Genomic DNA, 72,089 nt, shown 5'->3' with positions numbered 1-72,089 from the left:
CTAGGCCTCCTGCTAGTAATCTGAAGGTTCAGTAGTCCAGTCCTAGCGATCCTAAAGCCTATTAGAGTAGTACTTACCTGCTAGTAATTTCGCATTCCTCTTTTAGAGTATATGGTTTTTCGTGCCCCTCGGGCATTTGTGTAAATTGTGCGACTTTCAGTATTTCTTTAAGAGCTTTGTATTGTGCTTAGCGCCCTGTCCTCATAAAGAGTCCAGGGCTGTTGTGTTCTAAATAAATATACTTTTATTTTCATAACAATAAAAAATGACAAATCAACACAATTGTCTTCCTCATCCTTTTTTCTTCCGCAATTTGCTACCTAATCAGGCTATTCGTACCTTTCACTGGTAAATCGACCTCTCAATCACTTCCTCTCAACAAGACCGACCCAGAGCAGCAAGATGACCCCTACAAAGACAAATCCATCCACTACTTTTACTTAAACTTCACCAGCTACCTTGCAACCTGCACAGGAGTTGTCATATCCGTGCGACACGTACCTTGTGCCTTGGTATTAAAGCCTCTCTTTGTGGCTTCACGGACCCATCCGTACCATTGCGGCTTAAAACTTTCCTAAAAGGAACCAAACGAAAAAAACACTCAATTTGTAACATGAGCTTATGCCAAAATTACTTATGGTCCATTATTACTGTTGGTTACCTTCATAGAATAATATGCCAGCCTTTATTTCTTTTCACTCAAGGAGCAGGGGCATCCACCTCTCCCTCCGCTAGTACTTCTCACTTGCCTACAATGAAAAAGGGCGAGGTCCTTAGTGTTGACCATAAAGGAAGCCCGCCGGGAGAGCTACTCATAGCGCTATCATGCTTGCACTGCTATCGCCGTTTTCTTTGCTTTTTACCTCACGGCGTGGAGTGTCTCATTTCACGAACGGGTCTCCTCTTGACTTGCCAGGCGCCAAAACCGTCTCCTCGCAATTCCGAGAACTCTCGGAAGACACTTTTGTAATTACTTCTTGTTGGTTGCACATTGCGCGCTGTGCGCTTAGCCTCATGGGACTTGTGGTTCATATGGAGATCGAGACTATCTTAGCTTCTCCTACTTCCGGAGTATGCCACCTGCTTGAGGCTCGACTCGTGGAGGCCTGTTTACTCTCCATAAACGCAAGTTTAACCGATGTCTATAGTGTATTATTACAATTGCACAATTTCTAATGGCATGCCCACAACAAAACCGGCTTCCTTTATTAATTATTTGCCCAAACACTAAGGGACTAATCATTGACATTTTTGCATGTTGCAGGTCTGGACGGTCTCTCAAACATAAATTCGTTTACTAATAAAGGTGATTTTCCTGAGGTCTAGTGTCTCATTTCCAACCCAGCACATTTAATCTATTGACAGATTATTGGTACATTAAACATCTTTACATATCTTTGATCACTAAAAGACACGTCAAATTGAGATATCACATTTTAGACAATTCGGACATTTCATTCAAGCCCGTCAGCACACTATTGTATTTCATTATTAGATATGCTTCCTTGGCTAGAAGTTTGACTTCCACATACCCATCGTACTAGAGCTCTTTAGGCCCACTAGCACTGTCCATTTGAAGTCTCTTTCAGAGTGTTCCTCTTTCAGGTAATTTTCTACCATCGGGGCTGTGCTAACTTTCTTCTTAATACGTGACCTGTGCTGCAATATCCGTTGTTTTATCTGTTGATTTGTTTTTCCTATGTATATCTTATTACACGGGCAAATCACTGCATAAACAACATTCCTTGTCTTACAATTAGTGAACGATGTATGTTTCCATTTCACTCCCTGGTTTACAAGCTCAGTCCCTTCTATTGTGGACTCACACGCTATGCAGTTTCCACATTTGTGGTGGCCCTCCACTGGCTTCATCCCAAGTTGGGTTCTCAAATCTTTTCTTGTTTCCTTTGGGAAGACATCAGCCCTCACTAGTTCTTGCCCTATACTTTTGATCTTCTTCATAGCAAAAAGAGGTTTTGAAAATTGCATCATGTGTCTTCCTTACACCGATCAATGTGTTTTTATGCACCATGTGTCTTCCCTACACCGCTGAATGTGTTTTTATGCATCATGTGTCTTCCCTACACTGCTGAATGTGTTCTATGCATCATGTGTCTTCCCTACACCGCTGTATGTGTTTTCATGCATCATGTGTAAAGCTTCTGACCTATACCCCTAAATGTATTTTCATGCTTAGGTGGTTGTTTTTTCTAGTATAGTTATGCTAGTGAGATCATGGTTCCCTGCGTGATATTTTCCTAAGGTGGTTAGGGCTGCGTAGGTGGTACTTACCTCTTACCAGTGGTTACTGGTTGTGTGCTGCAATTGCTATGTTCTAAGTGCTATTTCGACAAAGTGCTATTTCTACAAAGTGCTAGTTCTACCAAGTGCTTATTCCTGACAGTGGTCCATGTGGCCCTGTCCTGTGTATATAAACCCTTGGTAAATTCTGCCCGTGCCTATGGCACATTGTAAAGTGTGTGTTTATTATCTAATGTGCTGGTATAATACAAAGGCTATATTTATATATATTCTTGTGTGCAGTTCCTTTTGTGGGGGACCTTGGATGTTGTTGCTGGTGGGTGCGTGCACAAATGCTTTACACATCACCTCCGAGATAAGCCTGACCGCTCGTGCCAAGCTACCAAGGGGGGTGAGCAGGGGTTATCTTTGGTGGGTTACTTCCTTGCCCTGACTAGAATGGTGATTTCTGCCTCGCTTTGGCGCAAGCCTCAGCAAACCGGAAATCCCCATTTCTAACCGACACGAAATGTTAAAATAGCATTTGTAGTAACTGTAGCGATTTTGTTTATAATTCTGATGGGAGAGTTCTTTTATTTGGAATTCCACCACCTGATGCATACTGTCCTAGGAACTACTACCCCTCCTCCAGAGCATATGTTCTTTACTTTAGCCCCACATAAAGAAAGACATCGCCAGACCTATACCAAAAATGTATTTGTTGAAATACTTCACCAGACACACAGTGTTACTAATACTACCAATTGTTGGGTATGTGGCCTTTTGCCATCCGTGATGCAGAAGCATGATTTATTCATATCCTTACCTTTGTCTTATTTGGGAAGTTGTGAGGCCTGGTTCAAATTGTTATCAATGATGTATATGCATTATACAGTCGATACCAAGAGATATTCGGAACTGGATTACGAGATGATTTTAGCCTATATGGAGGTACATCAGGGATTTGACCCTTAAGGGAAACGAGAGGGAGGGTTCTTTAGACCCAACTGCCTGCATGAATATGTATACGACACATACAAATGTTACTTGGCTCCAGAATGAGATTTTGGATTTTGCGGAGTTTAACTTTACCCAGTATTTCCAGCAATTTAAGGAGCGAAATGTCACAGATGATAGGCCCATTCCCATACATATATTGAATAGCACTTCTGCCTTTTGTGTTCAGGGAGTAGGATCTGTCTCGGTAGGAGAAAGTAGATGTAATTACGCCTATTGACTGCAGAATTTTAGTAGCCTACCTCTGTTGACCCCTCCTAATGTGTATTTTGTCTGTGGAGAAAACGCTTATACTTGGCTTCCCCGTAGCTGGGCTGCCCGTTGTTATTTGTCCTTTCTGTATCCCCCAGTTTATATTGCCCCCTCTAATTATCATAAGGACCATCGGTTAGAGGGGCAGAGTTTGCCTTCAGTTCGGAACAGAAGAGCAATCAATACTACATATATAGATCAAAAAGACACTCCTGAGCAGCACTTCATTGATATTGTCAAATGAATATTCCCTATCTGGGGCCCCATAATAACGAGCAAGGAAGTACGACGTTTAGCCAGAGTAGTTGAGAGGGTAATAAACACCACTGCTGACATCTTAACCAATTTGACAGTGGAGCTTCAAGCGACAAAACTCGTCTCGCTTCAAAATAGAATGGTTTTAGATGTCATTCTGGCTGATTGAGGAGGACCATGCCCATGATCGGCAGTTCCTGTTGCGTATATATCCCTGACTCCGCCCCTTCTGTTCATTTAGCCATTCAAAGGCTGCACTGCTTGGCATCTGAAGTACCTGCAGATACCGGTACATGGTCCCTCTCTGGTTGGTTCTGAGGTTTACTGTCTACCTGGGGATCGAAAATTCTGATGATAGCTGGGATAGCTGGTATCATATTTACCTGTTGTCTTTGTATACCTTTTGGGGGCCTGCCTGTTGCTCATATTGTGCTACTAAACTTGCCTCCACTGTGACTGGTCCTTCTCCAGCAGCAGTGAAGACTCAATTAGTTCAGCAAGAAATACAGGATCTTATGAGGATTGATCAAGGGATTTTCAAGAACTGACCTCCCTTTATAGTTCGCTACATCATGCTAAAAGGGTGGTTCTGAGGGATAAAATCTGATTTCCCCAATGTTTGTAGCTCTAGTCATACCTATATTTTGTGTTAGCATGATAGGCCGAGAACCACACAGACGCCATCTTCTCCCTGATCAGTCAGGTCCGGACGGTCACTCACGTGTTACCTTCACTTGGTTGTCAAGCCCCTGTAGTTGAGTTCCCAAGAGCAGCTGAATGTATGCTATTCTTTCTCTGTCCTGAGACCCAAGGTCGCATCTGGCTTTGGGTGCGATAAACGCATTCCTGAAGGCACCGTGCCTGCACTCCCAGGCCCCTGGATGAAAGGGAGTCGCCCTTCCCGACCTCCCTAGGGATACCTAAACCGAGCTCTGAAACCAATCATGTGTGCCATATATGATCTTTCCTCTAGGTCTAGGAGCCAAGTAGTGTTTTTCCATCTATGGTGATTTCATGTATTATGCTGAAGGTATATATGCCCGGTTTTGAATGTAAGCCAGCAGTCTGCTCTGCGCACCTTGAGGGGTGAGGATGGGAGAGGCTCCTCTATAGAGTATTTTGCCTAATAAAACTCCTGTGTTTTCAACACTGCCAACTGACTGGTTATTTGGTAATTGGTATTTGGGCTATTGGTAAGTATAGCTCCTTATGTTATTTTTTATGGTACGTCAGTACAGGCCTCGGTCCCTTGAGTCAAGGGGGTCTGCTCAGTTCAGGCATCAGTCCTGTGAGTCCAGGTGGGTCTGCTTAGTTCAGAGTCCAGGCCTCGGTCCCTAGTCCAGGAGGGTCTGCTCGGTTCATGGTCCAGGTCTCGGTCCCGTGAGTCCCGGGGTGTCTGCTCAGTTCAGGTTGCAGGCCTCGGTCCACTGAGTCCAGGGGGGTCTGCTCAGTTCATGGTCCAGGCCTCGGTCCCGTCAGTCCAGGGGGGTCTGCTTGGTTCAGGGTCCAGGCCTCGGTCCCATGAGTCAAGGGGGGTCTGCTCGGTTCACGGGCCAGGCCTCGATCCCATGATTCCAGGGGGGTATGATCAGTTCAGGGGTTCACTGCAAACCCCATGGACTTAGACTAGTAAACAGAAACTTGTAGGACGAGAAGCTGCTGATTGACTCTGTATGACCGGAAGTCATTGATAATTCTATCAGAGCTTAATTCTCCACGAGGTCATGGGGAAAAGAGAAAATGCATGTTTAACATGAATATGATGCAGAGGAAAGTTATTTTATTTAGTAAAAACATTCTGCGGCAGGGACACATTTCTAAAAGCCTTATCCAGAGGTCAGCAATGGGGCAAGGCTTCATTTTACAAAAGTCTCCTTTTGCTAAGGTCTCAGCTCCAGCTGTGGAAACCTGGCTAAGTGCCTAGAAGCCTCAATGAACGAGTGTGGCATGCGGGTGCATTTTACACTTTAAGAGTACATGGGTTTGAGGGCGTGGCTTAGCACCCACTGAAGATGGCAGTATGGCTAACTGAGCTCCATGGCAGCTGTGAGGTATTTTTATTCACATACCTACAATTTTGTCACCAGACTGCTACTTTGAATTTCTTGAGAGAAATGTGAATGCGCTGGCATGCACGCATGCACAGTTTTCTTAAGCTGTATGCGAATGCAGCAGAAGAGAGGACGAGGGCAGCCCGAGGACGCCGCGGTTAAGGTAAGTGTTTTTTTAATTGTTTGAATGTACTCTTAAGGTATAGCTTAATAGGGGGGTGGAGGCGGGTGAGTAGCAGAGCAACGCAGAGATTGTTGCCAACTCTGTGGCACTCCGCGTAGCCCCACTATGCCAACTATCCCCAGGGCAAGTGGAATCTGCCTGTTTCTGAGTGCGTTTGCACCGGTAAGTTGCATCATTATCAATGCATAAAAGTATGAGCGCATAAAAGCATGAGCACATTTGAGGCCACACTGGGTAGCGGTAGCATGATGGAGGTATGACTGTGGGTACAACTCATGGTGGGATGTTGGAGCACTTATAAACGGTATGACTTTAACAATATACCTTTGGGGTTTGTTTTAAAATTAATTTGTGTAATGTTTGTAGATACAAATTTGTGATGGATAATTGTATTTTTTTGGGACAGTAGATTTCCCATTGTGTAAAGAAGACATTTTCGTTTTTTCTACATAATAGGTTTAAAGGAATATTTGGCTTTTACTATTTAAAACGGAAAGGAGAAAAGTGAATTACATGTTTGTCCGGAGGAAGGTGGTCAGATTGATTTTATCCACCGAAACTCGTCGACGCTGGGAACTGGTAAATTTGTTTAAGACAGTAAAAGACTCAAAAGATGGAAAATGAATTCCTCTGTGTTGTGCTGTCTACGTTTGCAAATTAACTTCTAAATGACAAATTTATGTGTCTGATAAATTCCTTTGCAAGGGGGGATGGAATTCTGCAAAAGTACTATATTATTGTTGTTTTCTAATGTATATTGAATTGAACTTTATTAAAGTGTATGTTTTTAGCATATTAATGTGAGAACTTTTATGAAATACTTTCATAGGTGCCTTAACATCCTGATTTGGTGTGCTACCTGGTGAAATAGTTGATGACTGCACAAGACGGGTGTGGATATTTGTTTGTGTATGTATGATTGGGAAAATCTTAGAAGGGAAAATTGATATTTGACTTTTAAAGTTCGCAAGACATCACTTGCTGCCAACACAACTCAAACGTTCTTTTTTATTTATAACCACATTCTAATCACTCTTGTTTCTTTACACTAATTTGATAGTGCCACTTCATCATCTTGTTGGTCCTGTTCAGCATCAATTTATGATATTAAAGGTATTTGTTTTTAATGTCCCACCACCTATCAATTTTGGTTACAAGTGATAAAACAAATTAACTCTATTTTTCATACACATATACCATTCTCCTTTGCTAATTTATTTTTTGGTAGTCTTTCTGATGGTTGGCATTGTTGTACTTTTAATATACAAATTGTAGACTTATTAATTGCTGTCACATTTCAACAGATTGCTAAAAATTCGAAGAATGCTCTACAGATCTCTTTTCAAGCATGGTTGAATGGTGTTTTTTATATTCATAAACTACATAGAGCTTATACTGTTGCAAGGCCTCTTACTATTAAACGAAATTCTCTCTGGTCTCCAGTAACCATTTTTCTAGATTCCTCAGTTTCAAGGACTTTCATACATCAACCCTTTACTGATAAAGTATCTAAACCTTCTTGAATATATTATTTTTCTTCCTAAAGCTGCCATACTAATTGTAATACGTTATGCTTTTTTTTGCACTGATAATATGTACTCTATGATTTTTGTAATTCCACTACTGTTTATAATTATGATAATTTCCTTACATGAGAAGTGCTTTTATTTTTTGCTCTTTCTTTTTTTCTTTTTCCCTCCCCTTCTTATCCTGTTTCCTACATGTAATTGCAAAAATGTTCCTGTTCTATCTTATAATTATTCAAATGTTTTCAATACATTGTTATTATGTTATATTGTGAACCTGCTACTTGTTTTTTCCTTTTCCTACTTCAAAAACTTTACTTTCAAAACTTTTGAAAAAGAGTATGTGGGTTCACTGCAGCATTTTCCATGTTTTGTATCATATTCTAATGGCTGTAATCATTAAAGTCTGTAATTGATTCATCCCCTCCATCAACCTGTCCCCATGTGGGTCTGTCCTGGACAGTACCTGTGGGACCAGCAGGGGGCGCAGCTCAGTGTGAAGAACTTTACTTTATTCACCTGTGACCGGAAGGAGAGGGCAGCAAACGTCACTGTCTCACGGACCTGAGACCACCAATGAGGACGCTGGAACTGGCCACGTGTCAGAGAGATCACAAACCTATCAGCAACAGAGTCCAGCGCTATGAAGGGGAGGCGCAGCAACACAGCGCTAGTGAAGGTGAGGCGCAGCGACACAGCGCTAAGCAAAATATCAGCAAGACTCAATACTTGGGCTTGAGCTGAGCCTGCATTATTGGTGAAACACAAGAGAGCACCCGAGGCCTCTTGGGGCTAGACACACACACACACACACACACACACACACACACATATACTTGGGGTAGACATCACATTTATTTCTATTCTGGCCTCATAGTGCTGGGTTTTCCACTACCACCACCCGACTCACCCTCCTCATGTTAGCAGTTCACAGAAAGGAAAGGGTTGAGTTTCCAAGCCCCAGATCACATGATGCAGCCGAGCTGCACCCCAACCCATCCAACATGCCCCCCACCCAAGTAAACCAACTCTGCCACCCACCCACCTACCCTCCGCCAAACACCACCCACTCCTCCATGCAAGAACGGCTCGGGGTCTCCCTGATACTGAAGTAAGGTGGCGCAGCCTGTTATGGGGGGTTGGAGCTGCAGCTTCCACCTGTAGAATGCACGTGAGGCGGCAATGAAGAGACGACACAGAGAATTCAATGAATAATTCAGCTTCGTGGTGTCTTTTATTCACAGACTGATTCCCCTGGGACATCCCCTGCACACCCTCCCCCCTCGGGGACATCTCCCAAGCCCCCCTCCCTCATGAACATCTCCTACTCCCCCCTCCCTCAGAGATATCTTCCGCTCCCCCCTCCCTCTGGGATATCTCCTGCTCCCCTCCATTGGGTAGATCTCACCCCCCCCCCTCCCTCTGGGACATCATCTGCCCCCCTCCCTGGGGAACCTCTCCCGTCCGCCTCCCTTTCAGGGACATCTCCCTCCCCCACTCCCTCTAGGATATCTCCTGCTCCCCTCCCTTGGGGACATCTCCCGCTCCCCCTCCCTCAGGTACATCTCACTCTCCCCCTCTCTCTAGGACATCTTCTTCCCCCCTCCCTCTGGGACATTTCCCAGTGGAGTAGTGTGGCTCAATGGTTAGAGCGGCAGACCCTGATGCAGAGGTCTAGCCCGAACCAGGGTTCAATTCCCCGCCTCGGCGGGTCTTGGGCTCAAAAATTCCACGGACCTGATAATTCTCACCTCGGTGCCTATTCCAGTCATGGAGTCCCACTCTGCAACTCTGGGCAATAGCTTGCTTAATCTCCACAACGGCCCCCACAACGCTAAGGATGCCTGGCCTCCACCTTAGGGGTGCCCAGGAGTGGACGCCTCACAGGGAAAGCCAGGATGGGTTCCACACCGGTATTCGTACAAGCGTCTTGAGACCCTTGTGGGTGAGTAGTGCGCTATACAAGTATCAATTTACATTTACAATTTACATTTACTCCCCCTTCCCTCTGGGACATCTCCTCCTCCCCCCTCTCTGAGGACATCTCCAACTCCCCTCTCCACTGGGACAACTCCTGCTTCCCCCATCCTCAAGGATATCTCCCAATCCCCCCTCCTTCAGGGATACCCCCGCTCCTCTCCCTTGGGGACATTTCCCCCTCCCCCTCCCTTGGGTACATCTCACTCTCCCCCTCCCTCAGGGACATCTCTGCTCACCCTTACTCTGGGGACATTTCCTACTCCCTCGTCTCTCTGGACATCTTCCGATCGCCCCTTCCTCAGGGACATCTCCCTCCCCCCTTCCCCCTGGGACACCAACCCCTCTCTGGGACATCTTCGACTCTCCCCTCTCTAGGGGACATTTCCCCCCCTCCTGGACATCTCCTGCTCCCCCTCCCTCAGGACATTTCCCACTCCACCCTCCCCAAGGACCTCTCCCACTTCCCCCTCCCTCAGGGACATCATCTGCTCCCCCTCCCCCTCTGGGATATCTCTTGCTTCCCCGGGGACATCTCTCACTCCCCCCTCACTTGGAAACATCTACCTCTCCTCCCTCCCTCTGGGACATCCCTCCCCTTCAGGGTCATCTCCCACTCCCCACTCCCTCTGGGACATTTCCTGCTCCCCCTCCTTTGGAGACATCTCCTGCTCCCCCTCCCTCAACACATGTCCTGTTCTCCCCTCCTTCCGGACATCTCATGCTCCCAATCAGGGACATCTCCCACTCCCTCTTCCCTTGGGGACATTTCCCGCTCCCCCCTTGGGTAAATCTCCAGTTCCCCCTCCCTCAGGAAATGTCCTGCTTCCCTTCCCTCTGGAACATCTCCCACTCCACCCTCCCTTGGGGACATCCCCTGCTTCCCAGGGGACATCTCCTACTCTTTCCTCTCTCAGGGACATCTCCTGCTCCCCCCTCCTCAGGGACATCTCTCGCTCCCGCCTCCCTCAGGAGCATCTCTCTCTCCCTATCCCTGGGGCCATCTCCCACTCATTCCTCCCTCTGGGACATCTCTTGCTCCCCCTACCTCGGGACATCCCTACACCCTCCTCCCTCTGGGACATCTCCTCCTCCCTCTGGGACATCTCCTGCTCCCTCTGGGACATCTCCCACACACCCCTGCCTTGGGGGCATCTCTCGCTCCCCCCTCTCTTGGCACATCTCCCGCTCCCCCTCCCTGAAAGACAACTCCAGCTCCCCCCTCCCTGGGGGACATTTCCCACTCCCCCCTCCCTCATTGACATCTCCTACTCCCTCCTCCCGGAGAGGTATCTTCCTCTCCCCCTCCCTCAGGGATATCTCCAGCCCCCCTCCCTTGGGGACAACTCCTGCGCCCCCCTCCATTGGGTACATATCACTCTCCCCCTCCCTCTGGGACATCTCCTGCTCACCCCTCCCTCAGGATCTCTTCCGATCACCCCTTCCTCTGGGACATTTCTCACTTCCTCCTCCCTCTGGGACATCTCCCAATATCGTGTAGTTCCTAAAACCCTATATAGGATCTGCACGTTTAGACAACATAGACTGTGGGATTGGTGACCCGACTGATTCCAGACACCCCCACTGGGTATGCTAGCCTGTGCACCAGCTAGCTCACAGTGCCACTAGAAACCCCTCTTACCAAGGAGAACATAGTTCTTGGCAACTATTGAACATGACATCCCTGATCCCTCAGGACCGTGGAAACAATGCTACTTTTCGCTCAGTCACTCGTACTCACTTTGTCTCAGAGAGATACACAGTATAAATGGTGAAGACGTTTTCAATAAGCATTTATTGACCCAGCGTCATTCTAGTGTAAAATAGGTGCGCTGAAACAACCATAAGACAGAAACAGATATAGATGTATAAATGATTACAAGCACCAGCAGAGTAAATAAAAGGTAGAATTCTAACATAGTTCGAAAACGATGAATACAGGCAGGTATAAAACTACATGACAGTAATAATGCATAATAGTACGATGCGACCCTAAATAGATGTACCTAAGTGTGCCTAACATGTATGTAGGTGTAAAAGCCAAGAATCCCTGTAGGATAAAGTCAACTCCATTACCTGAAGTGAGAGACTATGGGACCCCGTCTTGGTCTAGAGATGGACACCCCACAAGTGATGTTAGACCACTGCGTGCTGGAGTGTCTGTGTGCAGGAAACTCAGCGTCCGTGTGTCAGCATGGAAGTCCTTTTCTCCTCTGCATGCCTCAGCAAAGATATGGTGTATACATACCCAAAGTGTTACCCTCAGGGGATATACCTTGCTGTGTCATGTCAGACTTAGGATGACAGAAGGAATGACTCTTATACATAGTTATTATGCAGGAGATGGTCGGCCTGCTGTCCTGCTGTGATTCCAAGAATCCTCATGTATAATGAATGAGACTTAAGGTTTTCAGAGAAAACCCCATGTCCTCTAGTCATTACCGTAATTAGGTAAAAGGTCACTCCTAAGAACCGTTATGTAGTGCAATATCAGGGAATCGGGGTGAAAGGTGCATTCACTACCTGCACCTATATTGGGGTACCTATTGGAATATAACACCCCTCACCCTTCCCTTGGGACATCTTCCGATCACCTCTTCCTCAGGGAAATCTCCCGCTCCCACCTCCCTTGGGAACATTTCCCTCTCCTCCTTCCCTCGGAGGCATCTCCTGCTCTCCCCTCCCTTGGGGACATCTCCCGCTCCCACCTCCCTTGGGAACATTTCCCGTTCCCCCCTCTCTTGGCACATCTGCCGCCCCCCTCCCTCAAGGACATCTTCCGCTCCCCCCTCCCTCAACACACCTCCCGCTCCCCCCTCCCTCGGGACATCTCACGCTCCCCCTCATTTGGGGACATCCCCTTCTAACCTGGGGTCAACTCCTACTCTCCCCTCTCTCAGGACATCTTCCGATTCCCCCTCCCTCAGGAACATCTCCCTCTACCGGTGTTTATCTCCCACTGATTCCTCCCTTTGGAACATCTCCTGCTCCCCACTCCCTTGGAGACATCTCCTACTCCCCCCTCCCTGAGAGACATCTCCTGCTTCCCTCTCCCTCTGCACATCTCCTGCTCCCCCTCCCTCTGGACATCCCCCTCCCTCAGGGACACCTCCCACTCCATTGGGGACATCTTCCACACGCCCCTCCCTTGGGGGCATCTCCCGCTCCCCCCTGTCTTGGCACATCTCCCACTCCCCCATCCCTGAAAGATATCTCTAGCTCCCCCCTCTCTTGCCCCCTCACTCAGAGACATCTCCTGCTCCCCCTCCCTCTGGGACATCTCCTGCTCTCCCTCTCTGGGACATCTCCCGCTTCCCCCTACCTCATCAAGTCTCCAATCTGCCCCTCCCACGGGACATCTCCCGCTCCCTCTGGGATATCTCCTGCCCCCCTCCCCCTTCAGGAACAACTGCCGCTCCCCCCTCGGGGACATCTCCCACTCCCCACTCCCTCGATGACATCTCCTGCTCCCCCCTGGAGACATCTCTAGCTCCCCCCTTCCTCTGGGAATCTCCCACTTCCCCTCCCTCTGGAACATCTCCCAATCCCCCCTCTGAGACATCTCCTGCTCACCCTTCCCTTCGGGGACATCTTCTGCTCCCCCCTCTCTTGGCATATCTCTGCTCACCCCTCCTTGAGGGACATCTATCACTCGACCTCACTTAGGGACATCTCCCTCTCCTCTCTCGCTCGGGGACATCTCCTACCCACCCTCGGGGACATCTTCTGCTCCCCCTCCTTCAGGGACATCTTCCGCTCACCCCTCCCTCTGGGACACCTCCCACTCTCCCTCCATCAGGGACCTCTCCCACTCACCCCTACCTCAGTGACATCTCCTGCTCCCCCTTCCCTCTGGGATATCTTCCCCTCCCTCTGGGACATCTCTCCCACCCCCTCCCTCCTGCTCCCCCCTCTCTTGGCACATATCCCACTCTCCCCTCCCTGAGGGACATGTGTCACTCCCCCTCATTTGGGGACATCTCCCTCTCCTCGATCCCTATGGGACATCTCCGACCCCACCTCGGGAACATATTCCACTCCCCCTTCCTAAGGGACATCTCCCGCTCACCCCTCCCTCAGGGACATCTCCCGCTCCCCCCTCCCTCAGGGACATCTCCAGCTCCCCCTTCCTTGGGGACATCTCACACTCCCCCTCCCTCTGGGACATCACCCTCTCCCTCAGGGACATCACCCGCTCTCCCCTCTCCGGGGGACATCTCCCACTCCCTACTCCATCAGGGACATCTCCCTGTCCCACTCCCTCAAGGACATCACCCTCTCCCGCCTCTCTCATGTACATCACCTGCTCTCCCCTCCCTGAGGGACATCTCCCTCTCCCCACTCCCTCATGGACATTTCCCGCTCCACACTCCCTCAGGGACATTTCCCTCCCCCCTCCCGCGGAACTTCTCTCACTTCCCCCTCCCTTGGGGACATCTGCTCCCCCTCCCCCCGGGGGCATCTCCCGCTCCTCTCTCCTACGAGGACATCTCCCGCTCCCCACTCCCTAGGGAACATCTTGGGGATGTGTCCCGCTTCCCCTGCCCCAATGACATATCTGACTCCCCCCTCCCTCTGGGACATCTCCCACTCTCCCCTACCTCAGGTGTCCACAGGCTATTGCCGAATAACAGGAAAACACTACATCCCCTTGGTGGAGGTCTAACGGTAGATGAAAGTCTCAAGGAAAAGAGATTTGTTAGGAACAATCCACTCGTTTAACTCACTAACAAGTTTATAATAAAGTTTTGTGAAAACTAATACCCATTACACAAACATATGGAAAAGTGAAGCCTGTGTATGCATGTATTAACGCGAATAACACTGAAGTGGGACTAATACCGCCTTAAATCGGGAGATTAGTTTTGCGCATGCGTCAACTACATCTACGTAGAATGGCGATGTAATGCTTGGAGGGAAATTCTTGCGCATATGCAGAAGCTTCTAAAATGGAGTCTTAAAGACTCACGTGCATGGCACATGCTTATCTGAAATAAAAACAAGCTAATTCACTAATGCTAATGCAGGGAAAAGTAATAATAATGAAATGGGACATAGTAGAGGTGGGTGGTATACGGTGTAAACCCTTTGTTTGAGAAATTAACATTTGTCTTCTGACTTTTATTACTAGTGCGTATTTGGGCCTTTTTCGTATGGCTGAACTGAACTGAGTGACGAGATGTCCGCGCATGCTCATCAGAGGGGAACCATGAAATGATGACAGAATGATTTGAACGAGCGCCAAGGACAAGAGAACATCCGTTGGAACAAGACCGTGCAGAGTTCAACATAAATGAAGTTTATTTGTTGCAAAATAGAAACAATTAATATATGGGAATGAAATTTATGAATAAAAAGTAAGGGGATGGGTTTGCAAACAATGAATGGACTGATTTTTGACATGTCAGCGTGGTGTGATGAAGACCCCCCTTGCCCTGTCCAATCAAATCTCGCACTTTTTCAATACTGAAACTGTAGTGGGTGGGACATGGAGAAATGAAAGGTATAATTAAGGTAACTTTAGTTAGTTAGTTAGCATTTGCAGGGGAACTTTTGTTGGAGAGAGCTTTGCAGGCGTGCGTGGCAGAACGGAGCGAATCGCTGCTGGAGCAGATGCCTGGGCGGGTGGAGGGAGCTGAATGCAGAATCGGAAGCAGAACATCCTATCCTGATCCAATTCGGTTAGATCTGAAGATTGCAGACGAATCTCGAGGAGGGAGAGAGTGTCAGAGAGGGGTGCGTCACAACCATCGGTATTATAGAGAGGTCAACTGTCCTGTCCTGATCCTGCCCTGAAGCCTTTGTCTCCTGACCTATCTCAGGGGACCCATACCAGCTCTTGGGCCAGGGGGTTGGTCTTCCACACCATCCTTGGTAATCATAATTTTCCTTTATTTTGCTAATGTTCTTTACCTTGTCCTTCTATCCTCTCTAATTAACCCCTTGGCCGCGGCGGTAATTCCGCCGCGGCACTAGGGGATGAGGGGGGCCGCGCAGCACCGCCATGCTCGTGACGGAACCACTCCGTCACGAGCCGCGGTGGCGCTGTACTTGTGACGAAATGGGTCCGTCACGGCCCCGCCCGCTCAATGGAACGATCAGCGCAGGTGCGAAATCAGTGCCGCACAGGTGCCGCGGCCAGGCCGTGACGGATCCATTCCGTCACCAGCACAGCACCACCGTGGCTCGTGACGGAATGGTTCCGCCACGAACATGCAAGGGGTTAAAACATTGATTAATGCGTGAGTTCAAGGTAAATGCACTGTGTCCGCTAAATTGCATTTTCTCTCCTATGGATTATGGTGTCTACACTGTATTGAGACTGTTCACATGCACCTACATTTTAGATAAAGATTTAAAACTTTCAGAGTCTGTGGGTATTTTACTATAAGGTATGTAAAAGTTAGTAAAGATTTATGTTATTTGTCACCATCAACTAGCTCAACTAATGGTCCATCGACCAGAAGAAAGAGCGTTTTGATCTGTGAAGGGTTAGTTAGGAATGAACAGAGGTATTGAATAAACTAATCCTAACAGTTTGTGAAAATTATAAACTTGACCCCAGCGGTTTACACACGGTGAGTTTCTGGGCCCAGGTGAGTGTACGGAAGTGGAGTATCTGTTGTTGTTGGACCGCTGGATCAAAAGTAGAAGTGAAGCCTCGCGGGAGGGTTGAGGGGGGGGCAGGTTTGTCCCTAAATGTGGAAGAAATAGGGGTGCAGCACCCCCTATAAGGGGGATTAATACCAGGAGATGCAGAAAATCAAAGAGTGCAGATTTAAAAGGTGGGGGGAGGGTGCTGCGTCTCTATCTCTCTCTGCCCTGTTATTGCCATGGTGGTGCTCTATTTCACCAGGCGCAGGTCAGACCTAGCAGGGACCGAGAAGTAGGGGTGCAGCCCCCCAGTGAAGGTGTCATTGAAGGTGTGGAGATGCTCCCAGGTGTCTGCGTTGTACCAGGAAAGCCGCCCCCCCTCATAGTCCAGATACACCCCCAGCTTCTCGGGGCTCTGACGGGGAAACAGGTAGGTGAGAATGGGGACGAGAGCGAAATATGTTACACTATTCAACCGCCCCACAAGCCAGGCCTTGCCCACAATGGACTCACTGGTAATCTCCTCCCTTCCTAGAGTCTCTAGTGCAACCCCCAATGACCACACCGCCTCATGCAGCACCTGCACCTCCCAGTAATGCCTCCCTGAGGTGAACCGCTCCCGCCCCAGCACAGTGGAATTGTTAATGAATCTCTTGGGACGGTTCCGCCGAGGCTGCAGTCTGTCTGTCCCTGTCACACGTCTATCATCCTCAGACAAGATCAGGTGTCCATCAGCTGCGTCTGGATCCAGAGTCACCAGCGCTGCAGAGAGAGGAGAGAGAGTTAATGACACACTGTGTGACCTCAGACAAGTCACTGCCCCACACAGAGACCCCAGCGCTGCAGAGAGAGGAGAGAGTTAATGACACACTGTGTGACCTCAGACAAGTCACTGTTCCACCTTGAAACCCCAGCACTGCAGAGAGAGGAGAGAGAGTTAATGACACACAGTGTGACCTCAGACAAGTCACTGTCCCACCCAGAGAACCCTGCGGTCACCTAAGGTGCTTATGCTCCCTCCACCCCAGGTGCTGATGCTCCATCCACCCCAGGTGCTGATGCTCCCTCCACCTGAGGTGCTGATGCTCCCTCCACCTGAGGTGCTGATGCTACCTCCACCCCTGGTGCTGATGCTCCCTCCACCCCAGGTGCTGATGCTCCCTCCACCTGAGGTGCTGATGCTTCCTCCACCCCTGGTGCTGATGCTTTCTCCACCCCAGGTATTGATGTTCTCTCCACCCCAGGTGCTGATGCTCCCGCCACATGAGATCCGGATGCTCCCTCCACCCCAGGTGTTGATACTCTCTCCACCCCAGGTGCTGATGCTCCCTCCACCCCAGGTGCTGATGCTCCCTCGACCATGGGTGCTGATGCTCCCTCCACCCTAGGTGCTGGTGCTCCCTCCACCACGGGTGCTGATGCCCCCTCCACCCCAGGTGCTGATGCTCCCTCCACCCCAGGTGCTGATGCTCCCTCCACCCCAGGTGCTGATGCTCCCTCCACCTAGGTGCTGATGTCCCCTCCACCCCAGATGCTGATGCTCCCTCCACCCCAGGTGCTGATGCTCCCTCCATCCCAGGTGCTGATGCTCCCTGCACCCCAGGTGATGATGCTCCCTCCACCCCAGGTGCTGATGCCCCCTCCACCCTAGGTGCTGATGCCCCCTCCACCCCAGGTGCTGATGCTCCCTCCATCCCAGGTGCTGATGCTCCCTGCACCCCAGGTGATGATGCTCCCTTCACCCCTGGTGCTGATGCCCCCTCCACCCTAGGTGCTGATGCCCCCTCCACCCCAGGTGCTGATGCCCCCTCCACCCCAGGTGCTGATGCTCCCTCCACCCCAGGTGCTGATGCTCCCTCCACCCAGGTGCTGATGTCCCCTCCACCCAGATGCTGATGCTCCCTCCACCCCAGGTGCTGATGCTCCCTCCACCCCAGGTGCTGATGCTCCCTCCATCCCAGGTGCTGATGCTCCCTTCACCCCAGGTGCTGATGCTCCCTCCACCCCAGGTGCTGATGCTCCCTCCACCCCTGGTGCTGATGCCCCCTCCACCCCAGGTGCTGAAGCCCCCTCCACCCCAGGTGCTGGTGCCCCCTCAACCCCAGGTGCTGATGCCCCCTCCACCCCAGGTGCTGATGCTCCCTCCACCCCAGGTGCTGATGCTCCCTCCACCCAGATGCTGATGTCCCCTCCACCCCAGGTGCTGATGCTCCCTCCACCCCAGGTGCTGATGCTCCCTCCACCCCAGGTGCTGATGCTCCCGCCACCACGGGTGCTGATGCTCCCTCCACCCTGGGTGATGATGCTCCCTCCACCTGAGGTGCTGATGCATCGGAGACTTTGTCATATTGATATGCTTTGCCTACACACTGTGTTAAGTTAGCATGAGCTTATTAAGAGTTTAAACGCCATTTTACCTTTCTGCTGCTTCTGCACACTGCACATACTTGTTATTTTAGCTTTGAGTCTAGCAGAATGTTTTGCTCCACACGAGAATATTATGTTGTTGCTCTGATATCAGCTTTGCTTGGTGAGCTGTGTCTGTACAGTCAGTGCCGAGGCCTTCAAGGATATCTCAACACAGGGGTTGGCGTGAGGTCTGATCTTCGCATGTTCTAGACATAACCTACATGCAGCTGTGGCCAAACTTTGCTTTTAGGCGCGTTTAGTATTGCAACGCACAGAGAATACACACACTTGATGATGCTTCGCATGCAGAGAGCTGGTGGAAGATGATGTGATCCCTTACCACTAGGATCTGAGGTATGGGGCCGCCCTGCTAAAATCCAAAGAGACCTTCTTAGATATAATATAATGTACTAGCAAGGGAGGGTGAGAATTAGCATTTTAACATGCTTTCCCCCTTTGTATTCTATGGACTAGTAACTATGCTGATTACTTTGTTTCTTATATTATGTTTGCTTGTATTAGCTAAGATACTGCGCTTGAGAACAATGCATTAGAATATAAACATTTCACTAGTGCACGCGTCCTCATTTACTCCTTGTTCTGGATTGATATGATTGTATAATGAAAGAGTGTTCATGTGTTCCACGTTACCTGAGGTGTACTAAGTCCATGTTCTGGTTTGTCTAAGCATTGGGAGTTTGTAAAAACCAATGAGACACTGTAGCTAGTCTGGTAGGGGATTTTGGTTACTAAGGTGAGTTTTGGCACACCCTAATTCACTGAGGGTGCAAGTCTCTATGCACAGTTCTGTGTGAGAACGGAATCCCTGCGACATGGCGCCCAACTGTTGGTGGTCTTATTACAGAACACTTGAGTAGTGCAACATTCAGTCCTTAACCCCTTCACTATTGTTTCCGGTTAACGGTGGTGTCGGACAAACCTACCTATACTTACATAGGTCTTTTCAAGCTTGATTCTTTCAAAATGGTTTCCTTGAGTTACTACCCAGTTGTGCGACAGAGTTTACTTATTACCTATTTCTTTCTGTGTCACTATGGCCGTGGTGGACATTCCGCAACATAGTCGCATTGCGGTACGCAATCATTTCCAGACTTATAATGTCCCTGTGGATGGCATGGCCGTAATAATGGTGGTGAGTGCAGAGGTGGCTTACCCATACGAAATTTTTTACTCACGGGTGACCTTCCCAGCTGTGAACGCAAATACTACTGTGTTCGACACGTACACTCACACTGCTGTGCCACAGGAATATGCTCCGTATAGGGCACAGGAAGTTCCTACTGATGCTTGGCAGCACCACATTTGGTTTGATGGTGCCCTACCCCACTCTTTGACATCTCCGAGGTTAGGTCCTTTGTCCATTCCGGGCACGACATGGCCTGTTTTGGCTGGGTTTACACCTCATCCTCAACATGGGGCGTGTTCCGTTGTTGAGTTAAGACGTCTACATGTAGTCGCAATCAGCGTGATTAGGTCGTTAGTGCAAAACATAAACCCGTAATCTCCCGGGCGGGGCCCCGGGTGGTGCGGCGCTTCCTGCCGGACAGGGTGGAATGAAGCTTAGTCCTGTAATGGTCAACGCTGTGATGGGCAAGTGCCCCCAGGATAAGGATGATTTTCCTTTCTTGCTTGCCGAAAAGTTTGACCAGCTGGAAGCAGTATTTCCTAACACGAATCCTGGTGAAAAACACAGGATTCTGACAATTAGCATGCCAAAAGACTTGACACCAGAAATTGGTGACTGTGAGACATGGGGAAAGACCTTTGCGGCAGTATATGTGAGGTGCTACGGCACTCCGTCTATGACTGTCCTTCCGACGGTCCTTAAGCGTGTTCAAGATGAGCATGGACCTGAGGCTGCTGTTGAATTGGGTATGCGCCTATGTGGCTCCTTTGATGTGGTTTCCGATCTCATACTTGCGAATGTCAAGGGAGATGCGGTGGACTTTCAGGTGTCCAATGCTTTGCAGGCAATTCCCGATGCCAACAAACCCCGACAGTTAGCAAGAATTATTGTGGCGGCTTATAAAACCGTGGGCCGCAATAGCGTGGGACTCAAGCCATTTTCTACTAGAGAGAAAAAACAATCCCAAGGGCAGAAGTCTGAAACTGAAGAAAAGCCCAAGACCAAAAAACAAAATTGGCAGAAAAAACAGAAACTGGAGTCTCGTCCTGCGTCTCCATTGCCTGCGCCCACAGAACGTATTTATGACTTACGCGATTGCCCGACGATAAAATCACCTGATCGTTTTCAGGTTTCTGATCAACGCTCTCCTCGTTCTTTTCAGGACTCATCGGCCTCATCGACCGGTGGTGGAGGTGACGGCAGGGGTCGGGGTGGCCAGCAAGGACGCGACCAGCCCCGCCCGAAAGACGGTAAAGGCAAGCAGGACGATTCTACACCGAAAAGACCCCAGTTTCAGAAAAAGAAAGTCGCCGCTTTAACAGCGCGATATGCCACAGATAGTGAGAACGCAGCTTCGAAATCAGACAGGGGCTCTGACCTTGCTGGACAGGGTGGCGGAAATTACCATAGTGCGAGAGGCCTTGCGTCCGCTACTGAAGGTGACAGCGACTGACCGTTATGTTGTTTTGGAGACAGCTGACACTAGAGTAGCTCCCCCTGATAGACTTCATGAAATAGTCCTGTTCATTGAATGTGACATACAACGTACCATAAAAGGGGTATTTTGGGAAAATCTTACGACTACCTATTACATTTTGTTAGCGGAGGCTGAATGGCCCCCACCTTTTGTGCTCGCAGCACCGAGAGGGGAGGAGGTAATCCTCCCTAGTTTCGCGCACACTGTCTTAAAGGAGCATGCGCTGAATTTTGCAGAAGAGTGGGCTAAAGCCCTTGCGCCAGCTTTGTACCGTACACACTGTGGTTGGGATAAATTTTCCCCACACCACGAGATTCCTTTACGGTTTATGCCACAGCCTCAACCTCAATATCCCATTAGACGTGAAGCTAAGGCTTCCGTTGCCAAAATCCTTGGTCAATTGGAATATCAAGGAGTGATTGAAACATGTGTGTCACTGATGAATAACCCTCTTTTTACTGTGACCAAGCCGGACGGATCATATCGTTTGGTATTGGATTACCGGCATTTAAACTCACATTGCCATACCTGTGCAGTACAGAATACTCACGGCTCTGCCTTAGTGGATAGTCTTGTGCCTAAGCGGTTTAAAACCACGCTTGACATTTCCAACGGTTTTTATGCCCACCATTTGGATGGTCTAAGTTCCCAATGGACCAGTTTTACATGCGGCGGAGAACAAAAGCAGTTCAAAAGCTTACCAATGGGCTATAAGAATAGTCCTGGAGTATTTGCTGCCCGCATAGTCTCTCTCTTAAAGAGTGTCGACCCAGATGCATGTTCGTATGTGGATGACATTTATCTCACAGACGACGAACTTTGGGAGCATCTGTGTCGAGTTGACCGCGTAATTTGTAGCTTTGCGGACTTCGGTTACAAATTCAACTTTGCAAAGCCACACATTGCAGAGTACACAGTGTTGTTCCTGGGCTACAAGCTCAACAATGAAGGACGAGGATTGGCTCCTCACTTCTTGGAGAAATGCGCACAACTGCGCGCTCCGACAACTCTGAAAAAATTACAGTCTTTGCTGGGATTTTTGAATTTCAGGAGGACATACACTCTTGAATAAGCCCAGCGTATCAAGCCTTTGTATGCTTTGATACAACCTACTTTTACCAGATTATGCTGGCTACCAGAACAATCTTTGCAGACTAGTCTGCTTGAATCTAAATTTTTACTGGCTCGTGATAACCACACCAACCTGGTGATAAGAATCATCCCTGGGGCGGTGGGTTTCACTAACCTTACTTTTAACGTGGGAGACACAGTACCTATTGCCTACAAGTCACACTTCCTTCTGGGAGACCTCAACTTCCACCTTGAAAAGATCAACGACCGCAACTCCGCCACCCTCTTAGACAACCTCGCCAACCTCGGACTTAAACAACTGGTCACTTCCCCCACCCACATCGCAGGTCACACACTCGACCCCATCTTCACCTCCAGCAACCATGTCTCCTTCAGCCACACTACGGATCTCCTCTGGACTGACCACAGCTGCGTTCACTTCACCTACAACAAGCCGAAACCCATCATCCACCTCCAACCAACTCTACAAAGAAACTGGAACAAAATCACCACGGATCAGATCTCCACATCGCTCCTTCGAACCTCCCCAGCCCTCTCTTCTAACGCCAACGAAGCTGCCTCCAACCTCACCCTTTGGTTATCCAACACCGCCGACACCTTAGCACCACTGAAAAAACGTCAACACAAACTTGGCAACAAGAAGGCCTCATGGTTCAACGATGATCTCAAGAAGTCCAAGAAACTGTGCCGCTCCCTGGAAAAGGCCTGGAAAAAAGACCCATCCACCAGCACCAAGGACGCCTTCAAAAGCGCCACCCGTACTCACCACCAACTGATCCGAAAAGCCAAGAAAACAGCATTCAAGGATCGACTTGACAACAACGCCCACAACAGCAAGGAACTTTTCAACATCGTCAAGGAATTTTCCAACCCCTCGGCCAACTCCAACGACATCACCCCCTCTCAAACCCTCTGCGACTCCCTAGCCTCTTTTTTCCACAACAAGATTGCTGACATCCACAACAGCTTTGACAACCAACCCGGAAGCCAACCCACCCTACCATCTGCTGACCATCTTCCCCCCGTAAACACCCTTAACGCCTGGAACCCAATCTCCACTGAGGACACCATCCGCCTGATGAATTCCATCCACTCCGGATCCCCCACAGACCCATGCCCTCACCACATCTTCAACAAAGCAGACTCCGTCATAGCACCGCACCTCCGAGACGTCATCAACTGCTCCTTCAACTCCGCTACCTTCCCAGAAGACTGGAAACACGCTGAACTCACCGCCCTTCTGAAAAAACCAACAGCAGACCCCACCGAACTCAAAAACTACCGCCCCATCTCGCTTCTTCCATTCCCGGCCAAAGTCATCGAGAAAGCCGTCAACAACCAGCTCGCCGCCTTCCTCGAAGCCAACAAATCACTCGACCCCTCACAATCTGGCTTCCGAGCCAAGCACAGCACTGAGACCGCCCTCATCGCAGCAACAGACGACATTCGAACTCTATTGGACAATGGAGACACAGTCGCCCTCATCCTCCTCGACCTCTCCGCAGCCTTCGACACAGTCTGCCACAGCACCCTTTTACAACGCCTCAGAAACATCGGAATCCAAGGAAAAGCACTGGAATGGATCACCTCGTTCCTCACCGGAAGAACCCAGAGAGTCCGCCTCCCACCATTCAAGTCCGAGGCCTCTGAAATCATTTGCGGCGTACCTCAAGGATCCTCACTCAGTCCCACCCTATTCAACGTATACATGAGCCCCCTCGCGGCCATCGCCCGCCAACACAACCTCAACATCATCTCTTACGCGGACGACACTCAACTGATCCTCTCTCTCACCAAGGACCCCAGCACCGCCAAAACTAACCTACACGAAGGAATGAAAGAAGTCGCCGAATGGATGAAACAAAGCCGTCTGAAACTGAACTCAGACAAAACAGAAGTCCTCATCTTAGGTACATCCCCCTCTGCATGGGACGACTCCTGGTGGCCGGAAGCCCTCGGAAAAGCACCCATCCCGACAGACCACGCACGGAACCTTGGCGTCATCCTGGATTCTTCACTCTCAATGAACAGACAAGTCAACGCCGTATCATCTTCCTGCTTTAACATTCTTCGCATGCTCAGAAAAACATTTCGCTGGATCCCCTCCGAAACAAGGAAAACAGTCACCCACGCTCTAGTCACTAGCCGACTGGACTACGGAAACACCCTCTACGCAGGTACCACCGCTAAACTCCAGAAGAAACTACAACGAATCCAAAACGCCTCAGCCAGGCTCATATTAGACATCCCACGCAACGAACACATCTCTGGTCACCTTAAAGACCTCCACTGGCTACCCGTCAATAAGAGGATCACTTTCCGACTGCTAACCCACGCACACAAATCACTCTACGACATCGGACCAGATTGCCTCAACTCTCGACTGTCCTTCTACACCCCCTCCCGCCAACTTCGCTCTTCCAGCCAAGCCTTCGCCACTGTACCTCGCATCAACAAGACCACCATGGGAGGCAGATCCTTTTCATACCTGGCTGCCAAAACTTGGAACTCACTCCCCGCTTACCTTCGCCTCACCCAGAATCACCTAGCGTTCAGAAAGCAGCTTAAAACGTGGATATTTGACAAATAATCCTCCTCCCCTTCCTAAGCGCCTTGAAACCCTCTGGGTATGTAGTGCGCTATACAAATTTTATGACTTGACTTGACTTGACCCCGTTTCCTGCATTAGAAGCAGTTACGAAAGCCAGTGTGCCTAATTCTAAAGTTTTGCACCCTCGGTGGATAGAATGGGCAGCATCCTTGACATCTCAGGATGTCATCTTTGTTTTTGATGCCTCCTTACAGTCGCAGGAGTTTTTGCAATATGAATTCGTTCATCCAGCACCTTTGGCTATGAGGCCTTTGGAGGATTTCCTTTGCATCATATACACTGATGGTTCAGCGCAAGTTGCGCTTGAGTCTAAGCACAGTACGTTTCCACTTGCGCCATTGTGGTAGGTGCCATGGTGAACGATGAGTTCAAGTCCACATGCAGACTCTAGGGGACTGCACCGCACAATTGGCAGAGCTTCGTGCTCTGATGCTTGCATTGGAGTACGCTGATCCTAATGTGACGACTCTTATTGTAAGTGATTCTTACTACTTGTTGGACAGGCCCCAGGAAGGGCTCGCTCCCTCCCCGCATGACAGAGCCAGGACACCGGCTCTCCAGGTGCTACCCACAGAAGCAACCCGCAACCCGTCCCCTACGGGACGCCTGCCCCCGAACATCTCTGTATCCCTGGCCCGGGCCACCGTCAGCACCATTGCCCGGGCCCAGCCGCCATCTTGGACACTGCACCACGAGGCCGCGTGGCCTCAGCTCAACCCTAACCCTGGGCCTGGCCAGGCCCCGACATCCCGGCACCACCATCCACCCAGGAGGTGAACGGACCACTTGGCAGGTCAATGGGAGAGATGAGTGTCGATGGCTCTCCCCCGCCAGGTGCCGATCGCCCCCAGCCTCCCCGGGCGCTGGCTCCACCCCCCTGCTGGGTGTCTGGACTCCCTCATCCCGGACCTCCCGGCCCCCAAGTGCGAGGGTCCGGACATCAAAGGGCGCCAGACCTATAACTGAGGCAGCTCCAGAGCAGGAAGGCAGTTGTATCCTGGAGTCGAGAGACACCGTGAAGAACTCATCCTTGACGGACTGCTGGCACTGCCGCAGCCCTGCATTGTGAACTGTCGTCCTGCCTGCTGGCGCTGCCGCGGCCTTCTGCAACCTTCATCCTCATTTGGGACCTGCTGATGCTGCCGCGGCCCTTTGCAACCTACGTCCTCGTCGGGACCTGCTGGCACTGCCGCGGCCCCTTGCAACCACCATCTTCGTCGGGACCTGCTGGCGCTGCCGCGGCCCATTGCTACCTACGACCTCCTCGGGACCTGCTGGCGCTGCCGCGGCCCGACCTTCCAGAACGCCGAGCTCGAGGATTGTGAGCTACCCATCATTCCATCTCAACTACCAGATTGGTAACAAGACTGTCCCGCTACCCCCTTTCCTTTCCAGAGACTAGAATTGAGAGGACCCTCGTGTCCTGATCTCCTTGTACCGTACTACCTTACTTCAAGAACTGCTTATAAAGGGCCGCCATCGCTGCTTCGCGAGGCCACGCCCATTTTTTTGGCCACGCCCACTCCCTCCCCAAATGTGCCAGCCTCGCAAGCGCAGCGGACGAGCGCAGCGGGAGCGCCTAAGGCAAGCCCGTCTGCGCCCGTCCGCGTCCATCCGCGGCCCAGGCCCCGTCCCCCTGTCCAAACCATCTCAGACCAACATGGGAATATAACATATACGAGGCAGGCATTACTTCAGCTGCGCAGGAGGCTGCCGACGGAATGCTATCACAAGCTGCGGGTGGAACAATGGCCCCTGACATGTGTGGGCTGCGGCCATACTATCCGCAGAGACCAAGCAACGAGCAATGAGGGTAAGGAACTATCTGCCATATTACTGAACTGCCGCTCAATGAAAAAACATAGCCTGAATATCTATGACCTACTGACTGACGACAAACCCGACTTGGTCTTCTTGACCGAGACATGGCTGGATGAACAATCCATCCCTGATATAATAAAGGACCTTCCTCCCGGCTTCGATATTCTTCACATCAATAGAGGGGACCAAAGAGGGGGGGGGGATAGCTATTATTCACAAAAGCGACCTACCAGTCTCTCTTGAACCAACTCCCATTAGTAAATGTGAATCAGGACTCTTCTCTATCACGGTTAGCCCTAACTGTACCATTAAGGGCTACCTTATATATCGCCCCCCGGGTGTGGCAACTGCGTTCATTGAAAGCCTCCTGGATGTTCTAACGCAATCGGCCTTACGCCATAATAAATTCATGATTGTAGGAGACCTCAACGTGCACTTAGAGGATGTCTACTGCAGAGAGGCCGTTTCCTTAATCAATGAACTCAGAGCTCTTATGTTTGAGTTAGCTGACAATAGAGCCACCCATCAAGCAGGACATCTATTAGACCCTATTTTTACTAACTGGGACGATATAAGGGTCTCTGCTCCGATTAAGATCCTATGGTCAGATCATTATCTGATACCATTTCAATTCAGAAATCTGCCCAACAGGGGGCCCTTACTGAAACCTCCCGCTATTAGACGCAGGGACTGGAGGAAATTCAGTCACGAGGCCTTCCGTCAAGCCCTACAACAGGACCCCCCCAAAGCATAGCGACAATTTGGTGGAGGCATACAAGATGTATGAAGAATGGGTTCAAGGTGCGCTGGACAATGTAGCCCCTTGGACTCACAAACCCATGGCAAGGAGCACGAAATCCGCTCCGTGGTTCACCGCTGAGCTACGCGCCGCTAAAACCAAATGCAAAACCTTGGAGCGTAGATGGAGAGTGGATTACGCCCCCTCACTACGCGAAGCCTATAAGAGCGAACTCAAAGTCTACCACAGCCAGATCAGGAAATCTAAAAGAGAGTACTATAACAACAGGATAGGCTGTGCAGAGAATACATCGAAAGAGCTCTTTATGATTCTAAAGGAACTCTCCACTACTCCCGCGAGCTCAGGGGAAGTCCCACCCACGACCGAGTCATGCAACGAGATCGCAGACTTTTTTATAGGGAAGGTAGAAAAGATCTATGCTTCATTTCAGACTCATTTAGAGGCTACTAACTTGCCCGACCCTAACCTTCGAAATCATCTTCGAAATCATCTTCCCCAGGTGGCGAAGCAGATAGGCAATATGGCCGCGCTTTCCTTCGATGAATGTCTAGTTCCAGACAGCTGGAAACTGGCCCAAGTCGTCCCAATAAAAAAGAAAGCCCACTTAAGCATAGCGCAACTCGACAACCTAAGGCCTATCTCCCTTCTCCCCTACTGTGCGAAGGTAGTAGAAAAACTGGCCAATCGACAGCTGGTAAGTTTTATGGAGGAAAACCTGCTCCTGCACACGTCTCAATCGGGTTTCAGAGCGAAACACTCGACTGAGACTGCCCTCCTCCTATCAACAGAATTGCTGCGGAGCAAGGCGGATGAAGGTCACAAGGCCGCACTAGTCCTATTAGACTTAAGTGCGGCGTTTGATACCGTATCACATCCCGTACTACTGGACCGACTGAGGGAAAAGGGAATAACCGGACCTGCTAATGAGTGGCTTGTATCCTTTCTTAAAAACAGAAGATTTCAAGTGCATTGCCCACCATGCAAATCCAGTGTAAGGTGTCTCAGGCAAGGGGTTCCCCAGGGCTCTATTTTGAGCCCTACATTATTCAATCTGTACATGGAACCCCTTGCCAAACTGGTGGAGTCATATGGTGTGGCAATAGTCTCCTATGCAGATGACACACAACTGGTGATCAATTTGTCCCGTGATCCAGTTGTGGATGCTGAGAATTTCTCGGCTTGCCTTGTGGCTCTTGACGGCTGGATGAAACAAAACTGTCTCCGCCTTAATGGTAACAAGACGGAAGTTCTTATTGTAGGTCCACGTCCTTCCATCTGGACCTCTGCCTGGTGGCCTACTGAACTGGGCTCTGTCCCGATCCCAGTGGACACAGTTAAGAACCTTGGCTTTCATCTGGACTCTAATCTTGCCTACACCAATCATGTGGGTAAGGTCGCGGGAAAATGCTACGGACTTCTGAAGGTCCTAAGGAAAATCCTGGACCTATTGCCCCCTAGCTCCAGAAAAACCATGGTACACGCCTTGGTCACCTCCTAGTTAGATTATGGGAACTCCCTCCTATGTGGACTTAGTAAAAAGGGCCTAACACAGCTTCAACGCGTCCAGAACGCTGCAGCGAGGCTGGTCCTCAACCTCCCTAGGAGAGCCTCTGGGAAACATGCATTACGCACCCTTCATTGGCTCCCAATAAAGGAAAGAATCAATTTCAAAACCATGTGCATCACCCACCGTATAGCTTACAAAAAAGCACCTCCATATCTCCAGGACTTGCTTCCAGTATATCGCCCTACACGTCCTTTGAGGTCGATGGGTAGCATGCAATTAGTGGTACCTCGGATACATAGAGCAAGGATGGGAGGACGCTCTTTCAGACACCATGCCAGCAACAACTGGAATAACCTACCTATCGAACTGAGGATGGAGCCCTCTGAAACCAGGTTCAGACAGAGGCTGAAAACCCATCTTTTTCCCAGGTTAAACTCAGCATAGTGTTCCCTTGCCCCTGTGTCCAGCCTCTTTGAGCCCGGCCGAAGAGTCTTAGGAAGGGTTGTCAGCGCGGGGACGCACTGTTCTCTGTGCAACCAAGCGCTTAATAAATGCCATAAACTAAACTAAACTAAACTATAAAAAGCGTTAAACCTTATCTTTGTGTGGTGTCCATCTGTGGGGGGGGAGTTACTTGTCTGTACGATCGCTAGGAGACGGCTCTCCCCGGAGGCCTCTCCCCTTGTCCTCGGCCGACCCTCCAGGTCCCGTCTAACATTGGTGGCCAGCGGCGCGATCCGAACCAACGCGTAATCGTACAGAGAGTAACTCACCCCACGACTAAACCACAATGTCAACCAAAGAGAGCGGATCCACAGAGAAATTCCAGATGGAAAAACTAGAAGAGTACAGCCATCGAGAGCTAAAACAATTTTGCATAGAACTAGGCATTGCTACCACCGGTCTGAGCACGAAAGAGGACTTCAAACACGCGCTAGAATCTTGGGCAGAAACAGGTACCGCCAGACCCCGGGACCAAAACGTCGAAGCACCAGAGACAAACACCACTCCTACCGAAGAAAGGAGAGCGGGTCTCTCCCGGGAAGAGATCCAAGAACGAGAAAAAAGCAGACTCCACGAATTAGAGTTGGCACGGCTCAAGTTGGACGGAGAGCTGAAACTAGCGGAACAAAAGATGAACTTAGAACACTTACGGCTCCGAGAAGAGCGGGAAGAAAAGCAAAGACAAAGAGAACTCAAAGAGAAAAGACTGGCATACGAACACGAGCGCAAGCTAGCAGAGATCGAAATGCAAAAACAGAACAAAGAACTAGGGGTGCCCGAGCAACCGCGCACCCCAGGCGCTACGGAACAAAAGGTCCACATCCCCAAAGATGTCGTCCGAGAATATTATCGGAACGACGACATACAACAGTGGTTCAAGGCCTACGAGATCGCCATGACCTCTCACCGGATCGATCGAAGTGACTGGGGAGCCGGTCTATGGGGGAGGTTCGTCAATGAAGGCCGCGATGCCCTGCTACAGCTCCCGGACCATCAGATGACGTCCTATGACCACATGAAGGCCGCCCTCCTCACTCGATATGGGCTCACGCCCGAGATGTACCGCCAGAGGTTCCGCGACTGCACACGGATCCCGGGTACGACTTGGGTAGAATATGTGAACTATTTCAGCCGAGCCTTCGAGGGATGGATCAAGGGTAGCCACGTAACCACCTACGAGCAACTCTTCAACCTCATTGTGTGGGAGCACCTCTCCAACAACTGCTTCGTCGAGCTCAGGCAGCACCTCCTCGACAGCAAATTGACTGACCCTCGGCAGCTCGCCGCTGAGGCTGACCGATGGGAGAGCACCCGAGTGGCCCGGAGTGGGCCTAACGAGCAGAACCGAACCAACCAAGGTCACCATCGTCCCCGAGGAGGAGGAGGAGGCCAGGGCCGGGGCAGAGATGCCGTCCCGGCAGCTCCCGCCAACAACACACCGCCCCCGGTTGGTCGGGGAAACCCCCCGATGCGCCCAGGGTTCCGAGCCAACGTTACTTGCCACTGGTGCCAGCGAATCGGCCACTATGCCAGCGACCCGAACTGCCCAAAGAACCAGACTCCCGGGCCCCGCCAGGTCGCTGCCGCCGCCCTAGGAGAAGAGCAAATCTCCGAAGAGCATGAAGAATACGAGCAGGAGCAGCCCGAATGGGAACCTGCCGCCATGGTCCTAGCTTGCCTAGGGGGAAGAGACATGATCCCGCGGGTCCCCCTACCCGCCAACACCAGAAAATACAGCCAGTGGGTGAACATAAATGGGCGCAAGGCCGAAGCCCTGCGTGACACGGGGGCCAGTGTGATGGCCGTCCGCTGTCACCTGGTGACCCCAGAACAAATCCTGCCAAACGTTCTGTGCCCCGTCCGATCGGCCGACAATTCTGAGAGCCTGTGTCGGATGGCCTGCGTCCCCTTCGAATGGGGAGGAGTGTCCGGCATGCTAAAATTGACTGTCCGCGATGATGCCCCCGTGGACTGCCTCCTGGGGAATGATCTCGAGAGTTCCCCGTGGGCGGCCGTTGAAAGAAGAGAGCACCTGGGGATGTTGGGCCTCCCGGACTGGGCGTGCGTAACAACCCGGTCCATGGCCGCCCGCGCCATCCCCAGACCCGAAGAACCCGAATGGCCACCATCTCCTCCCCCGATCACTCCAGAGGAAGACACCGTCCAGACTGACCCCCCAGAACAAACCCAAGAAGGGCCCGCTCAGCCCCAAGACCTTCCAGACCTGGCTCAGTGGCGTCAAGAGGGGGGGCCCACCCAGGAACAATTCCGGCAGGAGCAAAAGACCTGTCCCTCCCTCGAGGGACTCCGACAGCAAGCACTCGCCCAGAGCGCGGGAGACACCGCAGGGGCCCACTGGATCTATTGGGACAATGACCTACTGTACAGCGAGCAAAGAATAGCGGAATTGGGGGCCAGTCGGGTGCTGGTGGTGCCCCTCCGCTTCAGAGACTTCCTTTTGAACTTGGCACATGATGTCCCCCTGGCTGGGCACCTGGGGCAAGACAAAACCTACAACCGCCTGGTAACCCACTTTTACTGGCCAAAGATGCGAAATTACGTCTCCAACCACTGCCGGGTCTGCCCCACCTGCCAGGCCAGCGAAAAGAGCGGCGAAAACTCAAGGCACCCCTGCAGCCATTCCTCGTCGTCACCACCCCGTTCGAAAGGGTGGGAATAGACATTGTGGGGCCCCTGGACCCCCGAACAGCACAAGGGCACGGATTCATCCTGGTCCTGGTGGACCACGCCACCCGCTATCCCGAGGCCGTTCCCCTTCGAACTGTGACAGCACCAGTGGTAGGCCGAGCCTTGATGGGGATCTTCTCTCGAGTGGGCTTCCCCCGGGAGGTCGTCAGTGACAGAGGCACGAACTTTATTTCAAAATATATGAAATCCCTCTGGCAGCAGTGCGGAGTCACCTACCGATTCACAACCCCCTATCACCCGCAAGGAAACGGACTGGTCGAGCGGTTCAACCGCACTCTCAAGGGGATGATCATGGGGCTAGAGGAACCCCTATGCCGCCAGTGGGACGTGCTACTCCCGTGCCTCCTCTTCGCCTACCGAGAAGTCCCCCAGAAGGCCCCTCGGCTTCAGCCCCTTCGAGCTCCTGTACGGACACCCTGTCCGAGGGCCCCTCAGCCTAGTTAAAGAAGAATGGGAAATGGCCCCCCTGAAAACCCCTCCAGACGTCTATAAGTACCTCCTGACCCTCCGCAATCAGACCAGGCGATTCAGGGAGATCGCTAAAGCCAATCTTGAGGCCAGTCAGGAGGACATGAAGAAATGGTACGATCAACATGCCTCCTCCGAGTTCGAGCCTGGTCAGCAGGTATGGGTGATGTCCCCCACCGAGCCTTGTGCCTTGCAAGACAAATGGACAGGACCCTTCAAGGTGGTCGAACGCAAGGGCCCTGTCACCTATCTCATCGACATGGAATTCCCCCGGAACCCCCTCCGGGTCCTCCACGCTAACAGACTCAAACCACACTTCGTGCGCTCGGAGCTCAGCCTACTGATGGCTACAGACAGTGGGGCGGAAGAAGGCTCCGAGCCCCTCCCTGACCTACTGAGGACCCGTGAAAAAGATGGTTCCGTGGACCCTCCTGCTGCAATTTGCAAACCTGTTTTCCCTCACCCCCGGGGTCACCCCCCTGGTGCCTTCACGACGTGGACACCGGGGACAGTCCCCCTATCCGACACCGGGCGTACCGAGTACCAGACCGGGTGCGCGCCTGCATCCAAGAAGAAGTAGCCAAAATGCTCACACTCGGAGTCATCGAGCCCTCAGACAGCCCCTGGGCCAGCCCAGTCGTACTGGTCCCCAAAGCGGCTGCCCCGGGCACCACCCCCGAGCTCCGATTCTGCGTCGGCTATCGGGGTCTGAACGCTGTCACCCGAACCGATGCTCATCCCATCCCCCGAGCAGATGAACTGGTTGACCGCATGGGGGCTGCCCGCTACCTAAGCATCTTCGACCTGACAGCGGGCTACTGGCAGATCGGCCTCACCCCCAGGGCCCAAGAACGATCCGCTTTCTCCACCCCAGATGGACACTACCAGTTCACAGTGATGCCATTCGGTATGAAAAACGCTCCAGACACTTTTCAACGACTTGTGAACCAGGTATTGGCGGGCCTCGAAGAATTCAGCGCCGCCTACCTGGACGATATCGCGGTATACAGCCGCCACTGGTCAGACCACCTCTGCCACCTCCGAGAGGTCCTGCAGGCCCTTCAACGAGCCGGCCTCACAATCAAGGCCAGCAAGTGCCAAATTGGTCAGGGGTCCGTGACCTACCTCGGGCACCAAGTGGGGAGCGGTCTGGTGGCCCCTCTCCAGCTCAAGATCGCTGCCATCCAGTCCTGGCAGCCCCCCGTCACCCAAACCGAGGTACGAGCCTTCTTGGGGCTCACCGGATACTACCGGCGGTTTGTGAAGGACTATGGCAGCATTGTGGGGCCCCTCACGGAACTCACATCCAAGAAACACCCAAAAACAGTCAACTGCACCCCAGACTGTCAAACGGCCTTCGAGAACCTGAAGGCCGCCATGTGCACCGCCCCTGTGCTCCAGGCCCCCGACTACAGCCGTGAGTTCATCGTCCAGACTGATGCCTCAGACCATGGCATTGGGGCCGTCCTCTCCCAACTAAACCCAGAGGGAGTCGGCCAACCCGTGGCCTTCATCAGCCGACGCCTGCTGGCCCGAGAACAGCGCTGGAAAACCATCGAGCGGGAGGCCTTTGCAGTAGTGTGGGCCCTCAAGAAGCTCCGACCCTACCTCTTCGGTACCCACTTTCGGGTACAAACAGATCATCGCCCCCTGCAATGGTTAATGCAGATGCGGGGGGAGAATCCCAAACTATTGCGATGGTCCATCTCCCTGCAGGGGATGGACTTCACTGTGGAGCATCGCCCTGGCCAAGACCACGCCAAAGCGGATGGCCTGTCACGCTTTTTCCGCCTCGACGAGGAGAGTCCCCAAGAGGATGGGTGACTCTCCCCGCCTTCAGCTGGGGGGGACGCATGTTGGACAGGCCCCAGGAAGGGCTCGCTCCCTCCCCGCATGACAGAGCCAGGACACCGGCTCTCCAGGTGCTACCCACAGAAGCAACCCGCAACCCGTCCCCTACGGGACGCCTGCCCCCGAACATCTCTGTATCCCTGGCCCGGGCCACCGTCAGCACCATTGCCCGGGCCCAGCCGCCATCTTGGACACTGCACCACGAGGCCGCGTGGCCTCAGCTCGACCCTAACCCTGGGCCTGGCCAGGCCCCGACATCCCGGCACCACCATCCACCCAGGAGGTGAACGGACCACTTGGGAGGTCAATGGGAGAGAGGAGTGTCGATGGCTCTCCCCCGCCAGGTGCCGATCGCCCCCAGCCTCCCCGGGCGCTGGCTCCACCCCCCTGCTGGGTGTCTGGACTCCCTCATCCCGGACCTCCTGACCCCCAAGTGCGAGGGTCCGGACATCAAAGGGCGCCAGACCTATAACTGAGGCAGCTTCAGAGCAGGAAGGCAGTTGTATCCTGGAGTCGAGAGACACCGTGAAGAACTCATCCTTGACGGACTGCTGGCGCTGCCGCGGCCCTTTGCAACCTACGTCCTTGTCGGGACCTGCTGGCGCTGCCGCGGCCCCTTGCAACCACCATCTTCGTCGGGACCTGCTGGCGCTGCCGCGGCCTGTTGCTACCTACGACCTCCTCGGGACCTGCTGGCGCTGCCGCGGCCCGACCTTCCAGAACGCCGAGCTCGAGGATTGTGAGCTACCCATCATTCCATCTCAACTACCAGATTGGTAACAAGACTGTCCCGCTACCCCCTTTCCCTTCCAGAGACTAGAATTGAGAGGACCCTCGTGTCCTGATCTCCTTGTACCGTACTACCTTACTTCAAGAACTGCTTATAAAAAGCGTTAAGCCTTATCTTTGTGTGGTGTCCATCTGTGGGGGGGAAGTTACTTGTCTGTACGATCGCTAGGAGACGGCTTTCCCCGGAGGCCTCTCCCCTTGTCCTCGGCCGACCCTCCAGGTCCCGTCTAACACTACTGTGTCCAGTCTTACAATGAGAACTTGTTCTTTTGGATTCAGAATGATTTTCGTGATTCCAAGCGTAGCACAATAAAACATAAAATGATCTGGGTCCGAGTGGCTGAGCTTAAGGAGCAATTGCCTCTCGTGTTTGTAATTCATACTCTTGGTCATCAGCGCGTGGGAGTTCACGCTGTTGGCAATTCGCTAGTCGATGAGGCAGCAAAATCAGCAGTATCGACATATTTGGTTGCAGCAGTTTCACGGTCCAAAAGTAAGATTGATGATGATATCTTCGCAGCTGTTGCTGCAACTGAGAAGGGAGGTAAATATCCTAAGGGGTTCCCTTCGAAGTATACATACCACTTAAGTCCCAAAAAGGTTCCTTATGTGACAATACCTGACGTTGGGCGAGAGATTGATTCCCAACGCGGATCGCAGACACACATTGCTCACAGTGTCCCATGAAGGAGTTGCGTCTGCGCATGCAGGCGTTTCAGCCACTGTGGCTCAGTTACAACAGCGTTTTTGGTGGCGGGGACTGTATAAACAGATGCGTGATTATGTCCTTCAATGTGAAATTTGCCAGCAGATTAAGCCTTCAACTGTTGCTCGTCCGCCCCAAACACAGATGTTAATATCTAATAAACCACTTGGTTGTGTTTATTTAGATCACTGCGGTCCTTTTTCTTCTGATACTGCGTATAAGTTTATCTTAGTAGCAGTTGATTCATGCACACGCTTTGTATGGGTATGGCCTCACCGCAGCGCTGATTAACGGACTGTCATAAGAGATTTGTGTGTCTTTGTAGGGATTTTTGCCTGTGGTACCTACCATTCGGGTCAGGATCCTGCTTTCGCCTCTAAGGCGTATAAGGATGCCATGGCTTCGTTGGGGGTCCAAGTCAAGTCAAGTTTTCGTCTCCATACAGACCTGAGGGTAGTAGTGTTGTTGAACGAATGAACTGTAATTTAAAGCAATCATTGACAGCTCGAGTTATAGGCACTGGCAGGAACTGGCTGGCCCACCTCAATGGCGTGCAGCGTGCGCTTAATAATCTCCCTTGAAGGTCTCTGGGGTGGCGGACCCCATACGAAATGCTCTTTGGTATCAAGATGTATGTACCGGACCTTGGCGGTCTAGACTCGGCGGCTGTTGCTGCCTCCTTTGACGTAGATGAACATTGCAATGTTTTACAGACTCTACAAGAGATGAGAGACAGTCTTGCAAAGGAACATTTGCCCTCCGCCTCAGATGATGCGTTGCAGATCCCGGTAGTTGGCTGGCTACCTCAAGTTGGAGAATTGGTTCGGGAGAAGATCGAGAATAAGAAAGAATTTGGTTCCTCTTATCGAGCTCCAGTTCCAGTGCTTGGTGTGAAGGGCACAAGAACAGTCATTTTACCACCACTTCCAGGTCGTAAGGAAAACAGGTATATCTCCATTGACAATGTCAAGATACACAGAGTGGCCGATTCTTCTTAGTATGACACCGGCAGTCTCATGTCCTTCGATTGTGAGAAATTCTGTATTGGCCATGGTTTCGAATCCTAAGCCTGAGATTGCCCTCGAGATGCCTGCAATTTCTAGTCCTTTATTGAGTACATTGCCTGGTACCCAACTTGATGAAACTAACTGCACTTACCCAACTGACCTGATTTAAAACTCGCTTGGCCATAGAATCCAGATTTTCATTTGACACTATTTCACACACGTCAGAAAAGCCTTCACGGATTACAGTCTATGCAAGATTATTTAAAAAACATTTTTTGATTCCTCCTTGGACATATATTTGGCTGGTGCTTTTTTTGATTTACCCTTTTATGTCAATTGGTTTTGTGTTTTATTTTGTCTGAATCGTCAATGGACACTATGTCGAAGAGAGAACATGCATTCGACATCTCAATGGTACATTGGCACCCCATTCTGCACACAGATTGAAGAGAGACTTGGCTTTTGTTAACACCACTGCTTGGCCTGTCCTGGATGGGATTGTATGGGATGCTGTTAAATTTCAAATCCATGGCCCCACTGAGGTTGTTAATGTCCCTAATGTGCTCAGAGTAAACATGGGGGATGTAGTTAAACAAAACATACATTCTGATGATTGGGATGTTCAGGCCGTAGAAGCATTGTTTTCTGATTTGAAATATTATGTTGCCTTTGATGTTGAGGATTTGTATTTGGAATCTGCCAATTTTTGGTGATTTATTTTGTTACCAACATTTTGGTATTCACTACCTACATAAAACTAATACTAGGAGGAGCACTGTAAATTATACACAATGGGAACAAAGGCAGTTCTGGTACCTTTCTGAAAAAGTACACTTATTTTACTGATTTTAATCAGTCCAATCCCAAAGCATTTTATTTTAAAATGACCGAAAAGTCCATATCCAAAGTTAGACTTACCGATACTAAATTATTGTACTCGAAGTCCTTTCTAGACCAGTTAGTTGTTGGAGGCTACGAGTTGTGGAAGGAAACAGTTGACCTTAAATCTGTTTGGGGTTCTAAAAGTTGGCAGGTACAAGGCACTGAGGCTTTGCACCGTGCATGTCTCATCCCGAATCATATGTTGTTTTTAAATTCTACAATTTCGCAGACAACATGCTATGGATTGGCTACCTCTAAACAATTGAATGCTCCTTCTTTCCCTGATTTGGAAGAATATTCAGGTTGGGGTAATACTACAAAATTTTCGATCAGAGAGTTGCAAACTCTGTTGCTAAATTAGTCCTTTAACACATCCAGTTTGGATCCCAATGGCTGGTTGCTCTGGCACAGAAGTGCTGACTTGTGCCAACATCGTTTTCTGGGTTTAGCTGAAGGCTATACACAGGTCAGGGTCGATCCCCTTTTTGAGAGTGACCATTCTGTAACTACCTATTCAGTAGGCAAATTATGTCAGAATTGGCTCAAACATTCTACCTTAGCATCAGTTAAACTGCATTTATCTAAGCTGACTGACGATGTTGATCTGAATGATTTCATAAAAGGCCCGGCTAAAGGTAGATCTAAAAGATGGATATATGCTGTTAATAACGAACTCTGGAAAACATCCCAGATTGAGGCGGCTACCCGCCTTAGGGCTATAGATCAGGCTAATTTAGAAAAAGTGCTTACAGTGGTAGATAATAGCATTAACACGCTTTCTTCCCGCATTTACATATTGGATAATATTGTGTCATCTGTTGTTGATATTGTGCAAGATGAAATGTCGGTATTATACCATGGTCAAAATCAATTGCGTTCTGTTATGCAGTTTGCTTGGACCCTGCAGACGCTCAAGGCCGGTAAAGTGCCTTGGAATTACATGAATGTCTCGTTTCTATTTGCCCCGTTTAATTTGACTGATAAGCAACGTTTACTTTCAATGAAAGATGCATCTTTTTCCATGTTACACATTGAACGATTAGAGTCCTTACCATTTTCTGTGGCAGAGGCCACTGCTGCAACGTGGCTTATCCATGCATTAATACCTCTACTGTTTGCTCTTTTCGAGTTTAAAAATTGTATGAAGTATTTTGCCAATGATAGATACAAGCCTCTTGGTAGCTCCTATCTCCATGAAGCCTGGTCGCTTCCTTTTAGATATAGATGCATTAGTGAGGGCAAGGAAGTTTATTTGAAAGGTGAAGAATGCACTGAAACACCGGATCACTCATTAATGTGTAGACACATCCAATTACACGGCTCATGTAATCAAGACAAGCCTAATTTAGCCTGTGTTTTGAAAGGTACCCCGTGCCCGCTATCGTTCCCACATTCACATTACTGGCAAATGGGAGTTATTTTCTATTGAACAATGAGGATTGCTGTGGGTTAATAAAAGGCATTGCTTATGTTGTTACCGTCAGTGAGCGTGTGGTTTGCTGTAAAAATATGATGTATCCACCCATGCATGGGAAGCTGGATGTTTCCATCTGGCCGAGGATTCCGACCTTGAAAGCAGAGTTCAATAAGATGAGTTGCATAAGAGCTCTATTGTCCCAAAAAGAAGTTGCCCTCACATCTGCTTGTGAAACATTTGTCCTTCACGTAGCTAACACCCACACAGAGGTGCATGCTTTATTAAATACAGACTTACCATTGCATTTCGGTGAGTTAATTCACACAATATTTAATGCATCCTCTTCAATGGGGCTGGCGCACTTTTTTAAAGGAGTTAGCAGCGGTCTTGTGACTTCATTTCCAAAATATATTTGGGGTCATTCCTTCTTTCTTGCATTCGATCTTTTCCAGCCTATTTGGTGGATTTCCCGTTTTTCTGGCGCTGGCTGCAGGCGTTCTTTTGCTGTTTTGTTTTATTCAAAATGGATGCACATCCTGTGTTCCAAGACAAGCTGTCGCGGCTGGCACTGTTTCGCAACAGGATGCTTGAATACTATGGAGAGCTGCCGCTCGCCACCTTAAGTGCAGCTTATGGATTATCATTTCGATTTTCCTATTTAACATGTGTCCAGCCTCTCTTTCATTGCCTGAGTTGCGATTTCAACTGGGCCCTGGATTTGTGTCTCTGCAATGTGGTGTCTCCTGATGTGGATTATAATCAGCTCATGAGCCCCTTAGTTGGTCATGAATTGCTTTGTTGTGATGGAGGGATTATGGCCTTTGCAGCGATGCATGGAATACTGAGTCGTTGGAATGTGTTCGCAGCGGGGCAAGAATTCTTGGCACACAGCTTCATCGAGAACCCACCGAGTTGTCCTCTGATGGTGCTAGAGGCTCCGGTAATTGAAGAGCATGTATGTTCTTTCCCGCTATTGAATTGGATTTCTGAATTATTTTCGGATGAGAACAGTGACTTCCTTTTGGAAGCTGTTGCTGCTTTTTTTGCATATTCAATGTTAGGCTGAGGTCTGTTGATACCTTTATTGACTTTGAACATTTTTTTATTTTTTTCGGGGGGGGGGACTATGATAAAAAATGTTTTTGCGCCACAGGCCTATTGACTTTGTTTAAGGCGATGACTAAACTGTCATGGTTATGAGATTTTTTTTTTTTTGGGTGAATTTATTTTTTATTTTTTCACTTACTCAAATTTAAACTGACTATCGTTCTTGAACTCTGCATTTCGAAATGTGCCCATTATCTTATCTTATCTTATCTTATCAGTGCTCGGATCAAGGGAGGGTGTCATATTGATATGCTTTGCCTACACACTGTGTTAAGTTATCATGAGCTTATTAAGAGTTTAAACGCCATTTTACCTTTCTGCTGCTTCTGCACACTACACATTCTTGTTATTTTAGCTAAGTCACATCTTCTTATACATGGTTGATGCTGCGGCTTCCTTACGTTTTACGTGCTGGGAGATCTTTTTATGAAATTTTGAATATTAATAAAGAAAGAATTGATGAAATCTGAAGAGGACTCTCTCTGAATTTATCTTGGACTGCCTGGATCCCTTTTGCTTAAACATTGTGTTATGTTCTTAATTCTGCTCTCTATAATAGATAGAGTTTTTTTCTGAGGGCGTATTATCTAAGCCAAGACTAAAATAGTCCTGATTGTCTGGTGTGCTGTAATCAGAACCTCATTCCTTAACAGTTGAATTCTGGTTCCTCATTCGTGTGTACCTATAGCACCTTGAGGTAGTAGGTGCCTTGAATTTCTTTAGCACCCATCTTGTGTAAACTTTGTTCTACTTTGCCTAACATCACGCTTTTACGTGTCTATACAATAATATTGTCTGAATGAATGGTGCGGATGTTTCCTTGGTGAACCATAATTTCGATAACAAAATGAACCCCTTCATTTCTGCTTTTCATGACTCCTGACATTTGAATGCCTGGAGCACCGTGTGAGAATTTATAAATTATTTCATTATTAATGACATTGAGGTATTATTTACATGTAATAATAATAATAATAATAATCCACATTTGTAAAGCGCACAATCACCCGTAGGGGTCTCTAGGCGCTGGGGGCCGTCGGGAAGATTAAGCAAGCTATTGCCCAGAGTCACATGGTGCTGGGCTAATCTGCCGCCGGCCCTGGGGATTGAACCGTGATCCCTAGATTCCGGAGTCAGTCACCCTGGCCGCGGCGCCACACCTCAGTGATGTCAACAATGATGCCAATAAACATGTCATGAGTGATATAATATGAAAGCTCATATGCGGGTAAACTATAACTGGCACTGTGTTCTGGGTTTGGGCCATCAATCAAAGTAAGTATTAGGTTTTTACATATTTGGGAAAAAGTTCATGGAGTACAGCAATACTACCTTGGAAGTACCTCAGTACCAACTTTATTTCATAAATATAGTGAACTACAGTGTATTTACAATGTTGAACATATTTAATTATTAAAAAATAAACAACGTGGTACTGCAGTAAGAGCTAAAAATTACTGTTCAGCGTGAAAAATTACCAAAAAAGGGAAACAGTTCACGCTACCCCATTATACACCACTCCACTCTATGCAGCTCCACTATATGATATTCCACTCTACACCGCTTCATTGTACACCACTTCTCTCTACACCAATACACTCAATGATAATACACAACTCCACTCTAATCTGCTACACTTTTTACGATAATCCACTGTACGCCACTCCACTATACGCCACTCCTCTGTACGCCACTCCACTGTACACCACTCCACTGTATTCCACTCCACTGTACACCACTCCACTGTACGCCACTCCACTTTACGCCACTCCTCTGTATGCCACTCCTCTGTATGCCACTCGACTGTACACCACTCGACTGTACGCCACTCCTCTATGGCACTCCAATGCATGCAACTCCACTCTATGTCGCTAGATTATACGCTATCCCATTGGACGTCTTTCGAATGTATGCCACTCAATTGTATGGTAATCCACTCTACCATACTCCACTGTGTGCCACTCCAGTCTACGCCACTCCACTGTGCCCCACTTTACTGTATGCTAATACATTCTATGCTATTCCACTTTACTCCACTCTACAGTATGCCACTGTACACCAGTACACTCTACACATTCAACTCTATGCTATTAGACCGTATGCAACTCGACTCTACATCACTCTACTGTACAGTATTCCACTCTGCCACACTCCACTTTTCACCGACAGTCTTCTTGTCTCCACTATACACCACTCCACTGTAAGCTACTTTTTTGTACGCTATTCCACTCTACTCCACACCACTGTATACCACAACACTGTATGCTATTCCACTGCAGGACACTCCACTATACCATACTCCACTCTACACTACTCTAGTGTATGCCAGTCCATTATACACTATTGCATTATACACCACTCCACTGTATGCTATTCTACTCTACTCCACTCCACTCCACTCCGCTGTACGCAACCACAGTCCACGCCACTGCGTTGTATGCCACTTCACTGTACGCTATTACACTCTATGCCAGGGGTTCCCAAACTTTTTACTCCTGAGGACCCCCATTGACTCACCACTGGAAGCCGGGGACCCCCAGCAATTTGTATGATTTAAATTTCACACATTAAAAGAGTAATTCGAAAAAAAATAAACACACATGTGTACACAAAACAAATACTCAAATTACTAAGGATTTTAACATTTTATATTGAGAGTTTGCAAAAAACTGAAACATTTAATGGGAAGGTTGGTGCTGCATCGCCGTGATTAACTTGTAAACGGTTAGTTTTATTTCGCAGTAAAAGGCTCCTGCTCCTGCTAAGGCCAGAGTGGAAACCCAAAGCAGCCCTGGCAAATGTTTTCAGACCAGTCCCCATAGAGTGCACACCAAGTGCAGTGAGTGAGCCTGACCACTACAAAGGGGTTTTGGGAGGCTCTCCCCTCAAGAAAATGTAGGATACAATGGTGCATTCGACAACACATTTATCATTATATAATGAATTGTATTAGCTTTCAAAGAATAGTAAAAGATGACCTTACTATGCACCAGGAAACAATCTTTGTTGGGGTTCTTCAATGATTCCCGTATTCCTTGCCTGCTGACGGAGTTTGCTGGGACTGTCTCCTGTGCCTCCGAGACTAACGCAACTCTTCGCCGGACCCGCTCCGCGGGTCTCGCTTCACCTGGACATCTGTGGGGCTTTGTGGCAGCAGACAGGGCTGCGAGCGTGACGGCAGGGACTCCAACTACCAGGAGTCCCTGCGAGGCCAATCGTTGTCACCTGGCCCGCTCTCCCTGTAGCCACGCCCACTCTGCTCACGTATAAACCCAGTCCTATAATCGCGTACGCAGAACGCGCGCGGAACGGCGCCGGGCGAAGCCCGGGCCAAGGGCGGGACCGTTTGTGCCCGTTCGTGACCTGCAGTGACCGGACCGGGCCACCCCTCTTACTTTTGCTGTAATCCACCTGCACGCCTTACTGGCCCACATGGCTACTCGCGAAACCCGGAGTAAGTCCTCTATTGCAGGAGGCTCTATATCTGGAGGTATGGACAAATTTCTTATCAGGGCTAATACTATTATTGATACTGAAACTAACCTCCTTGAAAAGCGTTTGTCCAAAGAATTGTCGTCCTTCAAGAGATCCTCCTTGGGGATAATTGCCACACTAAATCACCTGTAAGGTCATCTGATCCCGCTATCAATATAGAGGAAGCTCATCCCCCTCCTTTTGAAGTTGACAATCAGACTTCCGTGGAACCTGATTCTATTGTGCACGATATTCCACCTGAGACCAATTTAGAATCAGAAACTAATAATGTTTCCATTGCCTCTGTATCCGAAGTCATCTCCAATAATTCTTATTCACAGGGGGTGAAACTAGGGGCTACTGCCAAAAGGAAAAGATCTCATAATAAGAAAGCTGGTAGAAAATCGAAATCAGCCAAGATCCAACATGACTCTACTCCACCTCCTACGATGATTTCACCAATGGCTCCCACTGCTAACGGGATATCTATTGAAAGCCTGGCTACTTTATTTAAATCAATCTTGTTTCCCCTAGAGGCTAAAATGGAAAAGATTGAACTTAGGTTGACTAACATTGAGAGAACTACTGCTTCCATCCTAGCTATTGTTAACAAATCTAGTAGCTCCAACACTTTACAGACTACTTCTACCCTTCCTGTTACCCAACAAGTTAACACAACCCAACATTTTACCGGTCCTCCTAAGGGACCCCCCCTAGTACCACAGGATCCACTTCAATGCAATAATGTTCCCTCTCAGCTACCCCCTGTACCCCAACCCAGTAACCCCTGTCTATCAGGACCCTTGATTGATGGAACAGAAGGTTCCCCAACTATAGTCTCTAGACCTCGTAGACCTCGTCTGCCTGATCTCCCCCCCGAAGCAAACCGTTATATGGTGGTTTTGGCTGGCGCCCCTGCCCTGGAATCAGGAGAAACTGAAACCTTTAGCTCCCTGAAAAGTAAAGTCGTAAAATGGCTTAATTGGAACAGACCACTCCCGGCCCACCTTCATAATGAGATTATTATGGTAAGGAGGTTACCCTGGGTAGGTAAGACGACTCAATCTATCAATGGGGATTGTATCACGGTTAGCTTTAGAGACCCTAGAACGGTATCTCATATTTGCGCTGGATTTAATAGATCCTTTGATTCAACCATACAAACCCTCCCAGTGTCCTTCTTTTTTCCACCTACTCATGTAACCCGTGGCAGAGGAGGGCCCGAGTGGTTAAGAGTTGAACGAAGGGGAAGACCTAGAAGTTATGGTATGAGACTAGCTATTCCGCCACAGTACACCCCCCAGTATAACCCTTTTTTTAATCACAATCAGTATAGCTGTCTGGATGGTTTGGAGGGAGTGGACTGACTACACCCAACCAATCAATCAATCAATCAAAGCATTTATATAGCGCACTACTCACCCGGAGGGTCTCAAGGCGTTAGGGGAGGGGGGTCCGCTACTGCTCGAACAGCCAGGTCTTGAGCTGCTTCCTGAAGGCAAGGTGGTCCTGGGTCAGGCGGAGGTGGGTCGGGAGGGAGTTCCAAGTCTTGGCGGCCAGGTAGGAGAAGGACCTTCCTCCTGTGGTGGCTCTTCGGATGCGGGGGACGGAGGCGAGGGCGTGGCCGGTCGATCGGAGCTGGCGTGTGGGGGTGTAGAAGTTGAGGCGGCTGTTGAGGTGTCCTGGGCCTTGGTTGTGTAGGGCTTTGTGTGCGTGGGTGAGGAGACGGAAGGTGATTCTCTTGTTGACCGGGAGCCAGTGCAGATCTCTCCGGTGTCCGGAGATGTGGTTGCGTCGGGGGATGTCCAGGATGAGTCGTGCAGAGGCGTTCTGAATCCGCTGGAGTCTCTTCTGGAGTTTGGCGGTGGTTCCGGCGTAGAGGGAGTTGCCGTAGTCCAGACGGCTGGTGACGAGGGCCTGGGTGACCGTCTTCCTGGTCTCGGTGGGGATCCACCGGAAGGTCTTACGTAGCATGCGCAGGATGTTGAAGCACGACTAGGAGACGGCGTTGACTTGTCTGGTCATGGAGAGGGAGGAGTCCAGGATGAAGCCCAGGTTGCGTGCGTGGTCTGTTGGTTTGGGTGCGTTGCCCAGGGCGGGGGGCCACCAGGAGTCGTCCCAGGCGGAGGGTGAAGATCCCAGGATGAGGACTTCCGTCTTGTCCGAATTCAGTTTCAGGCGGCTGTTCATCATCCACTTGGCTACGTCTGTCATCCCTTCGTGTAGGTTGGCTCTGGCGGTGGCGGGGTCGTTGGTGAGGGAGAGGATCAGCTGGGTGTCGTCGGCGTAGGAGATGATGTTGAGGTTGTGTTGGCGTGCGATGGCTGCGAGGGGGCTCATGTAGACGTTGAAGAGGGTTGGGCTGAGCGAGGAGCCTTAGGGAACGCCGCAGATGACTTCGGTGGCTTCTGTTCTGAACGGGGGGAGGCGGACTCTCTGTGTCCTTCCGGCAAGGAACGAGATGATCCCTTCCAGTGCCTTCTCCTGGATTCCGACGTTGTTGAGGCGCTGCACTAGGGTACGGTGGCAGACAGTGTCGAAGGCGGCGAAGAGGTTTAGGAGGATGAGGGCCGCTGTTTCTCCGTTGTCGAGCAGGGCTCGGATGTCATCGGTGGCTGCGATCAGGGCAGTCTTGGTGCTGTGGTTGGCCCGGAAGCCAGACTGCGAGAGGTCGAGGGATCCGTTCGTCTCGAGGAAGGCGGGCAGCTGCTTGTTGACGGTCTTCTCGATGACTTTTGCAGGAAACAGGAGCAGCGAGATGGGGCGGTAGTTCTTGAGGTCGGTGGGGTCGGCTGATGGCTTCTTTAGTAGAGCGCTGAGTTCAGCGTGCTTCCTGCTATTCGGGAAGGTAGGTGTGTTGAAGGAGGTGTTGATGATGTCCCGCAGGTGGGGTACGATGACAGCGTCGGCCTTGTTGAAGACGTGGTGAGGGCAGGGGTCGGTCGGAGATCTGGAGTGGATGGAGTTCATCGTGCGGATGGTGTCTTCGGTGTTGATCGGGGTCCAGGCATGGAGGGTGGTGGTGGGGGGCGGTGGTTCAGTCGTGGCGTGCATCGGTTGAGTGCTGAAGCTGTTGTGTATGTCCGTGATCTTGTTGTGGAAGTAGGAGGCGAGGGAGTTGCAGAGGTATTGCGAAGGGGTGATGTCGTTGTTTCCGGCGTTGGAGTTGGAGAGCTCTTTAACGATGTTGAAGATTTCCTTGCTGTTGTGTGCGTTGTTGTCCAGTCGTTCCTTGAATGCAGTTTTCTTGGTGGCGTGGATCAGTTGGTGGTGTTTTCGGGTGGCGAGCTTGAGGGCAGTCATGTTGTTCGGTTTTGGGTCTCTGCGCCAGGCCAGTGATTTAACGTCACCCCAACCAGAGCTGGGTAATAGTTCATCGGACACGGTAGCTGTGGTCAATGAATTGTGTTTAGTCGAATGCTTGTTGCCCACTGAACCATCTAAAATGCCACCTATTAAACCCCCTCCTCATGTGGTAATAATGGACCCCTACCAGTTGCCTGAAATGCTGGGTACGTTGGGAATTGTTAGTCACTATGGTCTCCCCCAGTAAATGCGTACCGCCCGAGCTGGCAGTGATGCCCAGCTCTCAAGGTTACCAGATGGGTAGCTGAAATATCGCAGGCTGGCAACAGAGGATGTCTACCCTGGGATGGAAAGAGTTAATCTCCGGGTTTGATATCCTCTGCTTCCAGGAGACCTGGTCCATGTGTGATATTCATCAGGATGGTTTAACCTCCTATAATTGTCCCGCACAATAATCCACAATGGGAAGGGCAAAGGGTGGTTTGTTGATTTTATTGTCTGTACACCTCCCAATACGTGTATAGTCCCACTCTATTGTGGACTCACACTCTCAGATACTCAGGTTGGAACATAAAGGGGCAGGAACATCTTGCTGATCAACCACTATAACAATCTATTTGACCCCACGAGTACCCGTGTTGTAGATAAGATAGAATCAATTATAGACCAAATCTGTAATGACTCCCATAAATCATATGATCTTATCTGGGGGGGGAGACTTTAATATTAAGACCTGTCCCTACTCATTTTCTAACGTATGTGGATATGATGGGGGTAATGGGGAGAATTTGGCCCACTTTGTTCATACCCCCCATGGCGATTCCCTTAATTCCCTCATGTTAAAACACAATTTAGTTATCCATCAACCTGCCTTGGATCGCGAGGGCAATATTGTTCCAACCTTTACTGGGAGAAACTCTACATCTGTTATTGACTACTTATTGATGACAACCCAGTTGATCCCCCTTTGTTTGGTCCCCATTACTGTGGACTATGGAATCAGTGACCACAATGCCATCACTATGTCAACCCTCATCTGGGGTCCTAAGATCTGTTATGATGGAAGGATAGTTGATGAGATCATACCCTGTAGACAAAATGGCATTCGGATCAAATGGGGCGGAAATAATTCCGATAAACTTCTAAGGAAAATAGTGAATGCAGGGCAAGAGGTGATACTCCGTTGCCTTGAAGTTGATGCTACCCCAAGTCGTATTATTACGGACTTTGAAAAACTTGGTGATATAATTAAACAATCCCTCACCATTACTAAGGGCATTACCAAACGGGCCACGTTAGGCTGGTTTGATAAAGCTTGTACCTCTGTGTTGCAAAAACTTAAGAAGGCCCTCTCCAATCACCCAAGAGATAGGGAAGCAGTAATTCTATTGAGGGCAACCTATAGATATGAGCTTAAACGCAGGAAACAAGAACTAAGAGAACAAGCCTGGGAGGACCTAACCAAGGCAGCAGTACTCCGGGATTGTAAGCTACTCTGGAGTACCTTTAATAGCCCTTTTCTGCAGAATGAGGATTTCCCAGTTTTGACAGCCCAAGTAAATGAAGATAGTTGGGTTCAATATTTTACCGGGATTTTTGATCCAACCCATAGTGCACTGGATAGCCGTAGTGTAAACCCTTTTAACTCTAATGTATGTATAGAAATCACCCTCTCGGAAGTTGATTTGGCAATTCGAAGTAGTAAAAGTGGGAAAGCCCCTGGACCTGATGGGGTACCGGTCGATCTGTATAAATCAGACCTGGCATTGTGGAGCCCCCTATTAACCCAGGTGTTTAATGCCGCTGTTAATGGCACTACCCCCTCCACCTGGAGCGAATCTGTTATCCTGCCTATCTATAAGAAGGGAGATAGAGGAGAGGCTAAGAACTACCGCCCTATCTCCCTTCTGGATTCCTCGCTAAAAATCATGAGCAGGGTGCTGTTGTTACGCTTAGAGGAATGGGCTGATACCAATAGCATCCTTACAGATTCACAATTTGGTTTTAGGAAAGGCCTTGGCACTATTGAGCAATGTATTAATCTAAACCTTATTATCGGAAAATACACCAAAGCAAAGCAGGGTTCTCTGTTCCTTTGCTTTGCCGATCTCTCTAGTGCTTTCGATCTCGTTGACCACACCTTGTTGTGGTCTACCTTAATCAAAATGGGTGCTCAAACAGCGATAATCCATTTTTTGACAAGACTGTATAATAACTTATCAGCCCAGATTCGCTATGGTCAAGAGGGAGAGTGTACAAGGAAAATCAGGGTAAAATCTGTCATTAGACAGGGTTGCGTTCTGGCCCCTTTACTTTTTTCATTGTTTATAAATTCCATGGAGTCTGAACTAAAAAATATACAAGCTGATGCTCCGCAAGTTAAGGGACATCCAATCCCGGCGCTGCTATATGCAGACGATACTGTTTTACTCTCGAGAACCCCATTAGGCCTTCAGAAACTTATGAATTGTTTTTATGATTTTATACAGGGGAAGAAATTGAAAATCAATAATTCGAAAACTTATGTCATGGGATGCGGAAAAAAGGTGAATAATCTCAAATCATTTTATTTTAAGGAAAACCGTATTGAGGTGGTGAATAACTTTTGTTACTTGGGCATTACTTTTAATAATGGTGGATCATGGGCCCCCGAACAATTTAATGTTAAATCTAGGATGGGCAAAGCATCCCTAAGTGTATTCCGTTTTGCCGCTAAATTAGGTAGCCGCCGCATACTAGATATGTTGAATGTTTACCGCCACAGGTGTGCATCTATTGCTCTTTATGGCTCAGGGGTCTGGGGCCATAGGCAACAAAATGATCTTCAAATCCAGGAAAATGTATTTCTTAAGAGACTCCTTTGCCTTCCACCCTCGGCATCTACGGAAATGGCCCATAACGAACTAGGGCTGGACTATATAACTGATTTGACTGGATTGAGCCCCTTGTTGGCCTGGAGGCCAATTTGGCTAAAGGAAGAAACCGGGTTCACCAGGGGAATAATACAAGACTGTTTACGCCTGGATAACGTATCCCGGATCCCTTGGTTAAAATACGTTATTTCAACCTTTAAGGAACGTTTTGACCTAGATGTTTTTAAATACCCCAAGTGTGTTGTTGATATACCTAAGTCAGAGGTTAAAGGTGTCTTTCTGAGCCATAAACTTAATAGACGAAGAGCACTATCGAGTGATTATTCTACTCATGCATTTTATTTTTCTAATCTGGATGAAGGGTCTGGGATCCCTATGTACTTGAATGTTATCACTAGACAATCACACCAATATGTATTAACCAGGCTGAGATTAGGCATTGTCCATAACTTGGTAGCATTCTCAAGTATGAACATACATTCTGCCAACCCTTGCCCGTGTGACGGAATTACTAAGCAAAGCACGCTGCACTTTTTGTTGATATGTCCTTTGTATAAATCCCTGCGAGTTTTATATCTTAAACCGCTGTTTAAAAAATATTCTATATCCACCACTGCTAATGCCATGAGATTTTTATTCACCCTTGCCACCCCGGATATTTGTTTTTGTCTTACTGCAATCTTTATTCTTAAATCAGTCTGGGTTAGAAAAAGTGTGGTTTTCTAATGTTGGTTAATATCCTTTGCTGCTTGTCCATGTTCTTTTATTATGTTCTGTACCCCATGTGTTTTATTCTTCATCCCTCATCAATTCTGAAGTGCCTTATTTTTTGTATTCTGTATACTTTTATGATGTTTTATTACAATCGAGTAAAGTTTATAAACTGAAACTGATTCCCGTATTATCACCCTTCAACCGTGCCTCTCATCTCTCCATAGCCCCTCTGTCACATGTATTTCGTTTGTTTCATAGCATCTCTCATACCATTGTAGGATGTCAGAGCACTTTACATCACACACATATAGAGACAATGAATCATACATGTAAATCAGTGTACATAAAATGTTACATAAGCAAAGGGGACTACAAGGTGTAGGGTTCACATGTCATTTATACTGGTAGGCATTTGTAAAGAGTGATTGGTCTGTAAAAGCACAAACTCAGGATTCAGAACATAACACAGTGGTTAGCTTTGACTTTAACAATACAAATCTATTTCCACCCAAATAAACCCATTTAGCAGCATCAGGATAATGAAAGACTGGGAAAACACATGTTAATAACTTGTACCATGCAGTGTGTAAGCAGCTCTTTGATGACAGTTTATAGAACACTGTGCTAGAATATGATTACCTCTTATGAGCTGCAGAGTAACACAAGAATATCGGTCACAATTGCAGTAACCCTCTAACCTATGCACATAAAATACTGTTTATTAAAATGCATGGTACGCGTTCTTTGCTGCAGGCACATTAACCCTCTGTGCTACATTAGATAAGTCAAACCTGCCACAGGACAGAGCTCTCATCTCTTTCCAGCAGGTACATTAATCACTGGTGTTATCTTGACACTTTTATTGTTGCTAGATTACTGCTAATTCTACAAAGAACTTTGCAGTGCTTTTAAAACAGCTGCCTGAGGACCCCCTAGAAATGTGTCACAGACCCCTGGGGGTCCACGGACCCCAGATTGGGAAACACTGCTCTACGCTGTTCCACTGTACGACACTGAGCGCTATGCCTCTCCACTCCACCCTATTACATGGTATGTAACTCCACTGTACACCAATCCACTGTACCACACTGCACTACATGACACTCCAGTCTTCGGCACTCCACCGTACACTATTCCACTGTACTCCACTCCACTCTACACTGTACGCTATGGCACTGTACACAAATCCACTGTATGGTATTGTATGGTACTCCACTCTATTCTATTTCACTCCACTGTACTCCACACTACACTAGCCAATTTCAGTGTGCGCAACACCACAATACACCGCTCTACTGTATGGTATTCCGCTCTACCCCATTCTACTGTACGCTCCTCCGGTCTACTCCACTACATGCCATTCCACTGTACGCTACTCGACTATATGCAGTTCCAGAGTATACTACTCCACTGTACGCTACTACACTGAATGCTATTCCACTATATACCAATACACTCTACAATACTCCATTGTACACTATTCCACTGCATTCCACTACACTGAAAGTTACTACACTCTACGTCACTCCAGTTTATGTAACTCCACTCTAAGCCACTCCATTCTATGCTATTCCATTGTACGCCACTCCCCTGTACGCTACTACTACACTGAATGCCACTGCACTCAACCCAACTTGTATGTATACTTGTAAAGCGCACTATCACCTTTCAGGCATCCTGGCGCTGTATACCGCTGTGGAACCCTTCTTGGCTTTCCCTGTGAGATGCTCCCTACTGGGCACCTCCAAGGTGAAGCCAGGCCTCCTAGCGCTTTCGAGGCCGTTGTGGAGATTAAGCAAGCTATTGCCCAGAGTTGCAGCATGGGACCCATGATTAGAGTAGGCACCGAGGCGAGAATTATCGAGTCCATGGACATTGAGCCCAAGACCCTGCCGCGTCGGGAATTGAACCCTGGTCCCGGGCCAGACCTCAGCCTCAGGGTCTGCCACTCTAAACGGTGAGCCACACTTCTCCACTTCAGTGTATGCCACAAGGCTGTACATCATTCCTTGTATGCCACTCCACTGTACCGTACTAAACTGTAAGCTATTCCACTCTATGCCACTTCACTGTACTCCGCTCTATGCTATTCCACTCTATGCCGTTGTACTCTCCACCCCCCTCAACTCTACACTATATGCAACTACACTCTACGTCAATCGACTATATGGTATTCAACTTAACCGCACTCCACTGCATGCCTCTCCGCTCTATTTCACTACACTGTATGCCACTCTACTGTGGCTATCCTGATATACAGTATTCCGTTTTGTACCACTCCAGTGTACACCCCTGCACTGAAATGTATTCCACTGTATGCTACAACACTGTACGACACTCCACAGTAATCTATTACATTGTTTCCCACTAACCTGTGCGCTACTCCACTCTGAGCCATTTCAATGTACACCACTCTACTCTACAATCCTCCATTCTATGCCATTCCATTGAACGCCACAAATACTCTAAGTCACTCGACTGTATGCTATTTCACTCTACCCCACTCCAAACTGTGCCACTCCATTGTACGTCACTCCAATGTGGCGTATTGAACTCAATGCTATTTCCCTGTATCCCCCTCCTTGGTACTCCACTATACGCTATTCCAGTCTATGCCACTCCACTTCACCCAACTCCACTCCGCACTACTCAAATCTACTCCACTCTACCTCACTCTATGACACTGAACGAAAGTCTGTGCCCCTCCAATGTACCAAACAGTAATCCACTCTATAGCACTCCACTCTACAACACTTTACTCTACTCTATGTAAGTGGACATCACTCTAGTTTACTGATATGGACTTCACAACACCCTAATTCACTCTGTGCCACTACACTATACTCCACTGTATGACACTTTCTGACAGTCTACCAAAAGACAGTTCACTCCACTGTATGCCATACCACCGCGCTCTCTGACACTTTACTACATGCTATGCTACGACAGCCACTTTACTCCACTCCACACCACTCTACAACATAACACTACACTCTGACACTTCAATCCAGTCTATCCTACACAACTCCAATTGACTACACTTCTCTATAATCCACATACTCTACACCACTGTTCAACGCTCCTCTCTACATTGCTCAACTCTACCACACTCTCCTTCCCTCTTTTCATCTGTAATCTATAAAACTCTACTAAACGGTATGCCACCCTGCGACACTACTTCAATTCAACCACATAAAGTCCACTTTGCAACGCTATACTCAACTCTATCCAACAACTCTCCACTGTACAACACTCTACGAGACTTTCCAACACTTTACGACACACTAGTCCAATGTACTGTATGACAAGCCACTAAAATTTATGACTGTACGCTACACCACTGAACTGCTATATACGAGCCACTCAACTGTATGAAGCCCCCAATCCACTCTATCATACTTTAATTCATTGTACGCTATCCCACTCTACTCTACTGTATTACAGTCTACAATACTCCACTCTAAAACACTACAGTGTGCAACACAGTCCTTCTCTGTATGATACGACCCTTTACGTAACAACACTCCTCTCGATGGGATTGGACTCTATGATTTGAAACACATTTTATTAAAATGTCAACATATCATTGAATGTAAAGAAAATAAAAACCGTTAAAGCTTAGTTATAGTTAGGGAATCTTTTGATTCCTATAAAAATTAATCAAATTGCACAATTAGAAATTACAAAGGTATAGTTATACCGTTCAATTAAAAATAATCAAACTCTTTTAAAATATTGTAAGTAGCGCACCTCCAAACACACTCCTTCTAGCTCGCTTGCCAGACAACCCTAACTATAGTGTGATAGTACGGTGTATAGTTTACATAGTGACAGATAATGACCATATTACTTATATTCTAATTTTGTTTATCCTGTGTCCATCTAATGGATGTGTTTACAAAAAGGGCAAGCAATGGTAAACCTGAAGTATGTGCAGTGTATTTGTTCAGGGCTGTCCAAGAGCACAGGTGATTTCAATGTATGAAAGGCAGTGACCTGCAAAAAGTACATTCAAAACAAATAGTGTTCTGTTCCAGTCTTGTATTTAACATGTAAATATCCAGAACAACATGTATATTTATTCAAAAACAAATGTGTGTGTTGAAAGTTAAAAGGTAAATTTCTCTCACCTCTGTGGAGACACAGAGTCTCTCTCAGATGAGGCTGTAAATCTCTCCATGGAGAGGAATCTTCTGTTCCAGGCTCATTCCTCACCCTGGGGCAGCTCTGTCCAGGGAGACGTCCTTGTCTGTCATGAAGGTTGTACTGGGAAACTGGTACAGAGAAGGGAGGGACAGGTACAAAGAGAGGGAGGATGAGGGGGACAGGCAGGTACAGAGAGACAGAGAGAGGGGGAGGGAAAGACAGAGAGAGGGGGAGGAAGAGACAGGTACAGAGAGACAGAGACAGCGGGAGGGAGAGACAGAGAGAGGGAGGGAGAGAGAGAGAGAGACAGAGAGAGACAGGGAGAGGAGGAGGGAGAAGGGATAGACAGGTACAGAGAGATAGAGGGAGAGACAGGTACAGAGAGGCAGAGAGAGGGAGGGAGAGACAGGTACAGAGAGATGGAGGTAGGGAGGAAGGAAGGGAGAGAGAGGCAGAGAGAGGGAGGGAGGGAGAGACAGGTACAGAGAGATGGAGGGCGGGAGCGACAGGTACAGAGAGATAGAGAGAGGGGAAGGGAGAGAGAGACCAGTACATAGAGACAGAGAGATGGAGATAGAGAGAGACAGGTACAGAGAGATGGAGGGGGTAGGAAGAGAAAGACAGGTCAGAGAGGTGCCAGGGGTGAGGGAGAGACAGATACAGAGATATGGAGGAAGAGAGAGAGAGAGACAGGTCAGAGAGGAGCCAGGGAGGAGGGTTAGACACGTACAGAGAGAGGGAGTGAGGGAGGAAGAGAGAGACAGACAGCCACAGAGAGATAGAGGAAGGGAGGAGGGAGAGACAAGTACAGAGAGACGGAAGATGGAGGGGGAGAAACAGGTACAGAGAGACAGAGAGAGGGGGAGGGAAAGACAGGGAGAGGGGGAGGGAGAGACAGAGAGAGGGGGAGAGAGAGACAGAGAGAGGGAGGGGGAGAGAGAGAGAGAGACAGAGGACGGAAGGAGGCACAGACATGTACAGAGAGAGAGAGGGAGGGAGAGACAGGTACAGAGAGGAACGGAGGAGGGAGAGACAGGTACAGAGAGGAACAGAGGAGGGAGAGACAGGTACAGAGAGGAACGGAGGAGGAAGAGACAGGTACAGAGAGGAACGGAGGAGGAAGAGACAGGTACAGAGAGATTGAGGAAGGGAGGGAGGAAGAGAGAGACAGGTACAAAGAGACAGAGAGAGGGGGAGGAAAAGACAGGTACAGAGAGACAGAGGACAGGAGGAGGGGCAGTCAGGTAAAGAGAGAGAGATTGAGGAAGGGAGGGAGGAGTGGTGGACAGGTGCAGTGAGATAGCGGGAGGGAAAAGCAGAGAAAGAAAAAAGAAAGGGAGAGAAACAGTAATAGAGAAAGAGAGTGAAATAGATAAAGGAATGAAGAAGAGGAAGAGAGTTGGCAGAGACAGTGGAAGTGAGAGAGAATGAGTGCCAGAGAGGGAGAGAGAGAGAGAACGAGAGGAGTCCAGATCAACCTGATGTAGTGGTTCATGCAACAAAGTGTTGAAATGTTTGATGGGATCTGAGAGTGACTCCTCTGTGTGGGTCTGGCAGCAGAATATTGTGGAATAAATATTGTTTGACAAAGATATTGGGCCCGATTCACAGAACTAACTTAAGCCAAAATCCTAAACTTACTACCATTTTGGTATTCACAGAAGGCACTTACTCATTTTTAAGCATGGGCGAATTTTGCGAACTCGCAATCCGCGAATTTGCGTATTTGCGTATTCGCAATCCGCAAAATTTGCAAATTCACGCAAATTTGCGGATTTAATTTATTTTTGCGTGTTCGCGGGTGTTCGCGGGGCGCTTTGGGCGTTCGCGCGTGTTTTCGCGAGGCGCTTTGCGTTTTTGCGGGGTTTTTTTTTGCCTGGTTAATCACTGCCACCCTCTCGTTTTTTATGCCCATCTGCCCTCTGTACCACTCGTTTCTGTGCCCTTCTTCCCTCTGCCCCACTCATTTGTTGTCCCCTTCAGTACTCTGTCCCACTTTTGTGCCCTTCTGCCCTCAGCCCCACTTAGAATGGCGCCGGCAAGCTGCCAGCGCCATTCTAAAATAGCTACAAATAGCTTCAACGGGAAGCACTAATAGATAAAGTAAAGCAGGTGCTCGAGTTGAAGGTCAAATTAAGTTACACAATCATTAATCACCCCAAGTTTGGGGTGATTAATGATTGCGTAACTGAATTTGAGCAGCACCTGCTTTACTTCATCTATTAGAGCTTCCTGTTGAAGCTGACTTTTGTAACTATTTTAGAATGGCTCTGGCAGCTTGCCGGCACCATTCTAAAAGAGTTACAAAAGTCAGCTTGAACTTTTTACCCAATCCGTTCCGCTCGCGGATTTTGCCGGAAATTCGCGAATCTCGCGGATTGCGAATTTATCGAAAATCCGCAAAATCCGCGAGCGGAAGGGATTTTCCGCCCATGCTTACTCATTTTGGTATTCACAGAAGACACTTACTCATTTTGGTATTCACAGAAGTTAGGAGTCCTAACTTTAGGACGTCTAAATGCCTTCTGTGAATACCGAAAGTCTTACAAATTTGATTTTTCTCAGTTTAGGAGTAGTAAAGTTAGGACTCCTAACTTTAGGACTCCTAAATGCCTTCTGTGAATACCAAAAGTCTTAAAGTTAGGATTTTTCTCAGTTTAGGAGTAGTAAAGTTAGGGGGAGCGACCCTTGACCCCACCAGGTAGGCCGCTCCCCCTCCGCACAGCACCGCCTGTGTCTCCCAGCCCCAGCTGCCGCTGCCACTGCTGAGGAAGTTCAAGGCCCTCCACCACCCGCAGGCTACCACCTGCGCCTCATCCCTGGTGTCCAGTGGTAGGCCGTAGGTAGGTTTGTTCATCCTCCGCTTTATTGCTTTTATTGTATTGCCTGCATTTTCATTGTTGTGTCTGTGACTGCTGTTGTCTGTCTTCCCTAGCTGTCTGTACGTGGCCCGTGCCCCATTTTCTTCCCTCTGTTCCCCTCGCTGCCCGTGCCTTTCTGCCCGATCTGCCTTCTGTTCTTAGCTGCCCCTGTATTTCTGTATTCTGTATTTTGCCTCTATGCCACTAGTTTTTCAGGTATTTCTTTGCCCTAGCGTTCTGTTTCACTCATTTTTTGTGCCCTTTTGCCTTCTGTGCCACTCGTTTTACCCTCGATTTTGTGACCCTTTTCCTTCTGTTACCTTCGTTGTCCCTCACCACCCTCGCCGCTGCGTCCCCTGCGGCCCAGCCCCCCTGACTGTCCACTGCCCATTCGCTGCCACCGCCTCCCAATTGCTCCTCCCTCCCACCTCCCCATATATGCCAGCTGCTGAGCTGCCGCACCGCTGGCGCACCTAAGGCGAGCCTATGGTAAGCACGTCTGCGCCCGTCCGCGCCTGGTCCACGCCCAGCATCAGAACCCCTGGTCCCCACACCCGCCACGACGACCGCCGCCGTACAACGTCCACAAGAGCAGCATCAGCGTCTCGACTAGCATTGCCGACGCGCTCAGCACCGCTGAACACATGCATTTCCAGATCCACACAGACCCTAATTCCACCCACGGAGGCACCCTCGTCTACCGACCCCCCGGACCATGCCCCCAGTTCAGCGACTCCATCGCCGACTTGATCAGCACGCATACCCTGACCTCCACTGTCTACATCCTCCTCGGAGATCTGAACTTTCACCTTGAGAACAACAACGACAACAACTCCACAGCCCTGATCGATAACCTCACCAACCTCGGACTGATGTAAATAATTAATTTACTCTCTTAATTTCTATGCAGATAAGTACTTAATCAATAATAACTCAATCGAAATGAAGGAAAACAGAGTCCGTGGTGTAAGAGTTTCTAAGGGTTTTATTCCTCATAAAGGAATCAGGATATCATGTTCTGACCACCACACAGGATGTCAGAAGGGATAGATGAGCGCGCCGTCGTTTATTGACAATACATAGCTTATATACTTGATTTACATCATAATGTTCAATGTAAGAGGCGTAACAGCTGAGAGAAGACAAGATAACAGTATACACGTGGTGCTAGTACATCATCAAGAGGCGTAAACTAGGCGTGAACTAGGGTGTGTGCTAGAAACGTCACTGATAGGTGACGCAAGTGGGTGGCACCAAGGGGTGGTGCTAACAGAATGTTGCAATGTCAGCAGAAATCGGAAGCTTGGATGCGCGCGCAGCTGCATGACGTGTGATAGACGGGGTGCAGGGGACTTGACATTTACACTGGCGGAAAGAGACAGAAGTCTGGCATGTCAGATCAACTTGTGCTTCTATCATATCTGATATCTGATGTTTAGGAACTAAGCTATCTGGGCAGAAAGGTCTCTAGAGCAGAAGCTATTCTATACTTGCTGTGAGTGCGTGTATAAGCGCCTGAGTGTCTGTATGAGAAGCGTGGGGGCATGGGGCCTTCCATGGAAGCATGGCAACAGAGGCTATGAATTACTTGCATAAAGACAGGTCGGCCCTTTAGCCCTGTAGCTGAGGAAGGATGTTTACTGAAGCTAGCAGGCTGGAATGTATCTTCGGGGAGGAAAACAGATAACTCGAAGATTATAGTCAATCTTGGCAGGCAGCAGGCTGAGCTGAGCACGGAGGGCCGCGCTAGAAGTAAGTCAGAGTTCACGGGTACGGGGGCTGCTTGGGCAGAGGCCCTCGCAGTCAGAAGCCAGAAAAGAGGCTCGGTGGCAGAGATTCAGGGCCTACTTTCAGCCAGGCTGAAAAACGTAGGAGTACACTTCAAAAAGACGTTGGCATAGCATACTTAGGAACGGACCATCAAACCCATTCATGGTGGGTCTGAAAGAGGACAAGTTAACGTTGGACGCAAATGTATTTGCGTCTTCATAGCTGGTACAGGAGGGAAGTTACATGCACTTTTAACTCGTACATGGAGTCGGTGGGGTACTCGCTAGGGAACACAACATGACCATAAAATTTATATTACCTCATTCCCTCCTTGTTCCCTACGGACCCTTCATGATATATCGATCCTCATAAATCGATCAGTTTGTTCTTGTAACATTATATGTTCGTCTTTCTTTCTTTGACTGTTTGAGAGGCAACTGGAATGCTCAATGCAGGATGTGGCACACAGTCCACATATCGCTGGCCCACACTGCAGGCACAGGCAACAACTGAATACTATAACAAGGCCAATGCCTAGGAAGGATAAGATCTTCCATCCCCAAGCTGTTAACGTAGTCCAGAACCAACCGGACCAAGTCCAGGTGCCTGGATTCTGATGTATCTGATTTGCAATTTTATGTAAACGGGTGATAGCTTGATAGACAGATGGTGCGTTTTGTGGAATGAAAACACAGCAACTTGACCCGATGACCTTACAGGCTCCACCTCTATCTGCCAAGATGACGTCAATCACAAGGCGATTTTGAAGGACAACAGTCCGTATAGCAGACTGCTCCTCTGTTAAGTTACCTAGAGCGGAGGCAGTTTCGTTCACTACTGCTTCGAGTGTTCTCGTTAATCTGCGTATTAATTTACTGTTTTGGACAGGCCCTAGGAAGAAAAAGAATCCTTTATTGAAATCAGTGTACTGTTCCCATGCCGTTTCTGTGTAGTCGACAAGGGGAATATCTCTTTTGGGTCTATTCGGTGTTAGATTCGTATTTCTATGGTAATCAGGGGGAGCTAGAAAAACAGGTGGCAGGAGGAAGGCAATGTAACAGGTACCATCCCAATCTGGAGGCAAACGTATGTATGCGGTATGACCACAAACAAAGTAGGAATGACTGATAGCTTTAAAGGACGATTTACCATGGTCACTGAACTCGACCACAGTAGTGCATTTACTATGACCTACGTGTACTGAACCTTTCTTGCTAACACATAATTCACCTGTGACTGGTAGTACTAACATATGGGGCAGAACTGGAGCAGTTTCAGATTCAACAGTGAGGATCATAAGGCTAATTGTGTAATTACCTAATCCATATACTTCATTTTCTAGATCAGTTCCTATTCGAGTGGGAAGTCCCTCTTTATCAGGATAACAGACGTTGAGCAGGACTAAGTTCAAGTTTCCCCAAACCCAGCCCCCATCGAAAACAGCAATATCAGGATCTAAAGAATTAATTATTTTGAACCATGCTCCACAGGAGCCATTGTGAGTGAATGGGTACGGAAAGAGAGGCAGAGCTCCCTTGTAATTCTGGTAGGGAGGGAGTCGGCCACATATCCAACAGTCTGTAGCATTATTTGTCTGATGGGAATGGTGTAACATACTAATGAATGTATTGTTGCGCCGCGCAAGTCTGTAAGAGAGTTCATGTGCGGGAAGTTCACTAAAAGTGTGTTCAGCAGAGACATTGTAAGCAGATTGTTCACGCCTGAAAATAGGCCAGTACATAGGAAGCAGAATGCTGGCAATAATAATTAGAATACTCAGAATAAACATGATTATTAGTGTCACTATGCAGTGACTACGAAGTGATTTGCAATATGTTCTTCTCTTTTCCTCTCTCTCTCTAACTCGATCTAGGGGATACATGTCAGAAACTATTTAACCGATTCACCTAGGGGAGGACTTAAACAATTAAACTGTCTGACTTGCTAGATCGAAGCTTCATACGGTAAAGTTCTTGAGGAGTCTTTTCTCTTTTAGGCACAGTAACGTCTTGTGCTTCAACACAGTCTTTGGTGGTGGTGGACGAGTCAGAGTCCTGTTTCAGTCCGTTTTTTAGTTCATTGCATAGTTTGATGTGACTCGTGTGGACCCACCCCTTTCTCCCCTCGATTTTCACGGCGGTCCTGGTGGTAAGCAGAACGGTCTTTGGAGACTTCCAGCGGGGCTCCAGCGGACTTTTCCGGTCGAAATTCCGGACGAGTACCAGGTCCCCTGGACGGACCTCATGCGCCTTTACATCGGTGTTGTCAGGGAAGGCTGCGGCAACCTGTGAACGACATGATTGGAGTGCAGACATCAAGGAGGCAAGGTAATCTGTCAACATGTTACAATCAATATCAGTGATCTTTTTCGGAACGGGCGTCCCCCACATATTCGGCGGTCTGCCAAAGACCACTTCGTACGGGGATAGCCCTGATCTCGAGTGGGCGACCATTCTCATGTAGAATAGTGCCACGGGCAGGGCGACTATCCAGTCGACCCCTTTTTCCTGACAGATCTTGGCAAGACGGATTTTTAGTGTCTGATTATGCCTTTCTACAAGGCCAGCTGCTTCGGGATGTCGGACACAGTGGAACCTCCACTGATATCCTAGCAAGAGGGAAACTTGTCTCATCAGCTCGGACGAGAACGGCTGTCCGTTATCTGAATACACGACACGGGGCAAACCGTACCGTGGGAAGAATTCACGAACCAACTGTCTGGCAGTGGTCGGAGCAGTGTAGTCTGGGACTGGGTATGCTTCGGTCCAGCGGGACAGAGCACAAACAATTACAAGGACATACTTAAATCCTCTACAGCTATTCATCTGGATATAATCCATCTGGAGGACTTCAAAAGGGTGATCGGGAGGATGAAATCCACCTTGCTCAACAGGGACACTTTTACCTGGATTGAACTGACAACAGATCATGCAAGTACGCACTTTCTGTTTTGCTGCTGCTCGTAAGTGTTTGTTGTACCAGAGATTCTGTAAACTGTCTAACATGGCTTTCTCTCCAAGATGGGCAGGACTATGTGCTGTATTTATCATGACTTGAACCATTGAGTCGGGGAGAAACCATATAGATTTTCCCTTCGTCACCCAACCTTGATCTGTCTGAATCCCTCCTAGTTCAGTCCATTTCTTTATCTCCTCTGGAGTAGCATGTGTCTGGATATCAATTACATCTAGGGCGGGATCTCTAACTGCCATACACTGGGTCTGGACTATTGTCTTTGTCACATCAGTAATCTGGGTGTGAGTCAGTGCTGTATGTTTTGCTGTCTGGTCTGCCAGGTCGTTACCCTGGGAAACAGAATCTGTGACTTTAGTATGTGCCTTACACTTCATGACTGATATGCCCGAGGGCAAATGTATTGCTTCTAACAGTGCTTGAATGAGGGGGCCATGTTGGATCTTGGCCCCATGGGAAGTCAGAAAACCTCGTTCTTGCCAGAGGACTCCGAAGTCGTGTACAACTCCGAAGGCATAGCGGGAATCTGTGTATATGTTAACATTTCTGTTCTTGGCTAGAATACAGGCTCGAGTCAGAGCGATGAGCTCTGCCGCTTGAGCAGACAGTGTGTCAATACGATGTGTTTCTTTAATTTCAGTTTCAGTGGTCACGGCGTACGCGGCCACTAATTCTCCTGTACTTGTTCTCATGCATGAACCATCCACATAAAGTGTCAGGTCTGGATTTGTCAATGGGACATCTGTTAAGTCTCGTCTAGGCTTAGTTACTGCATTAATTATTTCTATACAATCATGCGGAGCTGGATCTGTCATAACTGTAGGTAACAGTGTTGCTGGGTTCAGGATGCTGCAACGTCTGATTTCTATGTGTGGCTGGAATAGTGTTAATTCATAACCTGTCAGTCGTGCTATAGTTAAGTGTTGAGTCTGGGTTCTGTTTAACAAAACCTCTACAGAATGTGGTACTTGAACTGTTAACTGATGACCTAAAACAATTGAATCACTTTGTCTTATTGCTAACGCTGTTGCTGCTACTGACTTTAAGCACGCAGGGAGTGCTTGAGCCACTGAATCCAATGTACTAGAAAAATAAGCACAAGGCTTATGTGAACCTGCTTGGTCTTGAGTGAGGACAGACAACGCTGTGCCATCACGTTCTGTAACAAAAAGTGTAAACGGTTTGCTGTAACATGGTGTCGCTAAAACTGGTGCTTGGCATAAAACTTTCTTTAATTCTTCAAAAGCTTGTGTGTGTTCCTGAGTCCAAGGGAGGACAGTCGAAGTCGCTGCCTCCTGTGTCGTTAACTGGATGAGTGGTTTAGCTAGAAATGCATACTGGGGAATCCATTGTCTGCAATACGAGGTGAGGCCTATGAAGGCCCGCACTTCCTTTTGTGTCTTGGGTTGCGGCATGTTCACAATTAACTGAATGCGATCGGGAGTGAGCTGTCTCCCCACTTTGGACAGCAAGTGACCCAAGTACACAACTTGCTGAACACAGAATTGTAGCTTCGAAGGAGACACCTTGTGTCCCTTGTCGGCCAGGAAATGTAAAACTGTCAGTGATGCTTTTTCACATTCGGGCTCACTTCGTGCGGTGATCAGCAGATCATCGACGTATTGTAGTAAAGCGGTGTTAACTGGCATTTGAATACAATCTAGTTGTCTTTTCAGTGCTTGACTATAGATGCTGGGGCTTTCTGTGAATCCTTGAGGTGCGCGCGAAAATTTGAAACTGCGTCCATTTAAACAGAATCCGAAGAGATATTGGCTCTCTGGATCAATAGGCACGCTGAAGAAGGCGTTCTTGAGATCAATTACAGTAAAGAACGTTGCTTCTGAATCAATAGCAGTCAAGAGAGATGATATATCGGGGACCACAGGATACTGTGGGATAATGCATTTATTCAATTCTCGAAGATCAATCACCAGCCGATATACTGGCGGTGCATTGGGATCAGTACGTTTAAGAATCGGAATGATGGGTGAGTTACAGATATTGGAGTCGGTCTCGACGACCACTCCTTGGGCAATGAGCTCTTCAATGATTTTCAGTAAAGCCGCTACAGCATCGGGTGGTAACTTGTATTGTCTGATTCTGGGTAATACAACACCTGCCTTGAGGGTAACGCGGTATGGTGTAATGTGCATACATCCTACATCAGTTGGGCCTTTTGCCCACAAGTAATCAGGTACATTTTTCAATCTGACGTCAAACTCACGAAGGACGTAATGACCCTTGAAATCCCGCAGAAAGAGTCTAACTCCCTCCGGGGAGCAGCATATTATAGCTCCTAGAGCCTTCAGTGTTTTAATTCCTAACAGATTTTCCGGACATGATTTTGTTAGTAACAGGTCTGTAACGCGTGATAATGGACCCACAGCCAGGGGAACTGGTTCTGATACTTCATTTACAATAGGTTGTCCTGAAAAACCAAGGGAAACATTTTGTGAGCCTGAGAGGGGTGCCCCTGGAACTTCGTCATGACTTATTGTAGTGCGACTTGCCCCTGTGTCAATTAAAAACTTTCTATCTTTCCCCAATACTTGACTGTGTACATAAGGACCTTCTTGATCTACAGGAATCTCGATAAGAGGCAAGCCACCTTCCCTCTCTAGGCTGTTTCATGTATATCGGGAATATTCGGGGTAAGCAGACTGGGCATACTGGTACATCTGTTGTGAAACTTGCTGAGTTGCAGCAATGGGCTGTGGCTGTGGTACTGCTACGGTCTGTGCTGTCTGTGCAGATGCATGCATGGGCTGTGTATTCTGTGTAGACTGATGCTGGTTATGGTCTTGTCTAGGCGGATGCGGTCTCTCTTTAGTTTTACCTGTCGCTATGTTATGTTTCAGAACTGCACATTCGTGTACGTAGTGACCTGGCTGCTTGCAATAATTGCATGTCCCTTTAACAGGAGCTGCAGCGTGACTTGTCTGGGTCGTACCTTTCCTGTGACTGTCGGATGGGACCGTCTGGGCTACTAACATTTTCATTTTCGTGTCTTTCATGCGCTTCTGTTCCTGATCTTGTTCTTCCCTAATTCTATTCTGGTGATATTGTAACATTTGTAACATCTGGGATGGCGTATTTGCTTGCCATGTACTCTCGACTTTATACACTCTATTTTTAACTAACGGTAGGGAATTCTCGACTAACTTTGATACAAAAAGATGTGGGTACGACTCGCTACTTGGCTGGAGGCCACTATTGATAATAAAACATTTCTCGAATCTTGAATAAAAGTCGCTAGTATCTTCATCATGTTTCTGTTTACAGGACGAGATTGCATCCCAATCCTCCTTTCTAGTTGTCAATAATCTGGGCAGGACCTGTACTATCAAACCTGGTAATGCTTTAGTTTTGTCCCCAAGGCCTAACCCTGGAACCCGTTTTTTCTCTTCGTCTTCTATTTCTGCCCAGGCAATCTTTGTGTCTCCCACCTCCCATTCCTTTTCCTTTAATTTCTCGAATATACCCGTAGGCAATAATACTTTCAACATTTTCATGATATCATCATATGTGTAGTCCCCCATTAATAACATGTCTTTAAGCTCTCTATGGAAACCTGCAGGGTCTTTATCATGGCATGGTACTAATTTCTTCATTTCTAACAGTTCTAATTTAGTCAGAGGCGTGTGCACATACACGCGTTTCAAAACCTTGTCCTCACCCATAACAGGGTGTACTTCTCGTAAGGGGTTCTGACTTTCAATACCACCCCCGCACTGCATATGGTACATTTTCCTTTCTGGAGGTGGGGCGGGGACATATTCAGGACTTACAAAGGTATCATATCTGCGTCGTTGTTCTAGAATTATTTGAACTAATTTAGTGCTTAGGCCTCTCCATCTATCCATCAGTAGTGCTTCTAGTGTCTCATGTAAGGGACCTGGATCGGAATAATGTTTTCTGTACTTAATGAGAAGGTGCTGAATCATATATACCCCTGCTAATTTCTGTTCGTCGGGGGAGAGGTTCAGAAATGTCTGTGCTACGGTGTCATCATTATATATGTCTGCATTTTCGGCCCATGATACCGCTGATCGGGCTAATTCTTGTTCATCCATAGAATTGAGTACATGGTACCCCACTCGATCTCGAAGCCGTTTATCAGTTTCCTGGAACTGATGCTCAGCAGAATTCGGATTCGTTAAGGCAGAGAAGAAAACTCTCTTGCTTTCTGGACGGATACCCTTCCTAAGATAAGTTCCCTTACCTACATATGCTATAGTGCTTGTAGTCGGTTCTAGTTCTTCAGATTCTTCTTCCTCCTCGGAGGGAACCTGTTCTTTCTCTTTCTCGTGTACTGCTATCACTGCTTTCTTAATCTTTTTATACATGGCCTCTATGCAATTTTGTCTGTCATGTTTTCCATCAGCTATATTTTGACCCCACTTGTTCAATGCATCTAATTCACTCTGATCTGTTCCGGGCCTGTCTCGTTCTCTTATTAGACAATTTATGAAAAATCGTAGTATCAGTGCTTGCATGTTAACTTTCTGTTTCTCCAGGGCATCCTTAATACTGTCGGGGTCCTTTCCCGTTTGAATGAACTCATATATTCTATCTAGGCGCTCCTTCATTCCTGCATAACATAACAAACTATCAGTAGCAGATCTTAACCGTAAAGACGCTAATATCATTAAGTCGTCCTGTCCAGGTTCTGGATCATATCTACAAACTGACATATTTTCTTTTAGTGCATCAAGACGGGATGAATTAGAAGAACGGGGGGATCTGTGCGTAAGAGGACTCTGCATACCTCTGAGATTTAATCTGTGAGTCGGTGGCGGGGTCTGGAGACCCGCGGTCGCACCTCCTGAAGCGGAAACTTGGGCATTATCTCTGTGTGTAGTCAGTATCTGAATTTGTCTTTTAGTAGGATCTGATTGAAGTGGTTTCGGCAGATCAGTTTTAGGTGAGGGAAGTGGCGGAGCTGGCGGAACGGAACTAGTCTTTTTCGGTGTCGGCTGAGAGTGATCTTGGGGGGCAGTACCACCCCCGGCCCTGTCAGTAGGCAGGGCACGAACAGGCAGATTGGTGTAAGCTGGCGCTACATCTTCGAGATATGAATTTAGGAATATGTCTTTAGTAGTCTTATGCATTACTTTAGTTGGAACTAATGGTGACGGCAAATTTTTCGGTATTTCTGAAATGGCGTCAGGGGTACCATCGGCCAAAAGATACATGTTGTTCACTTTGCCATTTTGGATACGATCTATTTGTTCTACTTTTACTCGAATTCCCTCAGTAACTAATTCGTTTTCTTGGGCCTTTTCTGATTCTTTAAGCCTGTCTTCTCTACGGAGTGCTCTATCAGCACGCTTACGTGATTCCTTACGCCAAAATTCTATGGCGTCTTTCTGAGATTGTCTAGCTTTCTTTTTCCGTAATATTTCTTCTACCTTTATGATGCACTCGGCATCCCATGTTCCGTTAACTGGCCATCGGTATCTTTCCTCTAGGTGCTTGGTATAATCTGTCCATAATTCTAGATACAAGATGGCGTCTATGCCATGCTTATTATACATGAAATTACCTGGAGTGTCCCTAGGGGGGATTGGAATCTCTTCCTCTAACATCCCTTTCCTAGTTCCTATCTGCTTTAATTTGTTAAAAAACGGCATTGTGCCTACTTGATACTGAAATGCTTGATCCTTAATACTTAATTTCGCCTGTAACTATGTAAACAAAAAAAACACAATAGTGCACAAAAACAATCACATTCATACCACGACATTAATCACATGAAACATTTAAAGACATAGCTAACTTCCCCCTACTCTGAATGTACCGCTCAACGATACAGATACACTGCTGTAACAGTGCAGAAATTCGGAATACTTTATATACTGCTAAACAGTACAGATACACTGCCTAAAAACAGTGCAGACCGGACTTGCGTACCCAAACCCGTCTAGATACGACCCAGCAATGGTACTCACCGGGAAGCACGGAAAACAGAAGGCCTCGGAAAACTCGACTGGACTCGACTCGGAACTTCGGAAAACTTCGGAAAACTTCGGAAAACTTCGGAAAACTTCGGAAAACTTCGGAAAACTGGTGGGCCTCTTCACACCTCGGACCTTGCTTCCTTCGGCTGGGCTCTGGTCGGGATCCTCCGCACTCCTCACCGCCTCGTCTGGGCACTGATCGCAGTCTTCGTCACCTCCGTGTGTCAGAGGGGGATGCAGGAAATCCTGCCAGTACACGTGTGGTCCGTCTAACTGATGGCAGGGGACACGGATTGCAACGCACCTTCCGGCGCGTGAGGTGGGGGAGGGGTCCCTATTCGGGCGCCAAAATGATGTAAATAATTAATTTACTCTCTTAATTTCTATGCAGATAAGTACTTAATCAATAATAACTCAATCGAAATGAAGGAAAACAGAGTCCGTGGTGTAAGAGTTTCTAAGGGTTTTATTCCTCATAAAGGAATCAGGATATCATGTTCTGACCACCACACAGGATGTCAGAAGGGATAGATGAGCGCGCCGTCGTTTATTGACAATACATAGCTTATATACTTGATTTACATCATAATGTTCAATGTAAGAGGCGTAACAGCTGAGAGAAGACAAGATAACAGTATACACGTGGTGCTAGTACATCATCAAGAGGCGTAAACTAGGCGTGAACTAGGGTGTGTGCTAGAAACGTCACTGATAGGTGACGCAAGTGGGTGGCACCAAGGGGTGGTGCTAACAGAATGTTGCAATGTCAGCAGAAATCGGAAGCTTGGATGCGCGCGCAGCTGCATGACGTGTGATAGACGGGGTGCAGGGGACTTGACATTTACACTGGCGGAAAGAGACAGAAGTCTGGCATGTCAGATCAACTTGTGCTTCTATCATATCTGATATCTGATGTTTAGGAACTAAGCTATCTGGGCAGAAAGGTCTCTAGAGCAGAAGCTATTCTATACTTGCTGTGAGTGCGTGTATAAGCGCCTGAGTGTCTGTATGAGAAGCGTGGGGGCATGGGGCCTTCCATGGAAGCATGGCAACAGAGGCTATGAATTACTTGCATAAAGACAGGTCGGCCCTTTAGCCCTGTAGCTGAGGAAGGATGTTTACTGAAGCTAGCAGGCTGGAATGTATCTTCGGGGAGGAAAACAGATAACTCGAAGATTATAGTCAATCTTGGCAGGCAGCAGGCTGAGCTGAGCACGGAGGGCCGCGCTAGAAGTAAGTCAGAGTTCACGGGTACGGGGGCTGCTTGGGCAGAGGCCCTCGCAGTCAGAAGCCAGAAAAGAGGCTCGGTGGCAGAGATTCAGGGCCTACTTTCAGCCAGGCTGAAAAACGTAGGAGTACACTTCAAAAAGACGTTGGCATAGCATACTTAGGAACGGACCATCAAACCCATTCATGGTGGGTCTGAAAGAGGACAAGTTAACGTTGGACGCAAATGTATTTGCGTCTTCATAGCTGGTACAGGAGGGAAGTTACATGCACTTTTAACTCGTACATGGAGTCGGTGGGGTACTCGCTAGGGAACACAACATGACCATAAAATTTATATTACCTCAGGACTGAAGCAACTCGTCAAAACGCCTACCCACTCCGCCGTCCACACACTCGACCCCGTCTTCTCTTCAAGCCCGTACGTCTCCATCAGCCACACCACCGAACTCCTCTGGACCGACAACCGCTGCATCCTCTTCACCTTCCAGAATCCCACCACACACCACCACACCCAACAGATCCCCCGCCACTGCTGGAGCAAAATCACCGAAGTCCAACTACATGCAAACCTCGCTCTCAGCTCACCCGCCGAACCCTGCAACACCGACGTCGCTGCCCACAGCCTCAGACGCTGGATCGAGGACCACCCCAACACCCTCGCCCGCTGAAGAAACCCCCCTACAGAGACACCAGCAAGAGGGCCAGCAGGTTCACCCCAGAACTCCTAGCCTCCAAGCAAGCCTGCCGTAAACTAGAGCAGAAATGGCACAGTGGACAAGCTCCAGACAGCCACGCAGCACACAAGGACGCCATCCGCAACCACCTCCACCTCATCAGGGCAGCCAAGAGGACCTCCTTCAAAGACCACCTCGAGAACAACGCACACAATAACAAGGAGCTCTTCAACATTGTGAAGGAACTCTCCAACCCCAACTTCAACACCAACGACATCCCGCCGTCGCAAGCCCTGTGCGACTCCCTCGCCACCTTCTTCCACCGCAAGATAGCAGACATCCATGACAGCTTCAATACCCAGACATCCCCAACAGACAGCAACACAACAGACCCTCCGTACACCATCGACCACGACCCCCTGCTAGCCTGGGCCAGCGTGAGCATCGATTACACTGTTAGATTGGGGGGTCTCTGGTTGGCACAGGTAGGTACTTGTGACAAATAGGGACCCTCTCCTCTAGTCAGGATAAGGGGATTACTCTCCTAAAATAACCCCTGCTCACCCTCTAGGTTGCGTGGCGCGAGCAGCAAGGCTTTACTTCGGAGGCGTTGTAAGTTAAGCAGTTGTGACCACATACAGTAACCCAGTGACAACACTACAAATGGACACCACACAGGTTTTATATCAAAAACGACAAAAATACACACTATGATTACTTTAAGATGGTAGACTTAAGCTTAGTTCAGTTCAGTTCTTAGATACAACACTCTGCATCAATGTACCTTAAGTTGCATTGCGCTTCCACGACAAGCAATGTCGCAGCGATGGAAATGCGGCAAAGTTCAGGTGCAAAGAAATGAAGATCTTCCAGATGCGGTACACTTCTCGGGGAAGCGAGAAGTTCTCGGTTTCCATGTGTGGACTACAACGGTGACATCTATGATGCGACGCCAGCAGCTCCAGCGGCGACGCTCTTCTTCCACGATGCGTGAAGCTTCCGCTCGATGCGACAACTACAGAGGCGACATCCAAGATGCGAAGGCAGCAGCTCCGACGACGGCGCGCTTCTCGGAGATGCAAGGTACTCTTGGTTGATGCGGTGCATTGCGACAGTTCCAGCGGTGACACCCTCCTTCGGAGTTGCGACGGCAGGCACAGCGATTGCGACATGCTCCAACCTCGTTGCGAGAATCTTGGGGAGGTGGGGGGTGAAGTCTGTTGTCCCTGAGACTTCAGCAGGAGGCAAGCTCTTTTCGAAGCTCTTGGAGATCCTTCACAAGTTGAAAGCAAAGTACACAAAGTTCCTTTCTCTTTCCTTTGGCAGTAAGGCAACCACTGCAGGCCAATCCCCCAAGCAGCACTTCAGCTTGGGAATAGTCACTCCTCAGTTTCTTCATGTTCCTCTCCTCAGTAAAGGTTTCTTCTTGTAGTCCAAAAGTGATCTAATTTCTTGGGATCAGGGTTCCAATATTTATACCCCAAAATCCTTTGTTCTCTGAGGGGAGAGTGGCCTTTGCCCAGTCCAAACCTGTTCTGAAGCACTCTGTTTACCAGACTTCTCCTTTCCTTTCACGATGCTGAGCAGGCACATCAGACGCCCCACAGGAGGTGGAGCCAGCATTGTGGAAGGCAAGTACAGCCCTGGAGCACTTTGTTTACAGGACTCCTTCTCTTCTTTCAGTGTGCAGAGGAGAGACATCAGACGCTCCCTAGGAGGTGGAGCCAGCATTGTGGAAGGCAGGCAC

The 72,089-nt window shown here is 48.6% G+C and overlaps 1 protein-coding gene across 1 annotated transcript; it reads right to left on the bottom strand.

The window, feature by feature from the left end:
- Nucleotides 1–15,393: 15,393 nt before the first annotated feature.
- LOC147700486 (erythroid membrane-associated protein-like) lies at nucleotides 15,394–55,033 on the bottom strand (the record flags this gene model as incomplete). The annotated part of the gene is made up of 2 exons (XM_086928429.1): nucleotides 15,394–16,859; nucleotides 54,859–55,033. Coding segments are annotated over 2 exons (687 nt in total), but the record flags the coding sequence as incomplete, so codon positions are not given.
- Between the last annotated feature and the right edge of the window lie 17,056 nt (nucleotides 55,034–72,089).

This window comes from Lissotriton vulgaris, chromosome 7 (genome assembly GCF_964263255.1).
Source record: "Lissotriton vulgaris chromosome 7, aLisVul1.2, whole genome shotgun sequence".
In the NCBI taxonomy this organism is placed as follows: domain Eukaryota; kingdom Metazoa; phylum Chordata; class Amphibia; order Caudata; family Salamandridae; genus Lissotriton; species Lissotriton vulgaris.
This window is presented reverse-complemented; position numbering and strand designations above follow the sequence as displayed.